Source organism: Chiloscyllium plagiosum, unplaced genomic scaffold (assembly GCF_037043375.1).
Source record: "Chiloscyllium plagiosum isolate Xiang-an unplaced genomic scaffold, Cpla_swu_hap1 HiC_scaffold_32, whole genome shotgun sequence".
NCBI classification, from domain to species: domain Eukaryota; kingdom Metazoa; phylum Chordata; class Chondrichthyes; order Orectolobiformes; family Hemiscylliidae; genus Chiloscyllium; species Chiloscyllium plagiosum.
The window spans coordinates 30878555-30950643 of NW_028270170.1; the positions used below are offsets into that span (position 1 = coordinate 30878555).

At 42.8% G+C, this 72089-nt stretch overlaps 1 protein-coding gene across 3 annotated transcripts; it reads right to left on the bottom strand.

The window, feature by feature from the left end:
* Nucleotides 1-5320: 5320 nt before the first annotated feature.
* LOC148141789 (uncharacterized) lies at nt 5321-43561 on the bottom strand. 3 transcript variants are annotated; one of them, XM_087977640.1, is made up of 5 exons: nt 43463-43561; nt 42593-42691; nt 39158-39279; nt 38443-38475; nt 5321-5657 (listed from the first exon to the last, which is right to left on the bottom strand). In XM_087977640.1, exons 1-5 carry the CDS (start codon nt 43557-43559, stop codon nt 5619-5621), a joined length of 390 nt encoding a protein of 129 aa, XP_087833766.1. In that variant the 5' UTR covers nt 43560-43561; the 3' UTR covers nt 5321-5618. The 3 variants fall into 3 exon arrangements, with proteins under 3 accessions (XP_087833766.1, XP_087833768.1, XP_087833767.1); XM_087977642.1 differs by lacking the exon at nt 5321-5657 and adding an exon at nt 38017-38346; XM_087977641.1 differs by lacking the exon at nt 5321-5657 and adding an exon at nt 38017-38349.
* Between the last annotated feature and the right edge of the window lie 28528 nt (nt 43562-72089).

Here is a 72089-nt window from a genome sequence, read left to right on the forward strand (position 1 = left end):
CGTCTAACCAAGTATAATCCCAAACTAAACTAGTCTCACCTACCTGCTCCTGGCCCATATCCCTCCAAACTTTTCCTACTCATGTACTTATCCAAACGTCTTTTAACAACGTAGTTTTATCCACATCCACCAGTTCCTCGGGAAGTTTAATCCACATGCGAACCACCCTCTGTGTAAAAAATTTGCCCCTCAATTTTTTTGTACTTAAAATGGTCAGATCTGAGCCCATTTGGAATTCTGATTGGGCTTCACTACATTCACAGTTGCATCAGACAATTTGCATCTGAAAACTGGCTCCGTGAACTTAGCATTAGAACAGGTTTTACAATATACAACAACTGGTACATACACTGGCTAGTTCTTGATAGAAGCAGTCCTTTATATCCTAATGAGTGGGCCTTATTCTGTGATGTCAGTTAACCCTTTATGTTATTAATTGCCTTGTATGTCTTTGAAGTTAATTCAGTATTCCAAATGGGCTTAGATCTGACCATTTTGTGTTCACTTAATAACCCTGTCCTTCTAGGGAAAATGGTGAACAGCATATTACTACAATCTCAATAGAAAATAGAATAGAACAATGGTTACTGCATGAAGAGAGGTAAGCAAAGAGTCACCTACACTTAAAACATTAGCTTGCTCTCTCTCCATGGTTGCTGCCTAACCTGTTATGATCTCCAGCATTGAGTCATCCAGGGCAGTTTCCATATTCCAATGTGTCATTGGGTTTACTGTAATCCAATGATTGACCTTTTGCTGCTTCTGCGATTGACAGGAAGACTGAGCAAGAGTTGTTTTCAAGCAAAGAGTTATCCCTATGTTTACCAAATGCACTTTGCACTTTTTAAGCAGTTGCAGCTCCACTTGGCAGCTCTTGGTGGCGCTGATGAATTTGTAGACATCAGAGTTTGCTGCAGGTACAGTAGGTGGAGTAGATGGGCTATATCAGTTCATTCATCATCATTGTATATTCACTACACTGGAGAGCACGGCCAATTGAGACTTCACTGTATCCCGATAATGTGGAAATAACTACTTGCTGTGATACTCAATCCTTTGTTTCTTCTTCTTTTTGAAATCCTCGATTATTTGGTGATTGTCAAACGACAGCTCATAATGTGACTCTTACTATGAAGCAGGTATAAAGTCTACTGCACTGGAACGGGAATCAAACACCCTGTTATTGGTGTCATTATCTGAACCATTTGCTAGCTGTCTAGTCAAAAGCTCCTCCAGCCCATGTGTAACCATGGAAAAATGTTAGCTTCTCCAATAGTATTTCGAAAGAGAGAATGTAGGACTGGTGCAAAGACATCGCAAACAAGAATTTCCATGAGATTTCCTGATGCAAGAAGGACACACATCTCTGGTTTTGGAACAGCAGAAGTGTTATCCTGCAACAGAACTTCAACCCACTCAAGCGGGGGATAACCTGCTGGACTAGGGATGCTGAGAGCCTGCAGAAAGGAGAGCTAGTGAGTGCAGCAAATGCCATTAATGCCCATCTGCAACTGGTCAAATGATTCCATCATTGGGATTTGGGATACGGTTGAAGTCGGAGCAGATATATCAGCCAGGTGTCCTGCTCAACAGCGACAGAGCAGGCCGCAGACAGTTTAGGCCGATTGGGTGTGCAAGGGTAAATGTATCACAAGCAATTTCACAATGAGGTCACTGATTTATTCCCCACTGGGCATAAACGGCACAGTTTGGGCGGAATTAACTTAATTAGAATGAGATTGTGAGATTAATAGGCAGAAACATGGAGACAGTATTTCAATATTGTATCAGTAATTTAGATCCTGCTATATCTCAGATCAGAATGAATGGTTGTAGCTGCTATTAATATGAAGCAAACAGAATTCTAAACAATTCTAAACTTGAAGATAGTTTTCGACATTGCCCTCACCTCAATCAGCCTGTCTTGAACCCGAACACTTAGGTGTGGGCATAAAACCACACGACAAAAGATGAGGATCATATAAATTGTTGGACAAAAAGCAAAATAAGCACTGGTTAGTCTGATCACATGATAATAGGAATGGAGTTGAAACTAATCACAGCATTTAGTTCCCAGTCAGAGCTCAAGCTTGGGGCAATTTGCATTGTTTTGCAAAACGAATGGAAATGTTTGGGGAATTAAACTGGCTTCACAGTATTGCTGTGAGTCATTGTTGACTTCACCTTCGCTATCTTTGTAATTATTTCAAACAACCATTGGTCTGTGATGCACAGAAACCAATTGCCTTTTCTTACAGTCTTCACACCAAATCATTGAGGTATTCAATTCATTTTTTAAAATAGTTGTTTATGCTATAGGGCTCGCGTAACCTCTTCCCAATTTGTAACTATGAATTTTCCTTCGCTATGTTTAAATTATTTAGGATAGGAGTGTCATCGAATCCCTACAGCAGGGTAGGTAGGGAGCAGGTCAATTGGCCCATTGAGTTCACATGACCCTCTGAAGAACATCCCACTTATACCTTCCCCATCATACCCCCACATTTCCCATGGCTAATCCACCTGGACACTTTGAGCAATTTAGCACGCCCAATCCCCCTAACTTATACGTGTTTTCATTCTGGGAGGAAACCCACACAGAATGTGCAAACTCCATACATCACCCAATGGTAGAACTGAATCTGAGGCTAACCACTGAGCCACCATGCTGCCCCATTCTATTATGCATGCTGCTTGTGCTGAGTATGGTCAGATTACTTTTTCATATAAAACACTGATAAGCTTCCCAATGCTCATTCTTCCTGCCAATTGCAGAAGCAGCCAAAGGTCAACCATTGGATTCCAATAAACCCAAATACTGGGCAATATCACATTGGAATATGGAAACTGCCTGGGTGACCCAATCTGCCATGGAGTATCAAGTCATTTCCAACGTTATGTCCTGAAAATTGTTGGACACATTCTCAAGGAGTCTCCTGTTATTTCCCCTGTTCCAAGGAGGCAGTTGCTAGTTAGCCATTAGGCAACTGATCAGCTGTATTTTGAGCTCTTGCCAGGAAGTCAGTGAGTCCCAGCTACTTCTCCCAAGCAATGCAACACACTTTAAAATGCCTGGTGTTAGCATTAATGTGCACCGTACCCCACCGAACAGTGACATCACATGTTTGAGGTGGATTGCGGCTGATTCCCTTTCTGCAGTGCAATTAATGTCAGCATGGAATGCTATAATATTTGAATTGATTTGTTGACACCACTCATCAGCCGTTGTCATAAATCCATAGCTTTTTTCATCACCCAATTGATAGTAGTTTTCTTTCAGCAATGTTGGAAAGACCTACACACAGCACCTGCCAGTCATCTTGATGTTTCTTGGCTGAGGAAGTACCAATTGCTTGTAGCAAACCTTTCTGTAAGTCTCTTTGGCAAGGATGCCTGATGGCTCTTGAGAACTGATGAGTAACATGTCAAGGTTATCTGGTACACTCCCTTATGTATGAGCACTCTCTGATGTAACCTTGTTGTCTTTTACCCACTGCACAGTTTGGTGCTTGACTCACTTGGGTCAAAGGAAACGCTTCGGCTGAGAGTCCCCTGCGTCAAATCTTAAAGGAAAATTGTCTAAATGGGTGCACCAAATCATACAAGCCGAATGAACATTGGTATGTTGTTTCCTTTGATGATAGATGTGACTAAATTATTTGCTTCTTGTCAGCCTGAACCCAAAGAACAATACAATGTAACCCTAATCCTATTCCTTATGGTTTTATAGCAGTTGGGGCAGAGTCCTTGTGTATGTTTAAGGCTAAGATAGATTTTGATCAGTCGCGGAATCAAGGGACACAGGGAAAGTGCAGATAAATGAACGTGAGGAATATCTAATCAGCCATGATCCTACTGAATGTTGGAGCAGGCTTGAGGGACTGACTGGCCTACTATCCTTAGTAATTCTGGTCTAAATCTCAGATGGGACTGAGCCTTTATACATTAATAGGAATATGTTTCCTTCTTATCCCATGTGAAGCCACTGCGCTTAGAGACATTGTTACCATGTAAATCACAATGGCATATTCCACATCGAGGTCCTGTAGAAAGATAATATCAATTTCTGTGCGTATAACAAGTTTGATTTGTAACACTTTAAAATGTCTGAAACATGCCTCTTGTTATAGCTTCCAGCTGTTTCTACAAGTTTCTGCAAAATCCACACTCAAGCACAGCGAACATTAGTGCTAAACAGATTCCTATAATCTAAGACAGAACACTGTAGGTTCATTACTCAGGATGATGAGCTGAATCACACTCAGTGCTCAAGCTGATATCACAACTTCATCTATGAAATGAACCATCTGAATTTTTTTTCAGAAATGCCTATTACAGATGCTAGGAGAGTGCTTTATCTGATAGAATGTTGACAAAGACGAGACAACTGAAAAGTTTGGTCGTACTGCCCTTTTGAATAACCCAGGCTAGTTGTTTCTTTCATCCTCCCTTACGTGTAACCTTGGGGACCTAAGGAAATCATCTTGGATGAAATCCAACAGTCAACATTAGTCATCCAAACCTCCTTTGCGCAAATAAGAAGGCAGCATTATAGCCTCTAAGTCCTTATCCATTCTGGTTACCAGAGTTTACAATGAACAAGTAAGAGGGAAAATGCAGATGGTGCAATTAGTGATGGCTTCATACACTACAATATTCATCCACAATTAAAATGGCATTCCTGAATCCAGGCAATTTATGTTGCCTGTAGCAATCGGCAGGGCTGTAGGTCACAGCCCTGTTAAGATGCTTTCCTGGCTTTAGCCTGGAGAGGTCACTCAATACTGGTTGCATGGTTTTCATAAAGATACGCAGATTCCTCTTTGCTACAACCATTAACATTATGTGATAAACGCAAGCAATTTTTCACATTTGACCCCTTCTCCAATAATACTGGATGATTGTGCTTTGTATGCACATTTGTTAAAAATTAATATATGCAACAAAAGTTGTCAGAGATTCATCACATTAGTAGCCATACGCGAATCATTTGATGTCTTACATTTCATGAATGCAGACAGATAACAATTACTTCTGTAAAAAAACTGATGAATGACCCATAATGATTAAACAAACACAAACAAGTGATGTCTGAGCCAAATTGTTGCTTTTGTTCATGCAAGAGAAACATGTGATGCAAAGCTACATGTTTGCCTTTGGAACAAGTCCAGAAGATAACTCACCCCACCCCCACCCCCATTAGAGTTTCAGTTGTTCAACAGAACTGCGTGCGTTAGATATAATTACAATTTGCTTACAGGAAACCTTCCAGTAGGTCCTTGCATTTGCTGAAACTCCAGATGCAGAAGCAAAGGTTTAATAAAATCATCAGGTTAACAGCCAAACATTTAAAGTGTTAAAAGCCTCTCATATTCAAACAAAGACTGTTTTTAAAAAAGGGGGCAAGAAATATGCAAAGTGGGAAAAGAAACGCAAAAGAGAACAAAAAGGAAAAAAAGAAAAGGACGGAGTGAACAAGCTCCAGCTAAGGACTCCCACTCTGCCGCCATCTTGGATGGGGAGGACTCTGCCGCCATCTTGGATGGGGAGGACTGAACATTCTGAGGGTACATTGATGGAATTTCATTGTAACCAGGTCATGCCATTTGTAAATAAAATCAGAAATTTTTGGACAATCTCAGCAGGTCTGGCAGCATCTGTGAAGAGAAAGCAGAGTTAATGTTTCAGGTCCAGTGACACTCATTTAGAATCCAATAAGAGCAGCACATTTCCTGAACTAATGCATGGACCTCCTGCCCCTCACACTCCAATTGACTTGGCTTGGCAACCTCTGATATCAACAGCTGGAATGATGTTGGAAGCTGCGTAATTACTTACTGTGCAGGACCCTGCCCAAAGACAGCTCCCTTTAGCTTGAAAGTGGACAACTTCTCTTTAAGACTTGGCTATTTGGTAGATGCACATGAAGTGTATTTGCTACATACACAGCTGGCATATGCTGCAGGTGTGAGACTGATGGCACACGATGCCATATAGCAATATGCCCACCCCTTTTACCGATAACTGTTGGCGAAGATGAGACACCCACTTCCGGTCTGTGCTACATGGCAAGGCAAACCACAAGCACTTTGATTCTTTAAGCTCCAGCAGAGGGGACAATGAACAAAAAGACAAGACAAAGCAGAGTTGCTGTGAACATCCAAGCTGATACAAAGTGAGAGAGCACTGAGAGAGCCAAAAGGATTCCCAAGATGATCCTATCTATGAGGTGGATGCTTGTTCCTGGGTAAAGTGTCCTGGTAGCAACATTCCAATGCAAAGTGTCCTGTGCAGTCCAAAACACAGCATTGATGTGCAGAAGCACCTTACAAGTGAATCAGAGGTGTGCCACTGTGATGTAGCAAGGCTGGAACGTGTTAATACCAAGATCTGAGCACAGGGACTGCCTGCAGTCACTACCCATGGAGTGTGCGCTGAGATGTTAGTGCCAGGCATCCAAGATAGACATCCAAAGAAGCTAGCAGCAAGCTGGACTCGTCAGTTGACATCTCTGACTTGCATGTGAGGAATTATCACTGCTGAGGTTCTATCCAGTCAGTGGTTGAATGTGAAACTATATATTAATGAAGAGAGATTAATGAATTATGATTAAAGCATGCTAATGCATGCAAGTAGGCAGTTTTGGGGCTCACTTGTGAGAATCTCACCCTCCTGTTCAATCCTTGGTTGGAAAATACAACTGCCCTCAACATCGAGCAGCTCCTCCCTGCCACACAATTTTTCCAACTCTCTCACCAATGTCCACATCGTTCACAGCTTGGGAAGATTTAGCTGCAATCTATAGTGTGTGTCTTAAAATGAGTAGCAACTTAAACTCTATGTAATGTTAATTGATGTTTCTTTGTAAGTCATGTATTCCTTACTTTACATATTTGTTGCTGGTAGAATTGTGATATTTGAAATAACCAAATTCAATAATTGAGGTTTCTTACAATGCCTTTCATACAGCATGCTGTTTCTAAGGATCTGTGCTCCCGCTAACATTCACTGGTTATAAATATGACTGAAGTTAGATTCTAAATTCTTGTATAACAGTTTGAAATTCCAATGATTAGTGATAGTTCATTCATATCGAATGCCAGCAGTATGAAGAGAAAGAGCTGCAGTAAAACTGAAAGCTGGAGAGAGTGCGTTCAAATCCAGAAACCGCAAAAGAAGAGGCACCAATAACCTGGGTTTGAATAAAAGCTCCCCAGATGAAAAGCTACTGTCCAAACACCCTATCTACAAGATGTCAATGCAAGCATTGCTGAGGCAAGGTTAATGGCTTCAGATAGTTGGATTCCGTTAATTTGCTATAATTGACAACACATCAATTTTTACACTCAGCACTGATGGTTTTATATATCACACTGTAATTTTACACTGTGCACTGAGTAATTGTGGTGGGTGATTTTAAGTGTAGTTGAAGATTAAAGTCAACTGTCCCTTTGTGCATTAAGTGATTTATTTTTATGACATAAAAGATAATTAAAGAAGACTGAGAATGACATCATGCAACACCATTACCTTGATTTAAACGGACATGTTCCTTAGTTTAAGAATGAATAGAGCACTTGTTACAATGGCTGTTATTAGACTTTGCCCCTAATGGTAAATTTGATTAGAAATAATTATTAGATGAAAGCATTTGCATTGTGCTTAAGTATGACTAAGTGCTCTTCTCATCTTATACTTGACAGTGAAATGTATCTCTTAAACTCCATGAATCTTGAAAGTGATGATGAGACACATCTGAGCTTCCAGTGAATTCATTCATTTCACCACAGGGTTTAAGTGACATTGCTTCATCTCAACTTGCAGCTTCTAACTTTACCAACTATTTCTTCTTTCCAAGTTGCAAAGTCCATTCTGCCCTTTATCAACTTGGGCAACAGCAAAGAAGTTGGCAAGATATGGCAGGATTGGGAAAATGCCATTTCCAACATTAAGAAAAGGATATCTGACTTTCCATCCAAGGTTTTAACAGTGAGACAAGAATCTCACTAGGTAGTGGTGAGAGGCCTATTTGTATGCGTTAACATCTCATTATTACCTCATCTCACTTCATTTGCTATTTTCTCAGGCCGTGGGGAGAGACTTGATGGTGAAAGTTCCTAATATAAAAGTCTGAACAGGTAGCTGCAATATGTCAGCATAGTCTTCGAATATCCATATTTGCCGCCATATATGTCAGGGCACACTCCATGGACAACACCCCTTTTTCCGCAGAGATTGGCAATGATAAAGTGCAAGTCTCACCATACCATCATGGCACATTTGTGATTCACTTTTAACATAGCTCACCACTTCAACATTGCATGTAGGGACCTATCTCATGCATCGGATCAGGGCACATCTCAGGTTTCTTAGCTCAATTGCTTAGTGCTCGCTCACTTTGCACTTACTTGAATGTTCACAGCATCCCTGTTGTACCTTGCCTTTAGCACAGACATGTAGCCAGGTTGCTCATCATGTTTAGCAGCCATGAACAGTCAATGGAGACTAGAGTGATTCAGGGGTCTAGTCCTTCAGCAGTGAGGATAAAGTGATGAGTTGTTCTGAGTGAGTGAGTAGGAAGTGTGGAGGACAGCAAGTGTTAGTGGATGAGGAGTGGGTGAGAGAGGGCCACTGAGGGAAGATACTGCATGTAATATTTAGAGGAACACGTAATGAGTCTCAGAGGGTGCAATGTCAGTGTTAGAGTGAGTGTGAGGTTGCAGAGAGAGGATGTGAGTGCAGAAGGTCATTAATCTTCTTGTAGCATTGTATGGGATGTTGGAAGACCCCGGCACTGCTGTCGAGAGTGCAATAGTGCAAGAGCAGCACCACGGGGACCTGCATATATAATGAGGTTTCTAGTGGAGCGTCACGTGAGATAACTGAATTGGACAACTCATGGAGTGAAACCTCCATGAAACTCCCCAAAGTTGACACTTAGCCAAATATTTATAAAATTCGGTCTTTGGTAAACATGGGCTGAATTTTCCCAGCCCATGAATAGCGGGCAATAATGAATTAGTTCAGAAAATGTGGTGTGAATAGAAAAATAGGATTTTCGACATTGAGAAATAAGATGTCTGATTTTGTGACCTGATTTTGAATGGTGAGATGAGATCCTTATCAGTGAGTGACAAGAGGCCAATTTATTTGCACGTACCTAATCTTTCCTTTATTATATGCAGTTTGTACTCTTTCATGAATCAGAGAGAAACTCGACAGCAATAATTCTGACAGGAAAGTCAGAGCGGGCACTTGGCGACTCCAGATTGCCCCTTGCTCCTCTGGGCTTCCATGTTGAACAGTAGTTCACAATATCTCAGGATACATTCTGTGGACAGAAACCACTCACACCTTCATCCACATAGAGATAGCATCAGGCAGGTACCACCTCACCAAATCCTCATGGCACATCTCTGATCTACTTATCATTCTCCATACCTTTCCTTTTAGTGCAGACACAAAACCAGAGAAGTTTGTTATTCTTGTCAGCTGTGATCAGTTAAGGGGTGGACATGTTGCTGTATGGTAATATGACACCATGTGACAGCAGCTAATCCAGCAAACACACTGCATACACTTTAGCCATGTCTCAAAGTCTAAGGGGAGTAGTCCTTGGTCAAGCCAAGATGGACTGTTGTTGGTTAAGATGTTCCACCACTGTCAAAAGCACCACCTCATCATAATCCAGTGTTCACTCTGATCACTTAAGTGCCCAGTCACTCATTAGTTGGGTCTGTCCTTCCAAATTGGTCATGAGGGTGAGCCACAGTCAGTCTCGGGAGCCCATTCATAGGAAATGAAAAACAGGTTCATTACATTAAGGAAGCTGAGGAAGGCATTTGTGGGAATCAGAGGCGGCATGCTGAGATGCAGAAGGGACAATAACTGGGAACGACAAAAATTCAACATATAAGGGTGGAGGATAATATTACATTGAAGGACATGGGTTACCATGTCACTGGCAGTCACATCCACTTTGACTTTATTGGTAGGACAGTGCAGCACGAGAAGCTGGGCTCAGGGGATTGATTAGATTCCCTACAGTGTGAAACAGGCCCTTCGGCCCAACAGGTCCACACCAACGCTCTGAAGAGTAACCCACTCAGGCCTATTCTCCTACTCATGCGCCTATCACTATGGGCAATTTAGCCTGGCCAATTCATCGAATCTGCGCATTTTTGGATTGTGGGACAAAACCCACACAGACACACGGAGAGTGTGCAAACTCCATACTGACAGTTACCCAAGCCAGGAATCAAACCCAGATCCTTGGCATTGTAAGGCAGCAGTGCTAACAACTGAGCTACTTTGCTGCCTCAGATAAAATTAGGAAACAGGGATGTAAATAAAGTAATAGGGTGGGAACATGTGGAAGCTCAGTGCTGATGGGATTGACAGGGAATGTAAAAAGGAAAGAAACTGTAAGGTTCTGGGGGTCCTTGACTATTAAGCTGAGCCTGTGACTCACTCTGACAAGTGCAATCTGCCCATAGTCATCTCAATCACAAATGCACAATGGCAATGTGATTACACCAGGAATTTCTTCACTGTCTGAGCACAAGGTCTCTGCTAATGAGAGATCAAAGGTCCTTCAGGAGAGAATGCAGTAATAAGGCACTTACATTGTATACGTTGAAGATATTTCTAACCGTTGTACCTTATAGGTGAAATGCTGATTTGTCCAAATGTGTAGAATACAAATCCTGGTCACAAACAATCTTGACCATGTCATTGGTCATTACAGATTGATCACAGTCATCTCTGTGAGGTAAAAGTATTCACAGGTGACCTTATACGTCTCAACTGCAAACCACAATTTATCAAGGCAATTGGCTGCACAAGGGCTTAGAACTGATTTCCTCTCATCTTGAACTGTACCTATTCACCAGCATGTTCTTATAAGCAATGCTGTCTTTCTTGACAGTTGTGGAATTGGGGGTAGGGGAATCATTTGTCAATAATTCTACTGCATCGGCAAACTCCTGCATTAGCATGGAGTTTGTTGCATTCATTAGACTAAGGTGCATAGGTCCCGATGGAGTGAGGTAGGTGGAGTGGAAGTTACTGTGCCTCTTTGCCCTGTTCGTGGCTTTCCATGACCTTCTTGTTGGAGCCCTCCATATTCCACTGTATGGAGGACTCTGCCAAATAGTCATTAGTGAGTGATGAGAATACTGACTGCTCACTTCACTCTGTTTCTGATATTCCTCAAATATGCTCATTGGAACTGTGACTAATGAATCCAGCTACAACAGGGGTTAACATTGCTGTGGCTGCAGTGAAGTAAAGGCACAGAGAAATAGAGGAGGAACAAATACAGAAGCAATTGCAAGACCAGCAGCAACCCCCAGCAGCTGCTGAACAGCTAGCACATGAAGAGATTGCAGTTGAAGTTCCTCCCAGAAGATGGGGGAGGTACATGGGAACTAGAATCTCTTACCCTTAATGCCATTTCCTCCCGATGAGAGAAACACATTGCCAGCACAGATTGAGGATGTACCGGGATTCCTTGATTAAACTGTGGCAACTGCTGGAGGGGGACTTGGAAACTGATGAGCTGAGTGGATATTTATCCCAGTGGCCATCAAGGTGATCACTGCACTAAGTTTCTAAGCAATCGGCTGCATCCGCAAATCCACTGAGCCATGTGGACTCTCAATCTTTAAGTCCTAAATATATCAAGGCTGTGACAGCTCACACCATTTCATCTCATTTTGTTGTGTTGAGGTCGGTGCTGTAGCCCAGGCAATAGATATAATTGGGCTCTCCTAAGTACAGGACACTATAGACCGTGCACACATCATGCTGAAAGTGCTTTGTCACAAAGTGGCTAATTTCAACAACGAAGGCTTCCATTCCATAAATGTACCAGTCATCTGTGATCATCAGGTTGACTTGTTAATAAACCTGTGTCATGTAGCCTGGGAACTGTCACAATGTCTGTATTCTTGAAAACTCTCATTCTCTTGTTTTGTATCAAGGGTTTGCTGCCTTACAAAGACAGTTACTGAGAGATAATTTGAAGTTCCTTGGATGCTGCCTGAACTTCTGTGCTCTTCCAGCACCACTAATCCAGAATCTGGTTTCCAGCATCTGCAGTCATTGTTTTTACCTTACTGAGAGATAATGGCTACCCACTGTAAGCACAGCTGATGTCTCTATTTCGTAAATCCTTGACAGAGGCTGAGGATAGATACAATGCAATCTATTCTTCAACCAAGAATCAGTCCATGTCCAGCAAGGCCTAAAGAATATTAAAGTTTGGGCTGAAAAGTGGCCAAGTAACATTCGCACTACACAAGTGCTAGACAATGATTATCTCCAAGAACCCAACTATCACCTCCTGACATTTTTTTTATATAGAATCTCTACAGTGTGGAAACAGGCCCTTCAGCCCAACAAGTCAACACTAATCTTCCAAAGAGTAACCCACCAGACCCATTCCCCTCCCTTATATTTACCCCTGACTAATGCACCTAACCTACACATCCCTGAACACTATGGGCAATTCACCTAACCTGCACGTCTTTGGACTGTGGGAGGAAACCGGAGCACCAGGAGGAAACTTGCACAGACACGGGGACAACGTGTAAATTGTACACAGACAGTCGGCCTAAGCTAGAATCGAACCCAGGTCCCGTGATAGCAGTGCTAACCACTGAGCTACTGTGCCACCATAATGGCATCACCATTCAATGGCATCACCATCATTGAATCTTCTACTGTCAATATCCATGGGGTTACCATTAACCAGAAAATGAACTGGAGCTGCAATATAAATACAATAGCCACAACAACAGGTTAGAGGTTAGGAATCCTGCAGCAAGTAATCTCTTCTCTCCAAGTCTGTCCCCCATCTACAAAGTACATATCAGGAGTCTGATGGAATACTGCCCACTTGTCTGGATGGGTGCAACTCCAACAACACTCAAGAAGCTTGACATCATCCAAGACAAAGCAGTTCACTTGATTGACAGCAGATCCACAAGCATCCACGCCCCTCCACCAATGATGCTCAGTAGCAGCAGTGTGTAGCAATTACAAGATGCACAACAGAAATTCATTAAAGAACCTTAGCTGGCTCCTTCCAAACTCATGGCCACTTCCATCTAAAAGGACAAGGACAGCAGATACTTGGGAACACCATCATTTGAAAGTTTCCCACCAAGCCACACACCAACCTGTCTTGGAATTATATCACCTTTCCTTCAGTGTAGCTGTGTCAACATCCTGGAATTCTCTCATTCTAATAACATTGTGGGTCTACCTATAGCACATGGACTGTAGCAATTCACAAAGGTAGTTTCGTGTCATAGAGAGGTAAAGCATTGAAACAGACCCTTCGGTCCAACCCAGATATCCCAACCCAATCTAGTCATACTGCTAGCACCTGGCCTATATCCCTCCAAACCCTTCCTATTCATATATCCACCCAGATGTCTTTTAAATGTTGCAATTGTACCAGCCTCCATCACTTCCTCTGGCAGCACGTAACATGCTCTGCATGAAAAGGTTGCTCCTTAGATCTCTTTCATATCTTTCCCCTCTCACCCTAAACCTGTGCCCTCTAGTTCTGGACTCCCCCACGTCAGGGAAAAGACTTTGTCTATTTACCCTATCCATGCCCCTCATGATTTGATAAACCTCCAGAAGGTCACCCCTCAGCCTCCGATGCTCCAGGGAAAACAGCCCCAGACTGTTCAGCCTCTCCCTATAGCTCAAATCCTCCAACCCTGGCAACATCTTTATAAATCTTTTCTGAACCCTTTCAAGTTTCACAACATCTTTCCAATAGGAAGGAGACCAGAATTGCACGCAATATTCCAACAGTGGCCTCACCAATGTCCTGTACAACCGCAACATGACCTCCCAACTCCTGTACTCAATACTCTGACCAATAAAGGAAAGCATACCAAACGCCTTCTTCACTATCCTATCTACCTGCAACCCCACTTTCAAGGAGCTATGAGCCTGCACTCCAAGGTCTCTTTGTTCAGCACACTCCCTAGGACCTTACCATTAAGTGTATAAGTCCTGCTAAGATTTGCTTTCCCAAAATGCAGCACCTCGCATTTATCTGAATTAAACTCCATCTGCCACTTCTCAGCCCATTGGCCCATTTGATCAAGATCCTATTGTAATCTGAGGTAACCTTCTTCGCTGTCCACTACACATTCAATTTAGATGTCATCTGCAAACTTACTAACTATACCTCTTATGCTCATATACAAATCATTTATACAAACAATGAAAAGTAGTGGACCCATCATTAATCCTTGTGTTACTCCACTGGTCACATGCCTCCAGTCTGAAAAAATAACCCTCCACCACCACCCTCTGTCTTCTACCTTTGAGCCAGTTCTGTATCCAAATGGCTAGTTCTCCCTGTATTCCATGAGATCAAACCTTGCTAAACATGGGGAACCTTGTTGAACGCCTTACTGAAGTCCATAGAGATTGCATCTCACCAACATTTTCACAAGAGATGAGCAATGGTCCAGCAAGCAATACCCACCTCCCATTAATTATTATACTATTTTCATTGAAAAGTCACACATGATATAATTGCAACAGATTGTGAACTCAACAGTCCCCATTCACCCATTCCAGATTAGTTAGGGTGACACGGATTGGTTGGGATTAGAGTCTAGGTTAGAGTGGTGCTGAAAAAGCACAGCAGGTCAGGCAGCATCCGAGGAGCAGGAAAATCGACGTTTTGGGCAAAAGCCCTTCATCAGGATGGGTGGTATGAAGATTGCAGTTGTCCCTTTAATATGCTGCCTATTTCTGACCTGCCTACATATACCCACAAGGAAGTAAAGCCTTGACATTTTTTCAGTGGCGCGGTTTCTTGTTGGATGGCAAGTTATTTTCTACACCATATTAAAATATCGCCTATTGTAGCTATATTATCTTGCCCCATTTGTACAGGCAGTTACCAGCGGAAATTGCAGGAGAGATAGAGAATGGCTGGTTCCTCTCTAATGCACTTCTAATGTGCTAAAGATGACTGGTTCTCAAATTAAAGTTTAATGGCTTTGCTCCAGAAAATGCACATGTGGCAAAATTAGGTCCAACAACAAGCTTCTGCAGCAAGCATTATCTGTCCTAATGCAAATGGGATAACACAAGAGCACAGATGCAAATAGGCTATTACAGCAACTGGGAGGGGTTGAAAACCTTCTTTCATGAAAAATGAAGAATGCTTCTTCTGTACTATTAACATCCTGTTGAAAAAATGCCCTCCAAGAAATTGAACATTCCAAAGTCACATATTCCATTAGCAAGTCTTTACAGAGTTCAGGAACAGTCCCATAAAGGAAATTTTGAAGCTGCAGGTGAAAATGAAATCCTAAGAGTTTATATTTTATGCCTTTCCTTGCCAAAATCCTTATGCAGCTTAAGAATCTGCTGTTGCCCAAGTTCACTCATAATTAAATGCAGAGTTGCGCTTATAATGAGGAAACTGGATTTAGGTGTGTTGCTATGTAATCTAAGAAACCAGATGGTTTTTAAGTTCCTGCCTTTAATCTTTGAATGAATGATTGCTGGTTTGCCTGCTGAATGGTTTTACATTTGCCCCAGTTTGGATCAAGATAAACTTAATTTGTTACCCTCAAAGCTACCCTCAAACTCTTGAGTAAATGTGTTAACTCTTTCTTGCCAGATCCCATGTCATGCACCGGACACATTAATTACAAATTACACTTTAAAGTTGAGTATACAAACACACCATAATAGGCAATCACAAGAGAAATAAGAATTTCTTTAATGAGTCACAAAGGTACCCTTTCGAGACAAAGGGTCCTTGGGAAACTTGAACGAGTAAAGGATCATGTTATTTGTTTGTATTTCAAAAGCCCATCTGCTGAAACTCAATCCCCATTTTCTAGTCATTCATAACATACTCCTAAGGTCACGTAACTTCCAGTGCTGGAAAAGGGATGAAGTGGGTGGTTTACTTCTCAGGTAGTGCAGACATGATGGGCAGACTGGTCTTATTCTCTGCCATAAACGTTTCTATATTTTCTAAATATTCCAAATATCTGAGGACTGGTAATGCGTAGAATAGTGGGCAGAGACAAGAGAATAGCAGTCTCCCCAAAGTAGAGAAGACCACATTGGGAGCAACGGACTCAGTAGATGGCGTGTGTGGAAGCACAGGTGAATCTCTACATTGAGGAGACAGGACGCATACTTGCGGAACATTTCAGAGAACATCGCTGGGGCACACAAACTAAACAACCCCACCTCCCTGTAGCCAAACACTTTAACTCTCCCTCCCACTCTGCCAAGGAATGCAAGTCCTTGGCCTCCTCCACTGCCAAACTCTAACCACTTGACGCCTGGAGGAAGAACGCCTCATCTTCTGCCTTGGGACCCTCAATGTCGATTTCACCAGTTTCCTCATGTCCCCTCCTCCCTCCTTATCCCAGATCCAACCTTCTAAATCATCTCTGTCCTCTAAAACCATCGTACATGTCCATCTTCCTTCCCACCCATCCGCTCCACCCCTCCCGACCTATTACCATTACCCCCACCTCCATCTCCCCATCACATTCTCAGCTACCTTCCCCCCAGCCTCATCCCCCTCCTATTTATCTCTCAGCCCCCTTGGGCCATCCCTCATTCTTGATGAAGGGCTTATCCTCGAAACGTCAATTTTCCTGCTCTGGCTGTGCTTTTCCAGCACCACACTCTTCGACTTTAATCTCCAACATCTGTAGACCTCACTTTCTCCTGATATGCTCCTTGCCCCATTTTCCTGCTTTCTCCCAATAACCCTTCAACCCATTGCCAATTAAAAATCTGTTCAACTCCTCCTGAAATGTACTCATTGTCTCAACATCCACCACACTTGGGGTGGCAAAATTCCACAGATTCACAACTCTTTGGGAGACGTAGTTTCTCCTCAACTTTGTTTTAAATTTGCTACCCCTTATCCTAAGATGACAGCCTCTCATTCTAGCATGGCCCGCAAGAGGAAGATAGTGAGGGTTCCACCTTGTCAGGTGTTCCATATATAAAGAACGTGCCAAAAGAACTGTGGATACTCTAAATCAGAGACAAAAATAAAAAATTGCTGGAAAGACTCTACAGGTCTAGCAGCATCTGTGGAGACAAATTAGAGTTAAAGTTTTGGGTTGAGTGATCATTCCTCGGAATGATTGAAGGAAGGGCCTATTGGCAGGAATGGAGGAATGTGACCCCACCTGTCTGACCCTGGTGAATTCACCACTTTCATTTGTTTCATTGAACTCCAATCTTTGGCCTAAACAGCACAGCATTACTACCAATAGCCAGTGTTTAAAATCAACTAGGCAAAAGTGAGGACTGCAGATGCTAGAGATCAGAGTCAAGACGAGAGTGGTGCTGGAAAAGCACAGCATGTCAGGCAGCATTGGAGGAGCAGGAAAATTGCCCTGATGAAGGGTTCCTGCCCGAAATATTGATTTTCCTGGTCCTCGGATGCTGCCTGACGCGCTGTGCTTTTCCAGCACCACTCTAATCTTGACCACCCCCCTCTCAAAGGTCAGCAAAGCGGCCTTTGTGTGGTGCTGCAGGAGATGGGGCAGATACAAAACAAGTATTTTGCATCAGTGTTTACTGTGGAGAAGGACATGGAAAATATAGAATGTAGAGAAATAGCTGGTGACATGTTGAAAAATGTCCATATTACAGAGAAGGAAGTGCTCGACGTCTTGAAACACATAAAAGTGGATAAAACCCCGGACCTGATCAGATGTACTCGAGAGCTCTGTGGGAAGCTAGGAAAGTGATTGTTGGGCCCCTTGCTGAGATATTTGTATCAGTGATAGTCACAGGTGAGGTGCTGAAAGACTGGAGGCTGGCTAATACAGTACCACTAATTAAGAAAGGTGGTAAGGACAAGCCAGGAAGCTATAGACCAGTGAGCCTGACATTGGTGGTGGGCAAGTTGTTGGAGGGAATCCTGAGGGACAGGATTTACATGTATTTGGAAAGGTAACGACTCATTAGAGATAGTCAACATGGCTTTGTGCAAGGGAAATCATGTCTCACAAACTTGTTTGAGTTTTTGAAGAAGCAACAAAAAGAATTGATGAGGGCAGAGTGATGGACGTTATCTGTATGGACTTCAGTAAGGCATTCGACAAGGTTCCCCATGAGAGATGGATTAGCAAGGTTAGATCTCATGGAATACAGGGAGAACTAGCCATTTGGATACAGAATTGGCTCAAAGGTAGAAGACAGAGGGTGGTAGTGGAAGGTTGTTTTTCAGACTGGAGGCCTGTGACCAGTGGAGTGCCACAAAGATTGGTGCTAGGTCCACTACTTTTTGTCGTTTACATAAATGATTTGCATATGAGCATAAGAGGTACAGTTAGTAAGTTTGCAGATGACACCAAAGTTGGAGGTGGGACAGTGAAGAGGGTTACCTCAGATTACAATGGGATCTTGATCAGATGGGCCAATGGGTAAATGTGAGGTGCTGCATTTTGGGAAAGCCAATCAGGGCAGGACTTATACACTTAATGTTAAGGTCCTGCGGAGTGTTGCTGAACAAACAGACCTTGGAGTGCAAGTTCATAGCTCCTTGAAAGTAGAGTCAATAGAATAGTGAAGAAGGCATTTGATATGCTACCCTTTATTGGTCAGAGTATTGAGTGCAGGAGTTGGGAGGTCATGTTGCGGCTGTACAGGACATTGGTTAGACCACTTTTGAAATATTGCGTGCAATTCTGGTCTCCTTCCTATCGGTTTCCTCCGGGTGCTCCGGTTTCCTCCCACAGTCCAAAGACGTGCAGGTCAGGTGAATTAGCTATGCTAAATCGCCCGTAGTGTTAGGTAAGGGGTAAATGTAGGGGTATGGGTGGGTTGCGCTTCGGCGGGGCGGTGTGGACTTGTTGGGCCGAAGGGCCTGTTTCCACACTGTAAGTAATCTAATCTAATCTAAAAAAGATTTATAAGGATGTTGCCAGGGTTGGAGGATTTGAGCAATAGGGAGAGGCTGAATAGGCTGACACTGTTTTCTCTGGAGCATCGGAGGCTGAGGGGTAACCTTATGAGGTTTATAAAATCATGGGGGTATGGATAGGGTAAATAGACAAAATCTTTTCCCTGGGGTTGGGGAATCCAGAACTAAAGGTCATAGGTTTACGGTGAGAGGAGAAAGATATAAAAGAGACCTAAGAGGCAATCTTTTCATGCTGAGTGTGGCGGTGTGTATGGAATGAGCTGCCAGAGGAAGTGGTGGAGGCTGGTACAATTGCAACATTTTAAAGGCATCTGGATGGGTAAATGAATAGGAAGGGTTTGGAGGGATATGGCCGGGTGCTGGCAGGTGGGACTAGATTGGGTTGAGATATCTGGTCGGCATGGATGGGTTGGACTGAAGGGTCTCTTTCCATGCTGTACATCTCTATGACTCTATGACTCTAAGTGGTGGATAAGGACACAATTACGACGCATAAAAGACACTTGGAAAAGGACATGAATAGGAAAGGTTTGGAGGATATGCATAGTGGGAACAGTTGATTGGGATTATATTCAGCATGGACTGGTTGGACCGAAAGGTCTGTGTGACTCTGTGATTCTATGACTCAACAGTTGATAAAAGGACTGACTCTTACAAACCTTGGACAGACCTTTCCATTCCCTTGGTGAAAGTGAGCAATTGTGAGAAAGTTGGGAAATTATCGCAAAAATGAAAAGGTCAAGGACTGAATCTTCCCAACAGCTTCTTAAATGTCAGTTTAGGGACGTTTCTCTCTGTGAGCACCAGCTCATTCTCCAAAGCAATACTCTACTATTTAGCTATTAAGAAAGCCCCATGTATGGACAGATTCTCTCCTCTACTCTCTCGCACTCAGCAACAGCAGCAGAAATGTTTGCCGCTGCAGGGACCTTGCAGGTTTCTTGTCACAAATGCTATATTGAAAGCTCAGCTATTCAGCAGGTCAATCACAGCCAGCCAGGAATAGCCCAGGAATAGAGAAAGAGGGAAGGAAGCAAAACAGCAAAGCTTCTGAAAGCACGAGTGACAGGTTAACACTTTTTTTGTAAAAAAGAATATCATATTAATAAATATATTGGCACTTTACATCATCATCACACTCTGATTGACAGTCACTATATCATGCTTATGTCCAAGGTCCTTAGCACAGATCTCTAAGATGTGGCCCAGTTGATTACAAAGGACATGTACGTTAATGGAATATATCTCTTTTCTGTGGATGAAGTTAGCTGCATTATGCATGCACAGCAAAGAGTACTCTGCATAAGGGCAAAGCCAGCTGCAATGGAAAAATGTACCACGACATGAAGGAATTAGATGAAATGGTATGATTGCTCCCAAATTGCATCTGTAACAACCACGATACATTTTGGTGACCCATATGGGCCCCCAGTTGTTCCATGGAAGCAGCCAGCTGCTTAAACAATTATCACATCTGTCATCTTGAGCACATTGGGATAGGATGTCTACATACCCCTTCAGCTCACAAGTCCTACTCTAGCAGATGACACCATTCTATGACAGTGTCCTGAGATATCCTCAGTCTGCAGTAGTCATGCATCTTGTTCATCTGGAGGAAATGGCATTGAGATGCTGGGCCTCCTGTAGCTCCTCCACATCCTGAGGGGACCTTCAGTTGCAACCTCTTCATGTGGAGGCTGGTTGACACCCAGTGAAGGTTGGTGCTGGTCCTCCATTTGCTGGTCCATTTGTTCCTTTGCGCATAACAATGATGACCCTGCTGTGGCTGGGTCCATTGGCATAGAGGCATAGAGCCACCAGTCCATGCTGAACAGTTCCACTGAACTTGTGTGGGGAATATCATAAATACAATAGTTTACCATCATCCTTAAGAGAGTGGGACACAGAAATGTCCAACAGGGGGAGCCACTTTGTTGACCTTTGACTAAGGGACCTTTTTCCAATGTATGCAGCGCAAGCCAAGCTGCAGAAATATAGTGGGAGATTGTAAGGGCTGTTTAATAATTGGAACTTCCCCATCCCATCTTCCCACAATGTCCAAGAAATGCAGCACTGCATATAAAATCACACTGGCAAAGGCTTAGGAGACCAGCCCTTGGGCAACCTATGAAACCTTGGATAGTCTTAGTGAATTGTCCTTGTAATTTTAATGTTGCCCGTGATTAATTCTGCTTCACAGAGATGACTACGATGAATCTGTACCAATCAATGATATCGGCAAGGCTGTTGGGTCAGAATTAGTATACCACACATTGGTCACTGCATGGCAACTTTCAGTTTACTTAAAGGATACTATGATAATTAATGTATTTAAACTGTGCTGTGTATATGCCTGATTAATGCAATTTATTAATTATTCATCACAGAATGTGGATGTCACTGTCTAGATCAACATTTATTGCCCATCCCTAATTGCCCAGAGGAAGGTTAAGAATCAACCACATTATGCTGTGAGTCCATCAAACCATAGACCAGAAGACCGTAGGAGCAGAAATTAGGCCATTCAACCCATCGAGTCGGCTCTGCCATTCAATCATGGCTGATACGTTTCTCAAACCCAGTCTCCCACATCCTCTTTCCCAGATAACAATCTGAATCTCCTAACATGGAGCCTGGAAGGTCTTATTCAGAGTTTGCGGCCTAGATTAAGTGTTTATGAAATCTCTTTGTTTCTCTCCTGCTCTGAAACACCAGCCCCACTCCCCCCTCCCTCCTTTGTTCATTCAACTCTGTCTTATCAGAATGTTCCTATATGCTTCATGTACACCAAATTCTCTATCTTTCATCCATGCAAGCCAGCAAGGGCAAACCACTAGCCTCACCATTACATTGTGGCTGCTTCCAGACCACTCCAACCATTCTGGATATCATTTTAGAGCTCAGCAACACCTATTATCTCCCTGCTTCAGCCAGGCTACTTTGCGCACAAGAACATACACAGGCATGTTATGTAACTGCGCATGATACATCTTATGACACTTAGCTTTATTTCTCAACTCCCCTCACTCTGTGTTTTTATAAGTTGACAGCCGATGTAGCCGACACTGCTTTTAGCGTAAAATGGCAGCTTGTCACAGTGGACAACACTGAATAGTCACGAGGGCAGACATGTTACTTTGCAGCATTGTGATACAACAATCTCACACAAACAGCATGTGCCAGCAGTTTATGTGGCAAATCCACTGCAAATACTTCAACCAAATGGCCATGTGAAAGTCAAATGAGATCAGTCCCTGAGGAGAGAGAATGGTCAGTCAGTGGGTGACCTCATAGGCAGTCAAGTTTCTTGGCTGATTCCATTCCAGGGATTTGGCCACAATCAAACCTGTCAGCCCTGGGGGTTAGAGTACATCAGTTGGAGTATTGAGGAGATGACAGAAAGCGGGATTGGCCAACTTCTCCTGCTTTAACATAGAACCATACAGCACATTTTGTGACAAAAGGAGGGATTGAGTCTGATGGAAGTGGTTAGAAAAGCCATTATTGGTGATCCATGGGCAGGAGAGGTGTCCCCAGAGAGTGAGTAGGAAGTGCAGGACAGTGAGGGTTAGTATTTCGGGAGTGTGAGGTAGGAAAGAGCTGTTCACTGGATGTTATGAATCTAATAATGAGGGTGGTTTCCCATGAGCTTTAGTGAGTGGCATGCGCTGTGGCACAGATAGAATGAGAAGTGGCTCTGTATGTGTGAATAAAGAGAAAGCTAAAATGGCAATTAGCCTTACAGACCGCAGATGGTTATTAACCTTCTTACTGCACTGCTGTACATTGTGTTTCACAGAGGACACTGCATTGACCTAGTATAGGACATTGGTGAGACCTCTCCTGGAATACTGTGTCCAGTTCTGGTCGCCCTGTTACCGGAAGGATATGAAGCTAAAAGATTTATCAGGATGTTGCTGAGTGTGGAAATTTTGAGCTACAAAGAAAGGCTGGATAAGCTGGGACATTTTTCACTGGAACGTCGAAGGTTGAGAGGCGAACTTATAGAAGTTTATAAACTAATGAGGGTACAGATAGAGCTATTGATAGTTATCTTTTCCTGAGGATGGGGGATTTCAAGACTAAAGGGCACATTTTTAAGGTGAGAGGAGATAGACTTAAAAAAGACATGAGTGAAAATGTTTTACACAGATAGTGGTTTGTATGTGGAATGAACTTCCAGAGGAAGTGGTGAGTGTAGATACAGTTATAATACTTAAAAGACATTTAGGTAAGTACATAAATAGGAAAGGTTTAGCAGGATATGGGCCAGGAGCAGGGAGGTGGGACAAATTTAGTTTGGGACTATGTTCGGCATGGATTGGTTGAACCGAAGGGTCTGTTTCCATGCTGTATGACTGTATGACTTTATTATCTTTGACATGAAAGTGCCAGTGTTGGACTGTGGTGGACAAAGTCAGAAGTCACATGACACAAGGTTATAACCCAACAGGTTTATGTGAAATCTCAAGCTTTCGGAGCATTGCTCCTTCATCAGGTAAAGTCAGCACTCTGAAAGTTTGCAATTTCAAATAATTCTGTTGCATTATAACCTGGTGTCATGTGATTTCTGACTCTATTATCTTCGGCCAGGCTGGCTGAATAGAGTAGCATGGCTTCCTTCACAGGTCAGCAGGAAACACTCCTCAAACATTCCAGAAGATTCCCCCGGCCTCTGCAACTACTTGGATTCCATTAGCCATGCGGCTGATGCAGCTGCCACCCCCCCGCTGATTGATGCTGTCACTTCCACCCCCATCATGGCCACTCCCACAGCCACTTCCGCTCCTCACATCTTGCTGATGCCACACGCTCACTGACTTCCGCCACCCCTACTGCTGTGCCTGCCACCACTTCCACCCCCACCAATGCCACTCACCTTCATTCTGCTGACACGACCCCCACAGACCTCAGTGTCACTATCCTCACCCCCCAGAACCCCGAGGGGAACACTATCCCTGCTCATGACTACACCCCCATTCCCCCACCATCACACCCACTCCAGGTACCAGCACCGACCCCACTCCCAGCTCCACACCCACACCAGATCCCAGCTCCCAGCCCTGCTGAGTTTTCACCATCCCCCCAGACCTTCCCCTCACTGAGGACGAACGATCAGCCCTCAGCAAAGGACTCACCTTCATCCCCCTCTGTCCACGCATCAATGAATTTAATACACGCCATGACGTCGAACACTTCTTCCACCGCCTCCGCCTCCGTGCTTACTTTTACAATCAGGACTCCCGCCCACCTTCCGAGGACCCCTTCGCCCACCTCCAACACACTGCATCCACCTGGACACTCCGCGCTGGCCTATTACCTGCCCTCGATCTCTTCATTTCCAACTGCCGCCGGGACATTAACCACCTCAACCTGTCTACCCCCCTCCCCCATTCCAACCTCTCACCCTCACTACGCGAAGCCCTCCAATTCCTCTGCTCCAATCCCAACATCACCATCAAGCCAGCGGATAAAGGGGGCGCTGTGGTAGTCTGGCGCACTGACCTCTACATCGCTGAAGCCAAACGCCAACTTGAGGACACCTCTTCCTACTGCCCCCTCGACCATGACCCCACCCCCCATCACCAAACCATCATGTCCCAGACCATACAGAACCTCATCACCTCAGGAGATCTCCCACCCACAGCTTCCAACCTCATAGTCCGGGAACCCCGCACTGCCCGGTTCTACCTCCTTCCCAAGATCCACAAGCCTGACGACCCTGGCCGACCCATTGTCTCAGCATGCTCCTGCCCCACTGAACTCATCTCTACCTAACTCAACACTGTCCTATCCCCCCAGTCCAGGAACTCCCCACATACGTTCGAGACACTACCCACGCCCTCCACCTCCTCCAAGATTTCCGTTTCCCCGGCCCCCAACGCCTCATCTTCACCATGGATATCCAATCCCTCTACACCTCCATCCGCCATGACCAGGGCCTCCAAGCCCTCCGTTTTTCCTCTCCAGACATCTCCAACAGTACCCTTCCACCGACACTCTCATTCGTTTGGCCGAACTGGTCCTCACCCTTAACAATTTCCCTTTTGAATCCTCCCACTTCCTCCAGACCAAAGGGGTAGCCATGGGCACACGTATGGGCCCCAGCTATGCCTGTCTCTTTGTTGGCTATGTAGAACAGTTGATCTTCTGTAATTACACCGGCACCACTCCCCACCTCTTCCTCCATTACATTGATGACTGCATTGGCACCACCTCGTGCTCCCGCGAGGAGGTTGAGCAATTTATCAACTTCACCAACACATTCCACCCTGACCTTAAATTTACCTGGACCATCTCCGACACCTCCCTCCCCTTCCTGGACCTCTCCATCTCCATTAATGACGACCAACTTGACACTGACATCTTTTACAAACCCACCGACTCCCACAGCTACCTGGATTACACCTCTTCCCACTCTATCTCTTGCAAAAATGCCATCCCATATTCCCAATTCCTCTGCCTCCGCCGTATCTGCTCCGAGGAGGACCAGTTCCACCACAGAACACACCAGATGGCCTCCTTCTTTAGAGACCGCAATTTCCCTTCCCGCGTGGTTAAAGATGCCCTCCAACGCATCTCGTCCACATCCCGCACTCCGCCCTCAGACCCCACCCCTCCATCTGTAACAAGGACAGAACGCCCCTGGTGCTCACCTTCCACTCTACCAACCTTCGCATAAATCAAATCATCCACCAACATTTCCGCCACCTCCAAAAAGACCCCACCAGCAAGGATATATTTCCCTCCCCACTCCTTTCCGCCTTTCGCAAAGACCGTTCCCTGCATGACTACCAGGTCAGGTCCACACCCCCCTACAACTCACCCTCCCATCCTGGCACCTTCCCCTGCCACCGCAGGAACTGTAAAACCTGCGTCCACACCTCCTCACTCACCGCTATCCAAGGCCCTAAAGGAGCCTTCCACATCCATCAAAGTTTTACCTGCACATCCACTAATATCATTTATTGTATCCGTTGCTCCCGATGCGGTCTCCTCTACATTGGGGAGACTGGGCGCCTCCTAGCAGAGCGCTTTAGGGAACATCTCCGGGACACCCGCACCAATCAACCACAGCGTCCCGTGGCCCAACATTTCAACTCCCCCTCCCCTCTCCACCCTCTCCTCCCTGACCTATCACCTTCATCCCCTCCCCCACTCACCTATTGTACTCTATGCTACTTTCTCCCCACCCCCACGCTCCTCTAGCTTATCTCTCCACGCTTCAGGCTCTCTGCCTTTATTCTTGATGAAGGCTTTTGCCCGAAACGTCGATTTTGCTGCTCCTTGGATGTTGCCTGAACTGCTGTGCTCTTCCAGCACCACTAATCCAGGAAAAAACAATGCTCCTCTTTCCACTATCTCATCCACTGGTACTTCCAGGTCCCTTCGTACAAACCGAAGATGTAACTTGCCTGTGTGGTCAATTTTCCTTCAGGATAATGGTGCAGGATCACAGTCCAGAGGACAGTTCTTGGCTGGCAGCGTCTGACATGCTTTTGGAGCTAATGTCTAAATGTGGCTCCAACATACGACCCAGCAAAGACAAGCACTTTAGCCTCCCTACTGAACAGTTTGATCTGCCAAAGGGGTTGCTTAATGAATGTGCTGGGGAGTGGATGATTACATGAGGAAGGTCAACATGGGTCATTGGCAGCTGTTGGACTCAAACAGCCCAGGCCCAATGAATCTCACTTCAGCACGCACTTCGCCCAAACAAAAGGAGAAAATTCAGTCCACGTTTTCTGATGCAGATCAGGTCAAAAACGGAATTAGCAGGAGAATTTTAAGATGCTGCATATAGTCAATTTCTGCTCAACACAATCTCACCTGTAAAGAAGGTGCATGAAAATGTTGATGTGGAGGTTCCAGTGTTGGACTGGGGTGGACAAGGTCAGAAGTCAGATGATACTTGAGTCACAGTCAAACATTGATTTATTGGTTTATTTGAAATCACAAACTTTCAGACCCCCTCAAATAAACCTGTTGGACTGTAACCTGGCGTCATCTGACTTCTGACCATGAAAGTGTTGTGCTCTCAGCTACTAAGGGCTATATTAATAATGGTTATCTATTAAACATCTACAATTTGGAATTGTGATGGAAGATTTGCAGGGAAGTCTGACAACTGATTTGAGGTCAGGCAGCAAGATTAACATTAATAGCGGGGCTCAACACCTGCTGGCTGAAGGATGAGTCAGGTCTCTTACAAAACTTAAGAGACAGCTCGCACAGGGAATGTAATCAGGAAAACAGCACCTTTGATGTCCTGAGAATATCACAAATTCTCAGCCAGTGAATTACTTATTTGAAAGTTAGATTTTGTGGTTGAGCAGGTAAATGAGGCTGTCAATTTGAGCACAAAAGCAGGATGAACAATCACAGTTTGTACTGATTGTGTTTACTCAGAGTTGAAAGTTGGCCATGAAACCAAAGGAACATCCTGTTTCTCACAAAATGTATTTTTTCATAGCTTTTACTTTTAGACAGAAGTGAGTTGAGAGGAGCTGCCCTTGTCATCAAGGCTGCATTTTACCAAGTGTGGCATCCAGGAGTTCAATCAATCTAGAGTTTTGGGGTGGCTCAGTGGTTAGCACTGCTGTTGCTTCACAGTGTCAGGGACCTGGGTTCAATTCCACCCCTGGGTCACTGTCTGTGTGGTGTTTGCATGTTTTCTCCATATCCGTGTGGCTTTCCTTCAGGTGTTCCACTCTCTTCCCACAGTCCAAAAACGTGCAGGTAAAGTGGATTGCCAAATTGCCCATAGTGTGCGGGTTAGGTGGATTAGCCATTGGAAATGTGGAGTTACAGGGATAGAGTAGGGGGATGGGTCTGGTCGGATGGTATTTGGAGGGTTCGTGTGGTCTTAATGGGTTGAATGGCCTGCTTCCACAGTGTAAGGAAGCTATGATTCGAGAGTCAATGGGAATCAGGTGGAGAATCTTTCACTGGCTGCAGTCATACATCGCAGAATGGTTGCGGATGCTGGAGGTCAGTCATGTCAGCTATTGGAATTACTCAGTGTCATGTCCTAGATCCAACCATCTTTGACTGCTTGCTCAATAATCTTCTGTCTATCCTAAGGTCAGAAGTGGGGATGCACGTTGGTAATTGCACAATGTTCAGCACCATTTGCAACTCCACTGATAATGAAATAGTTCATGTTCATATTAATAAGATTTGTGAAGTCCATTTAGGGCTGGCAAATGGCAAGTAATATTTGTGCCACACAAATGCCAGGCACTGAGCATCTTCACCACCCCCTCAGATCCAATGGCATTAACATTGCTGACTTTTAGCATCCTGATGGTTACCATTGTTCAGAAACCCATTTGAACTAGCCATATAAATTCAGTGGCTACAAGATCATGTCAGAGATAAACAATTGTGCAGTGAGTAGCTCACCTCCTGACTCCCCAAAGCTTATTCACCATTTGAAGGGCACAAGTTAGGAGTGTGATGGAATATTGCCCATTTGCCTGGATGAGTGCAGCTCCAACAACATTCAAGAAGCTTGACTCCAACCAGAACAAGTAGCCCACTTCATCAACACCATATTCACAAACATTCACTTCCTCCACCACGGATGCACAATAACAGCATTGCGTACCACTAGAAAATGCATAGTAAAAATTCCCCAAGATACATAGCACTTTTCAAACCTACAAATCATACTTTGGAGATGCTGGTGTTGGACTGGGGTGAACAAAGTTAAAAATCACACAACACCAGGCTATAGTCCAACAGGTTTAATTGGAAGCTCCGAAAGCTAGTGTGCTTCCAATTAAACCTGTTGGACTATAACCTGGTGTTGTGTGATTTTTAACTTTACAAATCGTACCATTTCAAAACACAGGACAAGGGAAGCTGGTATATAGGAATACCATCATTAAGTCAAGCTTCTTGTGTATTGTTAGAGCTGCACTCATCTAAGCAACTGTGAAATATTCTAACACACTCCTGCAAATTCTCCTCCAAAACATTCACCATCCTGACTTGGAAAGATATCACTGTTCCTTCACTATCACTGGATGAAAATCCTGGCATTCCCTCCCACTGCAGATCAACCTACTGCAGTGATTCTGGAAGACAGCTCACCAGTGCCTACTCAACAGATACACAATAAATGCTGGCCCAGCCAGGGAAGCCCACATCCTATGAATGATTTCAAAAGATCCATTACAAATAAATTAAATTCTTTTTTCTCTGGTGCAAAACTTAGCTGGGGTGGTAAATGGAAAGAAACAATTTGCCTTCCACAATTTCAAGGTATACTAAAATACATCCCAGTCTATTATATTTTCTTTTAGTTTTAGACACTATCGTACTGTCGGAAGTGTGACAGCCAATTTGTACACTGCAAGCTCATACAACAACAATGTGATCGTGACCAAATTTTTTGTGCTCCGCTGCTTTTTTTCAAAATAGTGACTCAATAACTTCTGAATCCACCAAAATGCCAGGTAGAGTTTGATTTAACATCTCCACCAAAAATACTTTCGGTAATGCACTGCACTGTCAAATCTCCAGAATGATATTTGAGCGTGTGACATTCTGACTTGGAGTTACGACTGAACCTTGAAGACTGCAATAGATCAGAAACAACCACAGAACAGTGAACACCAAAGGATTAACATCTGAAGCTGGAGGGAGAAAGCTATTACTCAGAACCTGGCTAGCTTTACGTTTCATACTTTGGCCAAGAGTAGAAAGTTTAATCATTCACAGTCGGCTACTGGGAATTCGCAGCACAAATCTCTGACTATAATTTTAACGTTTAGTTGCCAGCAGATCAAACAAAAATCATGGGCACGTTTATTTCATTATTATTGAAGTTACAAACATTTGTGATTTTTTTTATTGTATTGGTAAATTTACAATATGTGCTCCTGTGGTGATGTAACAAAAAGCAAATTCCATTGAAAAGTGCTTAAAGCTATTCTTAAAAAATATACACCGTATTAGAGAGCATTGAAAAATAGCTGTTATCATTGTACAAAATAAGTTATAATTCATTGCCTAAAAAGATCAGTCAACGGACTGCGATGGGTCATAACAATTTTAATGTACACTTTTATGAAATGGATAGCAGATTGCAAGAGTATTATAGTGAATATGTATAATCTCTTGAGTTGGCATTTGTAAAACCAAACACTATAAGTGAATGTTTATCTATCTGGATAATGGCCATATGGACTCTCATACCTGGGAGAAAGTGAGGACTGCAGATGCTGGAGACCAGAGTCAAGAATGTGACGCTGGAAAAGCACAGCAGACTTGGCAGCATCCGAGGACCAGGAGAATCAATGCATCAGGCAAAAGCCCTTCCTGGTGAAATGCTGACTCTTCTGCTCCTTGGACGCTGCCTGGTCCGCTGTGCTTTTCCAGCACCGTACTCGCGACTCTCATACATCTCCAGTTAAACAGGTAAAAGCTTCAAAACAGGCCGAGCATTGTAATTGCCTCATAATATTTACATCACATAAGCACCAGGCAATGTTAACAGCTGAGTACCTAACTATATCCACTTGGCATTCCCTTATGAATGCCGAATCTCTTAACATCAAAGGCCTTCGGGATCACCATTGACCAAAAACATAACTACAATAACTGTACTGACTACAGTGGATAGGAGAAAAGAACCAAGGTTGGACTATTATTTAAATGGAGAAAGGAAGCTGCAGATTTGGGAGTTCTCATGCATGAATCACAAAAGAATGAACACCCATGTTCTGAGTAATTGGGAAGGCAATGGGAATGGACAGAAACTGTAGGGAGGTTTTGTTATAACCACACAAAGCACTAATCAGACCACAGCTGAAATACTGTGAACAGTTTTGGGCTCCTCATCAAAGGAAAGATTTACTAGCAGTGGAGACAGTCGAGAGAGGTCCACTAGGCTAATACCATGTATAAAGAAACTGTCTTATGAAAAGAGATGGAGGAAATTGGGCATGCACTCATTGTAAGACAGCAGAAGGAGAGGTAATTTTATTGAAATATACAAGATTCTTAGAAGAGTTCACAGAGTAGATGCAGGAACGGTTGTTTCCCTGCTGTGGGAGAGTCCAGGATTGAAGGGTATTTAAAATAAAGAGAAATTTCTCCTCTCACAAGGGAGTGAATGAATGGAATTCCTTACCATTCAGGGCTGTTAATGCTGGGCTGTTAAGTATATTTAAAGCTGAGATAGATATTCAAGGGAATCAAGGGTTATTGGGAACAGGCAGGAAAATGGAGTTGAGGATTATTAGGTCAGCCATGAGTGAATGACAGATCACACTCAATGAGCTGATTGGCTAACTTCTGCTCCTATACTACACCGTAATACACCTCCTAATACCATAGACCATTCCAACATGTACAAACCATAAATCAGTAGTGTGATGGAATACTCCACATTTGCCCCCATAGGTGCTGCTCTGACATAGAAGCTCAACACTATCTTGAACAAAGTAACTGCTTTCTTGGCATCTTTTGGAGATGCCGGTGTTGGACTGGGGTGTACAAAGTTAAAAACCACACAACACCAGGTTATAGTCCAACAGGTTTCATTGGGAGCACACTAGCTTTCGGAGCGACGCTCCTTCATCAGGTTGGACTATAACCTGGTGTTGTGTGATTTTTAACTTCTTGGCATCTGATCACTACCTGAATCATACCGTCCATCTGCCACCAGTGCAAGATCTTTCAGTCTTGTACAGGCCCACCACACCAGAGTAAAATTGGATCCAGGGATGAGGAGAGGAGAAGAGCTTCAACTGCTTTACCAGCAGTTTCATGTCTAAACTGATTGCTGGAAGTTGAAGATGGTGAGGCAGGGTCTGGAGACTTTGTGATTGCCCCTCTGATGCCAAATGATGCAATTTTTGGCTAAGCCTGTAAACAGATGGGCAACAGACCTGTCCATTTTCAGCAGGAGATTCCTCACATTCACGCAGTAAAGCCCTACACCAGTTAAAGTCAACACGAACTCATCAGTGGCATGGTGGCTCAGTGGTTAGCACTGCTGCCGCACGGTACCAGCGTCCCAGGTTCGATTCCAGCCTCGTACAACTGTCTGTGTGGAGTTTGTACATTTTCCCATGTCTGCGTGGGTTTTCTCCGGGTGCTCCAGTTTCCTCCCACAGTCCAAAGATGTGCAGATCAGGTGAATTGGCCTTGCTAAATTGCCCATAGTGATAGGTGCATTAGTCAGAGGGTGGTGGGTTACGCTTCAGAGGGTTGGTGTGGACTGGTTGGGCCGAAGGGCCTGTTTCCACACTGGAGGGAATCTAATCTAACCATCTTATGAGACATCTGGTCAGATATATGTGGCAGCAGCTTTCCTTCTCTATGCTATAAAAGTGAATAATGGGTTTATTCCTCAAACTCTGATAAACCATGGCAGATTGTGAATTCATTAACTACCTAGAATAAAGAGCTGGCTTCATGGCAACTTTGTAACCACTCTTAATAGACATAAAAAACCCATCTAGTTCAGTAATGTCTTGCGGGAAAAAAATCTGCCATCCTCACCTGGTCTGGCCGACTTGTGTAAAGTGGTTGACTCTGAACTGTCCTCTGAGTAAATTAGGGATGGGTAATCAATACTGGCCTCACCAGTGATCCGTTAAACAAATAAAAACTCCTCAAATTGACTGCCACATTTTTATTTTACATCACACTTCAAAAGTACTTCCGAATTTGTAAAGTGCTTTATGATGTGTTGTAGTCATGAAATATGGAAGCCATACTTTTTGTAATTCTTAATCATTATTATTTATATTCTTGTACTATTCTCACCATAAAGACTTGACTCACTCTTGGGCTATGATTCCATGGCCTTCTGGTGCATTGTTCAAGTGACTAATATCAATGTGCAGCTTGGAAAAGGAAGAGAAAAGCACCTTCCAAAACATTCTTGGGCAGCACAGTGATTCAGTCATCAGCACTGCTGCCTCACAACACCAAGGACACAGGTTCAATTCTAGCCTTTGGTGAATGCATGGAGTTTGCACGTTCTCCTGGTATCTGCATGGGTTTCCTCCAGGGTGCTCCGGTTCCCTCCCACAGTCCAAAGGTGCGCAGGTTAGTTGGATTGGCCATGAGAAATGCAGGATTACCAGGACAGGGTAACGGTCTGGGTCTGCGTGAGATGCTCTTTGAAGAGTTGGTGTGCACTCGATGGGCTGAACGGTCTGCATCCATGTATGGATTCTATATCTTACTATGTTCAAACCATTTACCAGATTACTTTTAATGTACAGACATCTTTGTTAATTAGTCAGAACCAATAATGGGAAGATCAGAGAATTTGTTCTTGTGGTTTTGTTTTCAGGAAATATAACAGCATATGACACTGCAGAATTGTTTGCCCTTCATCAAAAAGAGCCGCTGGATCTTTTAAAATTGCAAACTTAGCCTCTCAACTGAAATATAGCACCTTCAATATTCAGAAAAACTGACACACTGGTTCAGCTCATCATGTACACTTCAAAATGGAGAACCAGCGTGACTAATATATTCCGACTGACCATTTTTATTCCTGGAGAAATTTAGCTAATTCTTCCTGTTTATAATGCAAAAAGGCGGAGACTTATTTGAACAATGCCTTCACAACTGTAAACAATAGTTCAAAACAGAATCAATTACTTTCTTTGTGTGCATGACAGCTACTCACTGAACAAACACATTGATGACTTGCGTTGTGGGAAGAGGTCATAAATGAGTGCCATTTATTTACTGGACTGAAAATTATGCCTGAGTTATGCTGGAATTGGGGCTTCTTGGATTACTATAATTAAATCACTCATGGCTTCCTGCAGTTCCACCCAAGCCTACCCTCTGCATGAAGAGGGCTGGAAATATTATTACAGTTCAAAAATCACTATTAAATCTATTAACTGCACAATGTGTTTCCTTCCGTCTAAACTTCCAAAGGTACTTACCCTTTTCATTTACTGAAATACATTTATTGACCTATCAAACATTAAATTATTTTTCCATTCAAACAGGCTTGGAAAGCTTTGGGATTAGTATTTCAGACACAACTGTACACACCATCGGTTTAAAAAGTCCTTTGTGATCCTTATTCTCTTTCTTGGAGACCAATTTTCCCACTTTCATATAATGTACTTGGTCAAGTGAAATTAATGGCAACCGGTCCACCATGGCTCCCAGCAACTTCTCTCACACAATCTTCTGCTCTTAACCTCATTAATGTCACTACTTTGGCACCCTTTACATGAAATCCCACAACAGGAGAGGCAGAAATATTCACTACTCCTAGCACTAACCGGCTGCTGTCATATTTACAGTAGTCAAACAGGAGGCTGGAAGAACACAACTCCAACCTACACCCTATCACAGTTCTGAATAAGGGTTAGAGTCATAGAGTCATAGAGATGTGCAGCATGGAAACAGACCCTTCGGTCCAACTCGTCCATGCAAACCAGATATCCCAACCCAATCTAGTCCCATTTGCCAGCACCCAGTCCATATCTCTCCAAACCCTTCCTATTCATATACCCATTCAAATGCCTTACAAATGCTGTAATTGTACCAGCCTCCATCGCTTCCTCTGGCAGCTCATTCTATACACGCACCACCCTCTGGGTGAAAGATTTGCCCCTTAGGTCCCTGTTATATCTTTCCCCTCTCACCCTAAACCTATGCCTTCCAGTTCTGGACTCCCCCACCCCAGGGAAAGGACTTTCTCCATTTATCTTCTCCACACCCCTTCATGATTATATATACCCAAAACTTTGACTTCTCTACCTCCTGATCCTACCTGGCTTGCTGTATTCTTCCAGCAACCTATTTGTCTGGGTTGCCATATTTGAAGTCCAGCATGCACCATTTCCAACCTGGCAAGCCAAAAATTGCACCTCACAGGTAAGACCACAAATGGAGTACTGCATGCAGTTTTGATGGCATGTCAATAGAAAGGATATTATTAAACTAGAAAGAGCGTGGAAAAGATTTACAAGGATGCTACTTGACTGGAAAGTTTAAGTTATAAGGAGAGGTTGGATAGGCTGGGATTTTGTTTTCTCTGGAGCATAGGAGTCTGAATGATGACCTTATAGAGGTGATAAAATCATGAGAGGCATAGATAAGGTAGATAGCCAAGGTCATTTCCCCAGGGTATGGGAGTCTCAAACTAAAGGACAAAGGTTTAAGATGAAAGGGTTCAGAGGGGCATTATTTTCACACAGAGGGTGGTGAGTGTCTGGAACAGGCTGCCAGAGGTAGTGCTGGAGGTGAGTACAATTACAATATTTAAGAAACATTTGGGCAGGTATATGGATAGGCTAATTATAGAGCGATACGGACCAAACGCAGGCAAAGGGAACTAGCTTAATTGTTAAAACTGGGTGACAGGAAGAAGGTGAATGATCTTCATGCTCCAAAAGGGTCTGCTGTCTTCACTATGATACATCTTAACAGCAGGACAAACACTCACCTGAACTCTGTCAATCCCAATTCATCTCACCAAGGCTCCTGAACCATAAGTCTCGCTATTGCACTCAATATTGTGCAGTCATTGGCTTTCGCCCACCTCGATCTCCCAAATGACTCATCTCTCCTGTCTACTGTGCTTCCCACTCTCACTGATGGAGACTGCTCTACCGCTCCTCCATCACCACAAAAGGACCTTGCAGCCATTTCTTGCATTTTTCATCGCTCTCTTTGTCTCATTGCAGGAAAATATGGCCCAGTCCCCAACTGATGTCCTGTCAGCACATTGTCCGACTGGCAGGTGATCCTCAAACCTGGATGCACTTAACCTACAATAGATCATGGCAAACCAACTGGACTGGAATCAGATGTATCCCATGAATGACTGTGGCAACACACCCTGACTGAATGTAGACATGTGGGCGGCACGGTGGCACAGTGGTTAGCACTGCTGCCTCACAGCGCCAGAGACCCGGGTTCAATTCCCGACTCAGGCGACTGACTGTGTGGAGTTTGCACCTTCTCCCCGTGTCTGCGTGGGTTTCCTCTGGGTGCTCTGGTTTCCTCCCACAGTCCAAAGATGTGCAGGTCAGGTGAATTGGCTATGCTAAATTGCCCGTAGTATTAGGTAAGGGGTAAATATAGGGGTATGGGTGGGTTACGCTTCGGCGGGTCGGTGTGGACTTGTTGGGCTGAAGGGCCTGTTTCCACACTGTAATCTAATCTAATCTAATCCTTTGATCCCATCAACAACTGCTCACTTTTCAATTTCAGACACGGTCGTCTGTTTAAGGCTCATATGATGTGTTTTCTGCACAATCCACTGGTACATGCTATGGGTGTGACATTGACATAGTATGGCACCATACAACAATATTCCATCCCCATAACTGTTCAATGTTCTCACTATGACAAGCTACATATCCCTCCTTATGAGTTAAAAAAAAATGCATGCCACAGAGGCTGGTAGCCTCCAAGTAAGTATGAAGTGATTGATAGCGAAGAAAAATTACGTTAAAAACCTTGAGAAGCATTCTGTATAACTGCATGAAATGTACATGTGTCTCCATGCATGCAGTGATCTGACAGAAGCATGCAAATCATAATTGTCCCAGAGATCAGAAATAGAGTGTTGAAGGGCTGAAGAGTGTGAGAGTTGGACTAAGAACATGGTGAGGCTGGTGATTCACCCACCCTGACTTGCAGGGATGAAGGGTAGAGGAGGATGGTGTACAAAGGGACAGTGTACTGAAAACCAAAGTTGGATGAAAATTAGGACAATTGGCAAGCCGCAGCCACGAGGTATCTGCTCGGATTTACAAGCCGAGAACTTGCTTCATCTAGATTCTTGAGGAAAAAGAGAACTGGAAGGTGCAAAGAAACTGGGCCAGTTTAACAAATAATGCAACGTTAATGCCTGCATAAAAGATTGTTCACACTTAATTGTGAGATTCTGAAGTTGCTGTTCAAAGCGTAAGAGAAATATCAGAAACCTTTCGTGACTCCGAAATTCAGATTTGTTCATTCTCACCGAACCTTTCCAACTTTCTCACCATTACCCATCCCACTCGAGGGAAGAGAAAATTCTGCTCTTTGTTCTTTTCTATCCATTTTCTTTACAGACATTTTGATTTTTGACATTATTGTGTTATAGTGCGTGTTTCCTCCTTTTGCCTTTGTTAATATGTTTACACCCAATTAACATGTCGCTTGATTGAGATCTTACTAACTTGAACCAGATTGAGTTCAAATCTATTCACTTTAATGAAACAAACTAGCCTTTTTTTTTCCTGTGCATAAATCTTCCTAAATGTTCCTTAACATTTAAAAAACCTTCAGAGTTAATAATTTGGATGCTTGAGTTGACCTTGTACTATATGTTAAAGCTCAGTTAAACACGAGGTGGGCTCAGAGTGTATGCTCAGAAATGTATAAAAGGGCCACAGTGCTGTGTATATTCTACCAGCTGCCCATAAAGGGTCACCGATGATCCGAAAGGAAATGGTCCGTAAAATTCTACAAAATGTTAAAATTAATTCACAGAGCCAGATGAGCATCAAGCTTTGAGAAGCTGTTTTTAGATTATTTTCTTTCTTAGCAATGAGTAGACAAGCAAAAAAACTGAAGTCATCTATCGGTAATTACTTGTCTGATTAAAATTCAGCACTGGGGAGAAGATCTGCATGCAGTTCCTATTTTATAGTATTATTTTGCTGGAGTATACTCTGCTATTCCCACCATAGTGCAAGACTACTGTCCAAAATATACATAAATTACATCTAACAGCTGCTGTTCACTGTGAATAATAGAATCCCTACTGGAGGCCATTCAGCCCGTACCAGCCCTCCAAAGAGCATCCCACCCTCCCCCCATTTCTCATAGCTAATCCACCAAACCTGTGCATCTTTGGACTGTCGGAAGAAGTTGGAGCAGCAAAAGGAAACCCAAGGAGAATGTGCAAACTCCACAAAGACAGTCGCCCAAGGCTGGAATTGAACCCAGACCCCTGATGGTATGAGGCAGCAGTGATAAGCATTGAGCCACCATGCTGCCCCATGGGTGATGTAGATCACATATTCAGCCTAACATGAAGGATCATTGGACTTGAAACATTACCTCTGTTTTCTCTCCAGATGTTGCCAGACCTGTTGAGCTTCTCCGGCAGTTTTGTTTCTTTAATTTGAGATCTCCAGCAACTGCAATTGCTTGTTTTATTTTATGTGTGTACATTCCTTGTTTTTAATCTTGTGTTTATAGTAATGGGAAATCTGAATACTGTCAATGAAGTGTTTTATTAACAAGATAATATTACCAAGGTCCCAGAGTTGAAATCAAATTGCTGGCCGAGTATTTGTTCCCCATTTCCTTTCAATGTTTCTTTTGTATATTCTTTCCTCATAGTTTCGACCACCAAGACCAATTCATCCCAAGCAGGGAGCTCACTGCTGCAACAGAAGTGACTGATCAAGCAACCTAATTGTGAACAGGAAAAGCTCACTATAAATAAGACCCAAAGCTTCACATGAGTTACTACTGACCTGGAATTTTTTGATAATTTTGCCCCTCGATATCTGTAAAACAAAATAACAATATCAAAACTGCTAAACAACTCATTTGAAAGTACAGATACTTTAGAGCTTAGATAAAGGACTATTTGAAACTCAGAGGCAACATTTTATCTCAGTGGAAAGGATTTCCTGATCATGTATGAATTATATGGATAGTGTTGCACAGAAGCAAATTGCTCATCTTAACCAGTTCATGTCAGAATTACAAAAGCAGCCAGCATCCTTCAGGTTTCTCTCCCTGCTGTATTTTGATATGCCAGGCAGCACTCCAGTACATCTGTGTTATATACTTTTTGTCACCTCTGTAGCAACTTCCTGGCTGCTAACACACAGAGGGATTGCTAACTTGGCCAAACAGCAAGGGATGCTGGGTACATTGGCCAAGTAAAACTCTGAAATCACAAAAACCCGCGCAACAATCAAGTGCAAACACTGCAGCCAGGTGCTAATGATATTAGCATAATGTAAAAGGCAACAGTTATCCTGGACAGACACTCCCCAACAACCGAACCACCAAACAAAGGAAAGCCCAGATGGGAGGGCACCTGCTACACAAAGAAACTAACAGTAATTGGCAATCAAATGATTGACAATGTTTCAAGCTATTAAATGTGTGCCCCTGATTGGCCAGAACAATAGAAAGTCCCAGAAAACCATCCAGAAAATTTCAAAAAACAAGGTTCACCTGCAGACCACTCTTTTGATTCTTCTGGAGGCATTCTGAGGAGATCAACATGGCAAGAGGCAGAGTCTGGCTGACCATCCAAAGAAAGAGAGAGATGGGAAGAAAAATATTGCTTTTCAGACCTAGAGAGACAAGAGAGCAACTACATAAATCTACAAGAGATTCAGGAAATACTGTAAGCTTGCTGTTGCACCGACTTGCAAAATTAATTTGGTACCCATTTAACCTACACCGTTCCCTCATTATCCATATCTATGTCCAATGCCCATTTAAATGCCCTTAACATCGGCGAGTCTACTACTGTTGCAGGCAGGCTGTTCCACGCCCCTACTACTCTCTGAGTAAAGAAAATACTCCTAACATCTGTCCGAAATCTATCACCCTTCAATTTCAAGTTATGTCCCCTCAGGATAGCCTTCACCATTTGATGAAGAAGGCTCTCACTGTCCACCTTATCTAACCCTCTGATTATCTTACACGTCTCGATTAAGTCACTTCTCAACCTTCTTCTCTCCAACGAAAACAGCCTCAGTTCCCTCAGCCTTTCCTCAGAAGATCTTCCTTCCATACCAGGCAACATCCTGGTAAATCTCCTCTGAGCCCTTTCCAAAGCTCCCACAACCTTCCTATAATGTGGTGACCCGAACTGCATGCAATATTCTAGGTGCCTCCTTACCAGTGTCTTGTACAGCTGAAGCATGACCTCGTGGCTCCGAAACTCAATCCCTCTACCAATAAATGCCAACACACCATATGCCTTCTTAATAACCCTATCAACCTGTGTGGCAACTTTCAGGGATTTATGCACCTGGACACTGAGATCTCTCTGTTCATCTACACTGCCAAGAATTTTACCATTGGCCCAGTACTCTGCATTCCTGTTACCTCTTCCAAAGTGAACTACCTCACACTTTTCCACATTAAACTCCATTTGCCACTTCTCAGTCCAGCTCTGCATCCTATCTATGTCCCTCTCTAACCCACAACATCCTTTGGCACTATCCACAATACTGCCTACCTTAGTGTCATCTGCAAATTTACTAACCCATCCTTCTACGCCCACTTCCAGATCATTTATAAGAATGACAAACAGCATTGGCCCCAAAACAGATCCTTGCGGCACAGGATGAACATATCCCATCAACCACCACCCTCTGTCTTCTTTCAGCGAGCCAATTTCTGATCAAAACCGCTAAATCACCTTCAATCCCGAAACTCCTTATTTTGTGCCATAGCCTACCGTGTGGAACCTTATCAAACGCCTTACTGAAGTCCAGAAGAAGGGCTTATGCCCGAAACGTCGATTCTCCTGTTCCCTGGATGCTGCCCTTTTCCAGCAACACATTTTCAGCTCTGAAGTCCAGATACACCACATCAACCGCCTTGCCTTCATCCAGCTGTTTTGTCACCTACTTGAAAAACTCAAGAAGGTTAGTGGAGCACGATCTACCCTTCGCAAAACCATGTCGACTATCCCTAATCAAATTATTCCTTTCCAGATGATTATAACTCCTATCTCTTATAACCTTTTCCAACACCTTACCCACAACCAAAGTAAGGCTCAAGGCCTATAATTACCAGGGTTGTCCCGACTCCCCTTCTTAAACAAGGGAACAACATTTGCTATCCTTCAATCTTCTGGCACTACTCCTGTCGACAGTGATGACATAAAGTCCGAAGCTAAATGATCTACAATCTCCTCCCTGGCTTCCCAGCGAATCTGAGGATAAATCCCATCTAGCCCAGGGGTCTTATCTATTTTCAGATCTTCCAAAACTGCTGAAACCTCCTCTTTGTCAACCTCTAACCTTGTAACCTGTATCTCCGTATTCTCACTAACAATGCCCTTTCCCAATGTGAATACCGACAAAAAGTATTCATTAAGTGCTTCTCCTATGTCCTTAGATTCCACACACAACTTTCCAGTACCACCTTTGTTTGGCCCTAATCTTACTTTTATCAATCTTTTATTCCTGATATACCGAGAGAAGGCCTTAGGGTTTTCCTTAATCCTATCCGCCAACAATTTCTCATGTCCCTTCCTGGCTCTTCTTAGCTCTCTCTTTAAATCTTTTGTGGCTAACTTACAACTCTCAAGCCCCCTAACTGAACCTTTACTCCTCATCCTCACATAAGCCTTCCTCTTGACAAGAAATTCAACTTCTTTGGTAAACCATGGCTCCCTCTCTCAACAACTACTTCTCTGCCTGATAGATATATACTTATCAAGGACTCGCAGTAGCTGATCCTTGCATAAGCTTCACATTTTAAGTGTGTCCATCCCCTGCAGCTTCCTTCCCCATCCTATGCATCCTAAATCTTGCCTAATCACATCATAATTGCCTTTCCCCTAGTTATACCTCTTTCCCTGCTGTATATACCTATCCCTGCCTATTGCTATTGTAAACATAACCAAATTATGGCCAAAGTGCTCACCTATCTCCAAATCTAATACCTGGCTGGGTTAATTCTCCAGTACCAAATCCAATATGGCATCGCCTCTTGTTGGCCTGTCTATATACTGTGTCAGAAAGCCCTCCTGCACACATTGAACAAAGACTGACCCATCTAAACTACTTGAACTATAGTATTCCCAGTCAATATTGCGGATGTTAAAGTCCCCTATAACAACTACCCTATTGAGATTCCTATTGAGAATCATCCTAGCTATCCTTTCCACTACATCCCTGGAACAATTCAGAGGCCTATAGAAAACTCCCAGCAGGGTGACCTCTCCTTTCCTGTTTCTAAACTCAGCCCAAACTATCTCAGTGGATGAGTCCTCAACAGTTATCTCAGCTGCTATGAAACTACCCTTGATTAACAATGCCACATCCCTGCCTCTTTTACCATCTTCTCTGTTCTTGCTAAAACATCTAAATCCCAGAATTTGCATCAACCTCTAGCCATGTCTCTGAAATGGCCATATGGAAATCCCAGGGAGCAACCCACGCAGCAAGTTCACCCACCTTTTTCCAGATGCTCCTGGCATTGAAGTACACACATATCCTGATTGTCAGTGCCCTCTCGTGACCTTCTAATCCTAACCCTGACCTCACTACCCTCAACCTCCTGTACACTGGAACTACAATTCAGGTTCCCATCCTCCTGCTGCATTAGATTAAACCCCCCACCCCCCCAAAGAGCATGAGCAAACTTCCCCCCAGGATATTGGTAGCCCTCTGGTTCACTTGAAGAGCATCCTGTTTGTAGAGGTCCCACCTTCCCCAGAGAGAGCTCCAATTATCCACGAATCCAAAACCCTCCCTCTTGCGTCATCCCTGCAGCCACATGTTCAGCTCCGCTCTCTCCCTGTTCATCGCTTCACTAGCACGTGGCATGGGCAACAATCCAGAGATAACAACTCTGATGGAGCTCTAAGCTTTCACCCTAGCTCCCTAAATTTCTGCCCTAGATTCCCACCTTTCTTCCTACCTATATTGTTGGTGCTTTTGTGGACCATGACTTGGGGCTGCTCCTCCTCCCGCTCAACGATCCCAAAAACACGATTGGAAACATCATGAATCCTGGCACCTGGGAGGCAACACACCAATCGTGAGTCTTCTCGTTCCCACAAAACCTCCTATCTGGCCCCCTAACTATGGACTCCCCAATGACTAATGCTCTGCTCCTCTTTCCCCTTCCCCTCTGAGCAACAGAGACAGACTCTGCACCAGAGACCTGCGCCCCATTGCTTACCCCTGGTAAGTCGACCCCCCCTCCATGCCCCCCAACAGTATCCAAAATGGTATACTTGTTGTTGAGGGGAACCACCACAGGAGATCGCTGCACTGCCTGCCAATTCCCTTTCCTACCCTTGACAGTAATCCATCTCCCTTCTTCACGTGGCTGTGAGTAACTACCTTCCTGTAACTCTTCTCAATAATCTCCTCCGCCTCCCAAATGATCCAAAGTTCATCCAACTCCAGCTCCAGATCCCTAACACGGTTCTCGAGGAGCTGGAGTTGGGTGCACTTCCCACAGATGAAGCCAGCAGCGACACTAGAGGTGACTCTTACCTCCCACATTCTGCAGGAAAAACATTCAACTGCCCTAACCTCCATTCCCATTATTCTAAATCCCCAATAGACTGCTGGGGAAAAAAAACAAATGAAACATGAAAGAAGAGACTTTTCACCTTACCAACCGAAGCACAGAACTTTTTTTTTGGTTAGAGGAGGAGGATTGGTGGGAGACACTACCCGAGTAGTGTTTCGGGTTAAGCAACCACTCAAAGACCTCTCTGACTGCTTCCAGGAACTGAAGAAAAACCGGAACTAAAAGAAATTTAAACTGTATACTCACATTCCCCAACAGACTCCACTGCTGCCTGGAGACCTCGTGACCTCTCCGACTGCATCCAGGAGCACTTCAATATTGTGGGACACCTGGGCATATACATTTTCAATTCCCTTTCAATACCATTCTGGTTGGAGCTATCTAACGTGTTCTAAGGAGGAAGTAGACAACACTTCTATATCCCTTCTTTGTAATGTGGAAGCAAAAAATGGACATATATACCAATCCTAGTCTTACAATGATTTAATATTAAATTAGCTTTATGTCTATGTCTACTAAATGCAACAAAAAAAATCCATTAGTTTTTAAAGTTTTGTGAACCTGAATACTCAAATCCTTCTTATCTTCCACATAAGTCAACTTTCTACCTATCCAAGTATAATTATTATTGCATTTCAGTACATTGTATCACCTCATATTTTCTGACACATTTTACTCATTCCAGTTTATTTGCTTCTCATTAGAGGTTCCTTTGACCCCCTGCATTATTACAGCGCCTATTTTTTAATAACATCTCCAGTTACAGATAGCATTCCTACGAGCCTTTATCCAAAATGGGATATGTTCCAATCCAAGATGCACTGCAGCAACCCATCAAGGCTTCTTTGACAGCATCTTCCAAACTTGCTTTAGCTATCACTTAGAAGGGCAAGGACATAGAATGCTTGGGAAAATAATAACTTAAAAGTTCCCCTCCAAATTACACACCATCCTGACTTGAAAATACATCAACATTCCTTCATAGTTGTTGGATCAAAATGGTAGATCACCTTACCCAGCAGCACTGCTGCATGAATCTCATGGACTGCAGGCATTCAAGACAGAAATACCATCATCCTCTCAAGAGGTATTAGGAAAAGGCAATGAATGTTGGCTTTGCTATTGCTGTCCCAACATACCACTATTAGTAGTGTCACCAATCACAAAAGAGAGGGTCTGATTATTCTGATCAATTGCCCTTAGCATAACCTCCAGCCACAATTTCCAAATTTTTTTCTAATTTGGATGCCGGTGTCAAAACGTGCTGAACAGAACCACTACCGTGAAAGGGTAACTCCACTGGATCTGGTGCCTTTCAGGCTCCTGAGTACTTAGCCGGCTTTGCAGTGAATTACTTTCTGGGACAGTGATGTGCTGCCCTGTCTATAGCTACTGGCCAGTTGTAAGCCCAGCAGCACTGCCTCAGCGTTCAAAGTTGTTGGTGGCACAGCGATGCCAAAGTCCAAGAGAAGGATCTTTTTGGGGAGCAGTAGGTGGATTGCAGAGTGTGAATCATGGAGAGGTGGGCATCATGGTGTTTGAAGGCAAGGGCAGAGAGTGTCACCGCCTTACAGCTCATCACCCTTAATCTGGGCAACATTGAGGTCCTCATCTCCAACATGGCTGCAAAGATCTTCTGCTTTCCTGGTTGGGAATATGGACAGTATACTTACCTGCCAGCAACAGAGTAACTCATGGTGATGACATGAAGATGCCCTTTAGTGGTTATTAATTGACCACTTATGTGGCTCAATTGGTGGCAGTCAGAAAGCTGATCCTTCCCACTAATACTTAATTCCTGCAGAGCAGGTACGTGGTGAGTATCTCCCCAATTCAGCCTACTCAGGTATCTTCCCCTCTGCCGCCCATCAGGAAAGGAAGATTCTGCCCCCTGTTTCTGTCTTTCAAAAGAGTTTTTTAGCCTCAGTCACTGCACTTATTCCTAAATCTTCATCCCAAACTATTAGAGTCATAGAGTCATAGAGATGTACAGCATGGAAACAGATCCTTCGGTCTAACCCGTCCATGCCGACCAGATATCCCAACCCAATCTAGTCCCACCTGCCAGCACCCGGTCCATATCCCTCCAAACGCTTCCTATTCATATATCCATCCAAATGTCTCTTAAATGTTGCAATTGTACCAGCCACCACCACATCCTCTTGCAGCTCATTCCATACACGTACCACCCTCTGCGTGAAACCTCTATAGGGTCACCCCTCAGCCTCCGACGGTCTAGGGAAAACAGCCCCAGCCTGTTCAGCCACTCCCTGTAGCTCAAATCCTCCAATCCTTGCAACATCCTTGTAAATCTTTTCTGAACCCTTTCAAGTTTCACAACATCTTTCCAACAGGAAGGAGAACAGAATTGCACACAATGTTCCAACAGTAGTCTAAACATTGTCCTGGACAGCCGCAACATGACCTCCCAACTCCTGTACTCAATACTCTGACCAATAAAGGAAAGCATACCAAATGCCTTCTTCACTATCCTATCTACCTGCGACTCCACTTTCAAGGAGCTATGAACCTGCATTCCAAGGTCTCTTTGTTCAGCAACACTCCCTCGGACCTGACCATTAAGTGTATAAGTCCTGCTAAGATTTGCTTTCCCAAAATGCAGCACCTCGTTTTTATCTGAATTAAACTCCATCTGCCACTTCTCAGCCCATTGGCCCATCTGGTCCAGATCCTGTTGTAATCTGAGGTAACCCTCTTCGCTGTCCACTACACCTCCAATTTTGGTGTCATCTGCAAACTTACTAACTGTACCTCTTATGCTCACATCCAAATCATTTAAGTAAATGACAAAAAGTAGAGGACCCAGCACCAATCCTTGTGGCACTCCACTGGTCACAGGCCTCCAGTCTGAAAAGCAACCCTCCACCAGCACCCTCTGTCTTCTACCTTTGAGCCAGTTCTGCATCCAAATGGCAAGTTCTCCTTGTATTCCATGAGATCTAACCTTGCTAATCAGCCTCCCATGGGGAACCTTGTCGAATGCCTTACTGAAGTCCATATAGATCACATCTACTACTCTGACCTCATCAATCTTCTTTGTTACTTCTTCAAAAAAACTCAATCAAGTTTGTGAGACATGATTTCCCATGCACAAAGCCATGTTGACTATCCCGAATCAGTCCTTGCCTTTCCAAATACATGTACATCCTGTCTCTCAGGATTCCCTCCAACAACTTGTCAGGCTCACTGGTCTATACTTCCTTGGCTTGTCTTTACCGCCCTTCTTAAACAGTGGCACCATGTTTGCCAACCTCCAGTCTTCCGGCACCTCACCTCTAACTATCGATGATACAAATATCTCAGCAAGAGGCCCAGCAATCACATCTCTAGCTTCCCACAGAGTTCTCGGGTACACCTGATCAGGCCCTGAGGATTTATCCACCTTTAACCGTTTCAGATATCCAGCACTTCCTCCTCTGTAATCTGGACATTTTGCAAGATGTCACTATCTATTTCCCTACAGTCTATATCTTCCATATCCTTTTCCACAGTAAATACTGACGCAAAATATTCATTTAGTATCTCCCCCATTTTCTGTGGTTCCACACAAAGGCCGTCTTGCTGATCTTTGAGGGGCCCTATTCTCTTCCTAGTTACCCTTTTGTCCTTAATATATTTGTAAAAACCCTTTGGATTCTCCTTAATTCTATTTGCCAATGCTATCTCATGCCCCTTTTTTGCCCCCTGATTTCCCTCTTAAGTACACTCCTACTTCCTTTATACTCTTCTAAGAATTCACTCGATCTATCCTGTCTATACCTGACATATGCTTCCTTCTTTTTCTTAACCAAACCCTCAATTTCTTTAGTCATCCAGCATTCCCTATACCTACCAGCAATCCCTTTCACTCGAACAGGAATATAGTTTCTTTGGATTCTCGTTACTTCATTTCTATCGGCTTCCCATTTTCCAGCTGTCCCTTTACATGCGAACATCTGCCCCCAATCAGCTTTTGAAAGTTCTTGCCTTATACCGTCAAAATTGGTCTTTCTCCAATTTAGAACTTCAACTTTTAGATCTGGTCTATCCTTTTCCATCACTATTTTAAAACAAATAGAATTATGGTCGCTGGCCCCAAAGTGCTCACCCACTGACACCTCAGTCACCTGCCCTGCCTCTTTTCCCAAGAGTAGATCAAGCTTTGCACCTTCTCTAATAGGTACAGCCACATACCGAATCAAAAATTATCTTGTACTCACTTAAGAAATTCCTCTCCATCTAAACCTTTACCACTATGGCAGTCCCAGTCGATGTTTGGAAAGTTAAAATCCCCTACCATAACTACCCCATTATTCTTACTGATAGCTGAGATCTCCTTACAAGTTTGTTTCTCAATTTCCCTCTGACTATTCAGGGGTCTATAATACAATCCCAATAAGGTGATCATCCCTTTCTTATTTCTCATTTCCACCCAACTAACATCCCTGGATGTATTTCCGGGAATATCCTCCCTCAGCACAGCTGTAATGCTATCCCTTAGCAAACATGCCACTCCCACTCCTCTCTTGCCTCCCTTTCTATCCTTCCTGTAGCATTTGTATCCTGGAACATTAAGCTGCCAGTCCTGCCCATCCCTGAGCCATGTTTCTGTAATTGCTATGATATCCCAGTCCCATGTTGCTAACCATGCCCTGAGTTCATCTGCCTTCCCTGTTAGGCCCCTTGCATTGAAATAAATGCAGTTTAATTTATTAGACCTACCTTGTCCCTGCCTGCCCTGACTGTTTGACTCACTTCTGTTCTCAGCTGTACCCATCTCAGATTGATCTCTTTCCTCACTATCTCCCTGGGTCCCACTCCCCCACCTTACTAGTTTAAATCCTTCCAAGAAGTTCTAGCAAATCTCCCTGCCAGTATATTAGTCCCTTCCAATTTAGGTGCAATCCGTCCTTTTTTTACAGGTTACTTCTACCCCAAAAAAGATTCCAATGATCCAAAAATGTGAATCCTTCTCCCACACACCAGCTCCTTAGCCATGCATTCATCTGCTCTATCCTCCTATTCCTGCCTTCACTAGCTCGTAGCACTGGGAGTAATCCAGATATTACTACCCTTGAGGACCTCCTTTTTAATTTTCTGCCTAACTCTCTAAAATCTTTTTCAGAATCTCAACCGTTTCCCTTCCAATATCATTGGTTCCAATGTGGACAATGACCTCCTGCTGGCCCCTCTCCCCTGTGAGAACATTCTGCACCCTCTCTGAGACATTCTTGATCCTGGCACCAGGGAAACAACACACCATTCTGCTTTTTCTCTGCTGGTCACAGAAACATCTGTCTGTATCTCTGACTACAGAATCCCCTAACACAATTGATCTCTTGGAAGCCGTCGTACTCCTCGTTGAATTAGAGCTAGTCTCAATACCAGAAACCTGGTTGTTTGTGCTACGTTCCCCTGAGAATCCATCACTCCCTACATTTTCCAAAACAACCTGCTCTCGCTTGCTACCTCTCTTACCCTTCCTGGAGTTAACCCATCTATGTGACTGTATTTGAGACTTTCCCCCCTTTCTATAACTGACATCCATCACATACTGTAGCTGTTGTAAATTCCTCATTGCTTCTATTTGTCTCTCCAACCGATCCACTCGATCTGATAAGATTTGCATCCAACAGCATTTATGGCAGATATAATCCGCAGTAATCCTTAAACTCTCTTTAAACTCCCTCATCTGACAAGAAGTACATATCACTGCAAAGGCCATTTTTGCTCCTTCACAATCTACAGACCCAGAAAATAACACCGTCTTATTCCTCTACAAACACTGCCCCAGGTTAAATTAATAGCTATGGCTTATATTTTAAGTTTAATCAAAAGACTTATCTCCAAAAACATGTAATCAAGAAAGAATCCACTATACCCACTACTGCAGCCTTTCTCTTGGACAGACTTAAAACAACAATTAACTTATCTGATTCTGTGCTGTGAACTTCCCCAACAGTTCCTCCAAGATTAGTTGTAAATTTCACTGTTTGTTAATTTTCCCAGATGCACTCTGCTGTGTAGCGATTCACGAATTCAAACAGCAAAGGCGGTAACTGTGCTGGTTCTGGTTCTGGTTCTGATTCTCTCTCTCTCTCTCTTTCTCTTTCTCTCTGTGTCTCTCTCCTGCACTGTCCTTCCTTTGCCTGCTCTTCTCCCTTTTAAAACTGCTGTTGTTTTGACCTTTTTTGCTGCTCCTGGAATTCGAGGAAACCACCTCCAACACCTAAAATACCTCAAAAAAAGGAGCAGCTCTTACAGCCAGAAATTTTTCCCGTCCTCCATCTTGGATTACCCAGAATTCTCCACTCACTTTCTGCATGATACTGGATCAATGGCTTTCTGAAAGTCATAAACAATAGCAATTAACCAATGTCCTCACTAGTGCATCTGTCACCATCTCAAAGCATTCTATTGTGTTTGTCAGCCATGAGATTTCTTTCCAAAATCCATGTTGGCTATTGCTAATTGTTTTCACAGCATTTAAATACTTTTTATAATAACTATACCTTTTACTGCACCTCCTGCAAGATAACATTCTTATTACAGTTATTAAAGCAGATGGTTTGAAATGATACAGTTAGCACTACTCCTTTTTGATAAATTGTTATTACATTTAGATTTCATCTCCTAGAATGCACTGTAGTGTGAACCATTCTCAGGGCTATTCTGCTGCTGAGAACTACAACATACAAAACCAGTGAAGCGAGAATTTTTACCACTGTGGATGACTGCCAATCTGTTCTTGAAATCTCACTTGGGTGGCCTGGCTCCACAAATTGTGCCAAGATCCAATTAGTTTTGCAAGGTTCCAAGTCAGTAAAAGTTTCCAAGGTTGTTTTTTTTGAGTCAGCTTCTCCATATGTTTGAGGCAACAGCTCTGTTTATGAAGGGTTTAGTATGAATGTAACAAGAGTCTGTTTCTTCAACTTTTTCCATAATAAGAGTTACCCACCCAGGTCAGTCAGATCATTCTGATACACTGACCCATGCTTTCCCTGGTGTACAGAGAGCAGTTGCAGTCAGTTTGCTAACGGGTTGTGAGATGGAATGGTTGAACATTGGGCAACAGTTAGAGTGTTATGTTTTGTGGGTTTTACTCAGGGAATTATGTCGAAGTCACAGAATAAGCTCATCATGAGCTCCAGTGAAGGCTGTTGCATATGTAGGATTTAAGGGCTTTTTCTTCCAAAACTGAAAGCACCGAAAACAGAGGTTGCATGACAATGGTAAGTCACAGAATACAATGTCCTTCCAGATGCATCTCGTCAAACAAAATGAGTTGAATCACTCTTAGTTAGTCACGGCTAAATAAAAAAGCGAAAGAACTGTCGATGCTGGAAATCAAAGCCGAAAACAAAAATTGCTGGAAAAGCTCAGCAGGTCTGGCAGCATTTGTAGAGTTAACATTTTGGGACCAGTGACTCTTCTTCAGAACTGATGGCAGGTTGGAAAACAATTTTTTTTATATACAGAAGGTAGACTTTTGGGGCAGTGGGAGGAGGGGAGGGTGATAAGGAATAAATGATAGTTTGGCATAGTGCCCAAAGAGATCGGAAAACAGTTGGACAAACAAAGGAGTGGATAATGCTTGGCCTAGAAGAATAAATAGCTGCTTATGGGGACTATTAGTGGTTAACAATGGGCTGTGTGTAATAGCAGACCATGCAGTAACAAGGCCTGTTGAGTGGGGGTTGGGGGAAATCGTGGGCAAGGTGTTCAAGCTCTAAAATTGTTGAACTCGATATTGAGTCCAGAAAGCTATAGAGTTCCCGAGTGGAAGGTGAGGTGCTGTTCTTCCAGCTTGCACTGAGCTTCGCTGGAGCACACCAGCAAGCCTGAGACAGAGATGTTGGCCAGGGAACAGGGAGGTGTATTAAACTGGCAGGCAACTGGAAGCTCAGGGTCATTTTTGCAGGCAGAACGTTGGTGTTCTGTGAGGCAGTCACCCAGTCTATGTTTTGTTTCCCCACTGTAGGGTAGGCTACATTGTGAGCAGCAAATGCAGTAGATCAGATTGTGTGAAGTATGGGTAGAGCGTTGCTTCATTTAATCGGTGTGTTTGGGCCGTTGGATACTGAGCAGGGAGGAAGTAAATGGGCAGGTGTTACATCTTCTGCATTTGCAAGGGAAGGTGGCTTGGGGCTGTGGAGTGGTTGTTGGATGTGAAGGAGGAGTGAACCGGGTGCCCTAGAAGGAATGGTCCCTGCGAAAAGATGACAAAGGAGGGGAGGGAAACATGTGCCTGGTGGTGCCATCCTGCTGGAGATGACAGAAATGGCGGCTAATGATGCTCTGGATGCAGATGGTAGTGGGACAGTAGTTGAGGTCTAAGGGGACCCTACAAAACTCTTCTGAAGAAGGTGACTGGATCCAAAATGTTAACTCTGATTTCTCTCCACAGAGCCTGCCAGACCTGCTGAGATTTTCCAGCAATTTCTGTTTTTGCTTCATTATTTCCTTAAATACTAGTTGTTAGCTATCTACCGTCAAACCTTTTCATATATTTTTCCAACCCACAACAGCCAACTTCCTCTCCATATCTTTATTATTGCCCTTTTTGAGATTTAAGTTCCAATTGAACCATATTGTTTTCAAACCTAATGGAAAATTCTATGATAATATGCTGAGGCAGTACAGTGGCTCAGTGGTTAGCACTGTTGCCTCACAGCACCAGGGACCTGGGTTTGATTCCACCCTTGGACACCTGTCTGTGTGGAGTTTGCACATTCTCCCCGTGTCTGTGTGGGTTTCCTCCCACAGTCCAAAGATGTGCAGGTTAGGTGAATTGGCTATGTTAATTTGCCCATAGTATTAGGTGCATTAGCCAGAGGGAAATGAGTCTGGGTGGGTTGCTCTTCAGAGTGTCGGTGTGGACTTATTGGGCCGAAGGGCCTGTTTCCACACTGTAGGGAATCTAATCTGAACACTCTTTTGCTGCAAGATTATTAATTTTCCCTTTCTCAGTACTTAATACGAAATCTAAAATTTTCTGTTCTCTGTTGCTTTCTCAACATAATACTCCAGAAAACTATCTCCAACACATTCCAGGAATTTTTCCTTGACAATATTGGTGCTCATTTGATTCACACCATCTATATGTTGGTTGACATCACCTTTGATTGTTGCATTGTCCTTGCTATGTTCCTGGTTTCTAATTTCCTGGTTCATTCCATTCTCTACATTACTATTTGGTGGCCTGTAAACCATTCCTACCAATGGTGGCTGCTCCTTCCTGTTTTTTAGCTTCACCTAAACAGCTCTCCTAACACTCACCATTAGATATCGTCATCACATTGTGACATAATTTTCCACCTTCCCATCAGAGAGGCCTCTTGGTCAAAATCTGTCAATGAAAAATAGACTTTCTGTAGCAACTTTATTCAATAATACATCCAACAATACAAACAGAAATGAACTAGTCTTGTGGATCATGTTATTGTTTATTCTGTGGGTGTCTCTGCCTGCCTTAATGGGACTCCAGGAGTTACACCATGGCTGGTGGAAGGATGCTGACTTTTACTGGGGGAGTCTGTAGCAGATCTCCCAGGACAAACTTCAGCACCAAGCTTTGAGATTCCAATTACAAGCTTCAACAAAGTCCATTGGTGGTAGTCAGAGCATCTTAATATTGGTGAAAATAGGACCCATAGAAACTTCAACAAGAGCAAGTGGAAAAATAGTTGAAATCAGAAGAACACATGGAAAGGACAAGAGTTGGTTACTTTGTGGTTATCTCTTTCAGATAGCCAACATGATCTCCTTTGGGCAATGTTAGAAAGCGAGGAGTAACATGAGTTGTATTTGCCGATAAGAACAAAAAGGACCAGGGCAAAGAGAAAAGGAAATAAGCGATAACCATTTTCAACTTATCTGCAGTTACTACCTCAAGAAGTTAGCTCCAAATTTCTGAAGCAAGAAGTAAACAAATAGTGCAAACGGTTTCACATCATGTAAGTTCATTTTAGCAAAATGAATATATTTAAAAATGAAAGGACAAACTAGCATTCATGTAGTGCGCCTCATGACTCAATGTTAAGAGCACTTCATGGCCAGTGATGCTCATCATTTGAGGTACAAGAATGCTGTAGTATTATGATCATGTTACATGGATTAGTAATTAGTGTGGTCTAATGATTTGGATACATCAGTTCAAATACCTATACAGTAGCTGGGAATGTAAACAAAATGAATTAAGTAAATCTGGATTAAATGGAGAGTCTCAGTAATGGTGACCATGAAATTACTGGGTTATGGTTTTCTAAAGCCCTGTGGTAAAAGAAATTTGCCATCTTGACCTGATCTCCACATCCCACAGCAATGTGATGAACTCTTAACAACCCTCTGAAATGGGCTAAGTCATTTGGTTGTATGCAAGAGGGTAAAGGGCATTTAAGAATGGGCAATAAATGATGACCTTCCTGACGTTTTCATCCTGTTAAGTGTAAGCATTGACCACTGCTCTCAAGAACTTTCCCAGATTATCAAGCAGACTGGATGAAAAGATATTAGACATGGAAAGAATTTCCAGAGAGGCAGTTGTTGTGTGGTCCGGCTGGGTGAAAAGCAGCTCAGTCTTCAATTTCGCCCAGCAAGAGAGATGCATTAGAATCATGTATGAAAAAATGCTAACTGTGAAATGGCCCTAATGCAAGGACTAAACACAATGGATGATCAATATAAAGACTGAACATGCTTTCTTAATGCTTTAATGCACTCAGCTACAATTGAATATTGATTGCATCCGTACAGATTTATGATGGCCTGTAAGCAATGCAAAACATTAGAAAAATAGCAAGCAGTAAAGTGCTTCATAATGGTGCAAGCAACCTTTTCAATGAATATTAATATCTGCTGTGGAGGCCAATGCCTGATTACTAACTTGTTTGTCCTGTGACTATTTTAGATGTATGGTTCTGTATTGTTAGGGAGACAGCTTTTCTCCATCGAGTCTTATTCCTATGATAGTGCCAATCCCAAGTATTCTAGTAGCTGTGGAAAACTGTCAATGAGGGCAGTGTTTTTTCTTAAAGAAATTAATCAAGTTATATTGTGAATTAAGAATCCTTCGGAGTGGACTTTGAAAGTTATCAAAATAAAACAAGAATTTGGTCACCACAAATTGTTTCGGCATTGAAAAAAACTGATCCTATTAATGAAGCAAATGAGACAGATCACTGAACCAAATTATTTCCCTGGTGGAGAATATTGGATTAGGTTATTGTTCTAATATCAGAAGTTTCAGGCAGAAGACTTCCAGTCCACCTAGTTCATTTATCCTTTGGTGTATTTCTAATGAACCTGAATTTAATTGTGCCTGTTTGAAAGCCATTAAGCATCCATGTTCCACCATCCATGATAGTAATCCTCTCCACATACTACCATCTGTTTAGTAATAAAATGTCATTGTACACTTTGCTATCTATTTTTACATTACCTCCTTTATTGTCCTTAATATCTAAATATAAACTGTGCGTTTACATTTTCCACAGAACAGAAAAGATAAAGAGGTTCCAATTTGTTAAAACCTCTCATAAATTTATCATATCTCTTCCCAGGAGAGGAAAGAACCCAGGCAAGTCAATCTTTCCTCATTTGTTGTTTCATTAAGTTCAGAATTCAATTGTGATGCTTTTTTCTGTGTGCTTTCCAATAAGTGAATAGACTGAGATGATAATCTAACACAGCAGTCCAGATGTGATCTTGTCAAGGCCAAGTAGAATTGTAAAGTTATCTCTCTGGATTTTGATGCTTTCCAAACCAACATTCTATTTGCTTTTTTTAATGTGTGGAAACACTGTGTTAATAGCTTCAATGACTCATCAACTAAAATCCAATATCTTCTCTCATTTTCTCTGATTCTCAAGTCCGTTCTAAATAGCACATAATCCACATCAATCTTCCATCTGACAAATATCACAAGCCCATACTTCCCTGTGAAATTGCATTTATAATTTCATTGATTGAACTTGTCAATATTGTACTTTTGGGTATCAAGTCATCAACTGTGATCACATCTAGTTTGGGATCATCAGCAATCATGAACAGTTTGCACCTAATTCCTTTCTTTACATGATTTATAAACATCATGAATCTTGTGATACACCACTCAGCCTGCCCATGCCCTCATAGTCTGCCAACCAAAGTTATTTTTATCTGATTTATGCATTAGTAACAATCCCATGGATATGGACACCATGAAATATGTGGTAGGATGTCAAATGCCTTCTTAAAATCCATCCAATGGTATCTATTCTAACTCTTGTGTTCACTAGGTCTGTGATCTCCTAAACTCTAATAGATAAACCAAGCATGAGCTATAACCAGGCTGATTGTCTCAAATTAGTACGTTACCAAAATACTCTTTCATATTATCCCTCATGATACTTTCAAACACTGACACAAGTAATCTGATACTTTAATAACATTGCAAATTAAGACGCGTTAATTTAAATTCAGTTGTAAATACATTCAAAGTGAGTGAAGTTAAATTTAAGTTCATTTAAAGGGGTCAACAATGGACAAAACTAAAACTAACTATTCAACTTTATGTACTATTCAGAAAGTAATACCAAGTTTTCAGTGGAATATTTATCTTGCTCATTATGAGATTAACAGTATGACACATTTTTATACAATTCTATCGTTTGCCAGTTGCACTACAACAAAATAATTACTTTAGATTCTTCCATCTTAGTCTAGCATAGGTACAGGAATCTGCAAAAAGGTTAGCCAAGAGCAGGTCACTATGGGCAAGTCAGCAAAAATTGACCAAATATTGTAACAAAATACCTTTAGACACATATACCAGATATGTAGAGATTCTCTGTGTGGGTAATGAATATTGTGCTGACCAATTGATTAGTTGCACCACTCTAAGAAATCGTTGCCTAATCAGGAAAACAGAATTTCTAGAAAACTATTATTCACTTTTGGTTTATTTAGCTATGATTCCAAATATTTACTATATCTCATTTGTAGAATTAGCTTACTCTACATTGGAAAATCCAAAGTATAGTCATAGTACAAAAACTTGGATCCCAAAAACATTCAGCTGTTGTGAAGGGTCCTTTCAGACTGACTGACTCGATTGATTAATTTTGAGCAAAACATGGTTTGGATCCATTTACTGTTGAATTCCATCGGCATCAAATGTATTCATGTAGATACTCAAGGAGCTAAGGAACATGATCTCAGTTGTCTAGATTTCAAATGCAAAATACTGTGTTAATTTAGTTGAACTCATGTCGATGTCTTCCCACTACATGATAGCCACCATTTATATATCGTTACTTTTCAGAAACATGCAAAAACAAGTCAAACAGAAAATGAATAAAGGCTGCCATTCTAACTGCAACTGGCCAGATTTACTAATTAACTACTTCTTAATTTTAGGGTGTTGCAATTACCTAACATAGGCAGTCAACTATTTGTAGCAATTTCCTAATAGTTTCCTTGTAAAGTTCAGGTTTGGTACATGAATTAAATAGATTTTTAAAAGGGCATACAACCATGAGAATCAGGCTTTGTTCACTGCTACCCAAGGACCAACAGCCTTTTGATACAGAATGTTTTGGTCTCATTAAAGCGGTGGAGCAGCTTCCTGCCCTTTAGCAGTGGAGTTAGCAAACACTTCCCTGAGTCTTCCCCCTCTTCTTCCGGTCCGTCTTTCATCTGCCTGGTGAAGACGACTCAATTAGGACTGCTCTCTGGGGGTCATCCAATGGTAACTGATGCCTACAAGGTTTGCTTGATGAGAAGTGCTCTCAGAAGACCCCTCTCTGCCCCGAAGACTTACTGTCATATCATGTCTCACAGGCTTACGCTGCGTTAAATCAGTTGTCTGAATTCTTTTGGCCAATGCGATAGAACAGATACTCATGACAGTTGGGTGATCCATTGCCTGCCTTAATCTGAGGATTATTTCTAAAAAAAAAACTTCGTATTTTAGGAAAAAACAAAATGATAATAAGGTGTGTTTGATGACAGATAAATTGTTGACATTCAGTGGGCATTGTGAACTCTGTGCTTTTCTAAAATCTTTTTGTTTCATCCGTTATAATTTCATTAAGTTATTTACAGCTAGAATAACTGTTCAATGAAATCTCATGCTACATGGTAAAAAACCAAGAAAATTCAGTTTTTCAGGGATGCCAATATCAAACATTTTGAGCTTAAATCCATTCAACAATGAGTCTGATTTTATTCTCCATTTAAAGTTAACAGCGAGGAGATCAAGTGGGGTGTAAAATTTGAACCCAGTGCATTAGTTACCTGGTGCATGGTGATGTTAACATTATCCCTTAGCTCAGTTACATATGCCCTGAAATTTTTTAAAAAGGGATATGGAGGAATTGAGACTAAGTGGGCAACTCTTTCAGAAAGCTGGCAGAGTCAAAATATGTCAAATAACCTTCTTCTCTCTTGCAATGGATTCACAGATTGCTTCTAGGCATGAGTAATCTGCTTCCTTCAAGACTAAGAGTTTTTAGTGTCCTCCTTTGTCTCAGCAAGACATTGGCTCCTGCTGGGTGTGATGCTGAAATTAATGCATGGGTGTCACTGAAGCCAAGACAGGATTGGGCTTAGCTCTGATGTTTCATTTGGTAGCATTCATATCTTAGGCTCACATGTGAACATGAAGAGGTCCTGAGGGACTATGATTAATCAATTGTGGAATTATATCCTCAGCGCCAATCATGGTTCTTGCTGATTGCAGAATTAAGGGGGAAAATTAGATATGGGGAAAGATTAAAAGCAACTCAATTACAATAACTACTCCTTGTACATGATGCCAACTAGTTATAGAAGCCCAAAGGTGATTGATCATTACAATTTGCAGTCTATATTTAAAAACAAAACTGTGACCAGACATTCATTGTGTTTAAATGTGTGAGGAGATATTTTTCTCAGTTATATTGAATATAACCTGGAAATTATACTTCATGTCTGAGCTAGAAATTAATTGTTCTTAAAACTTTGCTTTTAAGCGTTGAAGGGACAAGGTTGCCATTTTGTTTCAGATCCTTGCTGCCTTTTTTACATGCATCTGTCCATACCTTTCAATCATTTGCATGACAATGCAATCAAAAGGACTGTGGTTGTAATCCAACTCTAAGCAGCAATTTCAGAACTTTACCAAATAGTTAGAGTTTTAGGAGAAAGTGAGGTCTGCAGATGCTGGAGATCAGAGCCGAAAATGTGTTGCTGGAACAGCGCAGCAGGTCAGGCAGCATCCAGGGAACAGGAGAATCGACGTTTCGGGCATAAGCCCTTCTTCAGGAATGGAGTTAGAATTTTAAACTGATGAAAGAACAGCACCCATTTGTCTGCAATTATTTTGCAATGCTAATGGAATATTGAAGGGGGAGTCTGTTTGAAGGCCAGATCTTGATGTCATTGGTCCAGGGAATGTGAGAACAGAGGGAATTATATATGAAAGAGTATAATTAATTACCCCACCCATTCCTCATTGTTCATCCATGCCCTTGCAAAACTGTTATAGAATCATAGATATGTACAGCATGGAAACAGATCCTTCAGTCCAACTTGTCCATGCCGACCAGATATCCCATCTCAATCTAGTCCCATCTGCCAACACCCAGCCCATATCCCTCCAAACTCTTCCTATTCATATATCCATCCAGATGCCTTTTAAATGTTGCAATTGTACCAGTCTCCACTACTTCCTCTGGCAGCTCATTCCGTACACACTCCACTCTCTGCGTGAAAAAGTTGCCCCTAAGGTCTGTTTTATATCTTTCCCCTCTCACACTACAACTATGCCCTCTGGTTCTGGAGTCCTCCATCCCAGGGAAAGCACTTTGTCTATTTAGCCTATCCATGCCCCTCATGATTTCATAACCCTCTATAAGGTCATCCTTAGCTTCTGATGCTGCAGGGAAAACAGCCCAAGCCTAGCATCGGAGGCTGAGGGGTGACCTTATAGAGGTTTACAAAATTATGAGGGGCATGGATAGGATAAATAAGCAAAGTCTTTTCCCTGGGGTTGGGGAGTCCAGAACTAGAGGGCACAGGTCTAGGGTGAGAGGGGAAAGATATAAAAGAGACCTAAGGGGCAACTTTTTCACACAGAGGGTGGTACATGTATGGAATGAGCTGCCAGAGGAAGTGGTGGAGGCTGGTACAATTGCAACATTTAAAAGGCATTTGGATGGGTATATGAATAGGAAGGGTTTGGAGGGATATGGGCCGGGTGCTGGCAAGTGGGACTAGATTGGGTTGGGATATCTGGTCGGCATGGACTGGTTGGACCGAAGGGTCTGTTTCCATGCTGTACATCTCTATGACTCTATGACTCTATTCAACCTCTCACTGTAGCCCAAGTCCTCCAACACTTGCAACATTCTTGTAAATCTTCTCTGAAACATTTCAAGTTTCACAATATTTTCCCCATAAGAAGGAGACCAGAACTGCATGCAGTATTCCAACAGCGGCCTAACCAATGTCCTGTACAGCTGCAAAAATGACCTCCCAACTCCTGTACTCAATACTCTGACCAATATCCTACCTACCTGCAACTCCAATTTCAAGGAGCTTTGTTAAGTAACACTCCCTAGGAACTTACCATTAAGTGTACAAGTCCTGCTAAGATTTGCTTTCCCAAAATGCAGCACCTTGCATTTATCTAAATTAAACTCCATTTGCCACTTCTGAACCCATTGGCCCATCTGATCAAGATCCTGTTGTAATCCAAGGTAACCTTCTTCACTGTCACTACACCTCCAATTTTGGTGTCATCTGCAAACTTACTAACTATACCTCTTACGCTCACATCCAAATCATTTATATAAATGATGAAAAGTAGTGGCACTCCACTGGTCACAGGCCTCCAGTCTGAAAAACAACTCTCCACCACCACCCTCTGTCTTCTACCTTTGAGCCAGTTCTGTATCCAAATGGCTAGTTCTCCCTGTATTCCGTGAGATCTAACATTGCTGACACGTTTCCCATGGGGAACCTTGTCGAATGCCTTACTGAAGTCCATATAAATCACGTCCACCGCTCTGCCCTTATCAATCCTCTTTGTTACTTCTTCATGAAACTCAACCAAGTTTGTGAGACATGATTTTCCACACATAAAGCCATGTTGACTATCCCTAATCAGTCCTTGCCTTTCCAAATACATGTACATCCTGTCCCTCAGGATTCCTTCCAACAATGTGCCCACCACCACGTGTGCACTGGTCTATAGTTCCCTGGCTTGTCCTTACCACCTTTCTTAAACAGTGGCACCACGTTTACCAAGCTCCAGTCTTCCGGCACCTCACCTGTGACTATTGATGATACAAATATCTCAGCAAGAGGCCCAGCAATCACTTCCCTAGCTTCCCACAGAGTTCTCGGGTATACCTGATCAGGTCCTGGGGATTTATCCACCTTTATTGTTTCAAGACATCCAGCACTTTCTCCTCTGTAATATGGACATTTTTCAAGCTGTCACCATCTATTTCCCTACATTCTATATTTTCCATGTCCTTTTCCACAGTATATACTGATGCAAAATACTCGTTTAGTATCTCTCCCATCTCCTGCCGATTTTTGACAGGCCCTATTCTGTCCCTAGTTACCCTTTTGTCCTTAATGTATTTGTAAAACCCTTTGGATTCTCCTTAATTCTATTTGCCAAAGTTATCTCATGTCCACTTTTTGCCCTCCTAATTTCTCTCTTAAGTATATTCCTGCTGTCTTTATACTCTTCTAAGGATTCACTTGATCTATCCTGTCTATACCTGACATATGCTTCCTTCTTTATCTTAACCAAACCCTCAATTTCTTTAGTCATCCAGCATTCCCTATACCTACCAACCTTTCTTTTCATCCTAACAAGAATATACTGTCTCTGGACTCTCGTTATCTTATTTCTGAAGGCTTCCCATTTTCCAGCTGTCCATTTACCTGTGAACATCTCCCCCCAATCAACTTTTGAAAGGTCTTGCCTAATACCATCAAAATTGGACTTCCTCCAATTTAGAACTTCAACTTTTAGATCTGGTCTATCTTCTTCCATCATTATTTTAAAACTAATAGAATTATGGTTGCTGGGCCCAAAGTGCTCCCCCACTAACACCTCAGTCACCTGCCCTGCCTCTTTTCCCAAGAGTAGGTCAAGTTTTGCACCTTCTCTAGTAGGTATGTTCACATACTGAATCAGAAAATTTTCTTGTAGGCACTTAACAAATTCTTCTCCATCTAAACCCTTAACACTATGGCAGTCCCAGTCTATGTTTGGAAAGTTAAAAAACCCTACCGTAACCACCCTATTTTTCTTACAGATAACTGAGATCTCCTTACAAATTTGTTTCTCAATTTCCTTCTGACTATTGGGAGGTCTGTATGTTTACCAGATAGAAATTGCTGAACGCTGATTATCTGAATCTTACATTCTACCCGTTCATTCACCCAGCCTTTAGTTTGTGCCTTGATTACTAAAATAACTGTACAGAGACCGATATCCCGTCACCAAGTCACCCTTTATTTCCTTGTGTACAGTAAAATGCCTGTGGCCAGCCAGCTCAGAGTCAGTCCCTTAAACAGAAGAGATTCTTGCTTATTTGTTTTTATTTTGCACCTCCAACCCACATTCCTCTTCCTGAAACTGGATGCTAAATTCAACCACATTATGGTCACTGTTTTCTAGAGGATGTTTTATTCTGAATTTATTTATTCAACCTGTGTTATTATCCATCACCAGATCCATGGAAGCCTTGCCTTTGATTGGATCTGCATCATATCATTCTAGAGAACTATCTAAAGGCCCAATGAATTATTTTTATGATCATCTCAGTCAATGTGACTTTCCTAATACAAACATCACTCAACATTAGTACACTGCCTTTTTTACATGTCCTAATTTTCTCATGATAGCTTTTTTTAGGGAGTGCAATAACTGTACAGAGGCCGGTATCCTGTTATCGTCACTATAAAATGGCCATATTCTAGATTAGAGTGGTCTGGAAGAGCACAGCAGTTCAGGCAGCATCGGAGGAGCGGTAAAATCGATGTTTTGGGCAAAAGCCCTTCATCCTCCATTCCTGATGAAGGGCTTTTGCCCGAAACGTCGATTTTCCTGCTCCTCGGATGCTGCCTGAACTGCTTTTCCAGTGCCACTCTAATCTAGAATCTGGTTTCCAGCATCTGCAGTCCTTGTTCTTACCTATAAAATGGCCGTAACCAGTCAGCTCAGATTCCGTTCCTTGAACAGAAGCGATTCTAATACTCCTGTTTATTTATGTCAGCCACAGCTTTCCTGATTGGCCAAGATTAACAACCTAAATAAGGATCTCATAGTTAACACGATCCATCTGGTTCCAATCACTATGGTTACTTTGTGCTCAGGAGAGAGGGCCCATTCTCTCACTTTCACACCTTCATTTACACCCAATTTACATGTTTTTTTTTCTTTCACCATCATTATCTTTTGTATTGAATCTCTACATCTTCTGTTCCTTTCGCCCCTCCTCCACCTCAGACAAATGTACATCAAGAAAAGTTCCAACTCTTACCAGGTCTGAAGAAGGATCAGACCAGACTCAAAACATTTCCGAAAAAAAGTGGTGCATGCTGGAAATCAGAAACAAAAGCAGTTTCTATTCTCATTTCAAAACATTTACTGTTTCTCTTTCTACAGATGCTACATATCTGCTGAACTTCTCCAGCATTTTCTGTGTTCACACCAAATTGTCTGCTGTGTTTTGCTTTTACTTTAGCATAAGCACAATTTAATGTAATTGTGAATGCAATATGGCAGGGTCCTATGTGGAGATATAGTCCAGATAGAGGTATATATATATATATATATATAGAGAGAGAGAGAGAGAGAGAGAGAGAGAGAGATAGCCCTTCCAGCTTGATGTCTCACAAGATCATGTCTCACATCAGCTGAACCCAGTATAGAACTGCGTAAAATCAGTTCCACAATGAAATACATTTAGCACATGCAATATAAACCAAATAACATGCCTCTACTAAAAGTTTGGGTTCCGTGGGTGGATTTTTTCCAGCCCTTAAGTATGTGGGCAATGGCAAAGAAGTTGAGAAAATACAGGGCGTGGAAATATCTGATTCCTGACTTCAAGAAAAGAGTTCCAACTTTCCCCTTAATGTTTCAACGAAGAGTTTCGACTTTCACTAATCGATGATAATGACCTTATTTCAAAGCATCTCACTATTAGCTAATCTTACCTCATTTATGTGTAACTAGTAATTCACCTATCAGGTTCTGAGCAACTACACAGCGTCAATTCCTGTCAGGGCCATCAGAGCCATTACCTGGAAGATACAGCTTACTAGTTGCTTCTATGGCCTTCATTTTAAAGTCCACTCATGAACATCTCATTACATGCTTAATGGATAACATCTACCTTTGCCTTTCATCCACAGAAGTCAGCACTGGCCAAGCATCACCCTGACCATGTCACCATGACTAACGTTGGACCAACTCACATTGTACTTTAGCACTTCACATTACACTTCAATCATCTTTCCCTATTGCTCTCTATGTGGGAACACATGTTCATCTCCAGCTCTTAGATTCTTCCTTAGTGCTCACTCACTTCTGCTTACTTTGAGGTCCACACTATCTCAGGCTTGTGTTTTCTTTTTGGTACATTGCCACTTTAATGAAAGCCCACAAGCTCATAGAATCTTTAGATTTCATTCTTTGCAAATTTGCAGATTTCAATCTTGAACGAGCAACAGGATCTTCTCACAAGAGGAGTCACTCCAACATTAGTTCTGCCCCCCTCTGCCTGGTTATGAGGGACTATCTCTTGGAAATGTAACACCAATGTTACACCTACCGCACATGCCAGTAACTGATATGGAAGCACATTACATGAACTTCAACCAAATGGCCATGAATTATAGTCAAAGGCATTAGTGGAATGAAGGACATCTAGGGGGTCAGTCAGATGTACCACTCCAAGGGGCTTGTCTGCTCTCAGTCTGGGTGTTTAGGCCATGGTCTGTCAGGCACTTGATGAGACCAGGGTCGGCAGATGTACATACTGACATTCTGGGGATGGACAATAGTCAGTCCTGAAGGTCAAGAAAAATTGGTCCAGGAGTTACAGGCACGTCACTCAGAGCACTGTAGAGACACCAGCATTCCTGAGCAATGCTCATCCAGAGCTCTCCTTATAACTCAGTTCAGGAGCTTGACGGCATCAAGGGGTGAGCGATGTTGGGATGGGGTGCAGTCTACCACAGTCAGTTCTGGGGGTTGGGTAGTAAATGTCAAGGTGATTTATCAGGAGGCAGTCCATGCAGTGAAATGAAAAGTAGGTGAATCAATCCCAGAATGGGCTGCATTATGTTTGGACATTGTATGATGACAGTGAATGGAGAGCACTCTATACAGTGTAGGAGGGCACTGGGTACTGTGGAGAAGTGGGATGTTCATAACTCACCACTACCTTGGATTCAATGAGGAACAGTGCTGTAAGCCAACGACTGAGGGGAAAAATGGGATATGGTCCATTAAATTAAAGGGTTGGCTGTGAAAATAGGGACTCTGAAAGCTGATAAGGTTGACAGGGACATCAATACAAAATGGCCACTTCAGAGCTGAGGTGACGTGGTCTCCACTGGTGTCTGCATAAGAGAAACAAGGTCACTGATCGTGTAATAGGGGTAGACGTTTGAGCACCTTAAGAATAAGTGAGCACAGGTGGCAATGGAAGAAACAGAGCAGCAGAGTGTGATAAAACTTTCTGGATTGCCAGGACATGACAGTCCCAGCCTCCCCAATTGGCCAGTGTTTATCATTTCCAAGCATCTCGATGATCTCCTCATCCGTGGTGAGGAGCCAAACGTCAGCCTCCCCAGTGGCCATCTTGGCTCTTTCTGTCTAGTTCTGAGAGCTTTTATGCTTCAATGAGACAAAGGGATAGATTTAGCGAGGTGAAAGTGGATGGAAAAGCTGATAGTGGTGGCAGCAGGAGAGATGCTGAGATGACCCAGTGAGTGAGGACAAAACACGTGGGGTTGGAAGGTTATTATTTTTGGAGAATAAGGTGAGTGACAGCCATTGAATGGAGAAGCTGTATGCAATCCTGAGAGTTACAAGCCATTTGTTTTGGTGATGTCAGTATACAGTGGCAGTCCAGTTACCCATGTAGAGGACGGGCATTCTTCCAGCACACTTGGGAGATTTCCTTTTTCTGATTCTCACTGGGTGCCGGCTGACTGGGTGTGATAGTGTGACTTCCTTTTGCCAGCGTGCAGGAAAGGGGATGGTCCTTCTCTCCACCTCTCCAATCAAGCACTTCTGCCTCTGATACCATGTGAACCCCTTGGGACCAGATTATATTGTTAATGAGGTGAGCAGCAGACATTCACGTGAGAGACGTCACTGTGATTCCTAACAGGATACTTGACATAAAAACCTCTGAAGGTAATACTTAGCCTAAAAAAGCAAATATTTGGCCCTGTGTTCATTGTACAAGGACAGAAATCTGGAAAAGGCTGAGAACAGCAAGGAATCCATCCCTGCACTGGGGAATTCAGATCTATTTATAAAACAGCTCATAAGCAGTATTGACAACGTGAGTTCCTTATCTCTCAACACACACTGGCAGGGCTTAAAAAAGAAATCATCAAGAGAATATCAAATGCAGGAGAGAGGCTAAAGCTGGAATAAAAAAGGCTAGGAGGAAGGATGAGGATAAGATGGCAGTTTGCTCTAAAACAAAAAGTAAAATGTTGTTCAAACATATTAATAATAAAAGATTCGTGAAGGATGACGTGGAGCCCAGAATGAACAAGCAGGGTAAGCTGTGCATTGAAACAAAGAATATGGCAGAGGTACTAAATGAATATTTTGCTTCTATCTTTACAAAACTGTAGAACTTGTTAAGGGGGCCGCTATTTTACTGGGAATGTATTATAGGCCACCAAAGAGTCAACAGGAAATAGAGGAGAAAGTATGTACACAGTTCACAGAGGTGTGTAAGAGTAAAAATCGGTTAATTATAAAAGGGAGTTCAATTTTCCCAACATAAATTGGGATAGTCATAGTGTTAATAGTTTAGAGGGGGCAGATATCTTGAAATATATCCATGGGAGATTTTTGTATGTAGAAGGTCCAACAAAGCATGGCGCAGTGTTGGATTGGGTTCTGGGAAAAGAAGGTGAACAAGAGTTCGATGTGGCAGTAGGGGGAGCACTAGGAAATAGCGATCTCAACATGGTATGGTTCAAATTTGTAATGGACAAGGATAAAATGGCTTGCAAAAGGCGGCTTTGAATTGGGGGAAGGCAGATTTTATTCGAATGCAGTGGATCTGGCCACGGTGGACTGGCAACAGCTCCTTGTGGGTAAGTCCACAGCAGAGCAAAGGGGAGCATTCAAAAAGGAGCTGGGGAGAATATAGGTCCAACATGTACCCTTAGAGGGAAAAGTGGGAACAATAAGTTCAGAGAACCATGGATGTCTAGGATAAAGAAGAGTAGAGTCTTGGCAAGTACACAGCGAGCAACTCAGCTGTGGCCCTAGAGGAATACAGGAAGTGCAGGAGGGAACTTAAGAAAGCAACTAGAAGAGCAAAAAGGGGCTATACAAAAGTAGTTGCAAACAGGATTAGGGAGATACTTAATAAATACATTAAAGGGAAGAGGTTAACCAGGGAAAGAGTAGGGCCCATTAGGAACCAAGTGGATGACCTGTGTGTGATGCTGCAGGATATTGGAAGGATGTTCAATGTCTTCACTCAGGAAAAGGAGAACATTGGTACAGAATTCAGGAAAAGGATCTGTGAGGAACTAGCACAGTTTGACATGGGAAATTGGGAGGAATTGGAGGCTCTATTTCACGGTCGTTCAGTGGTTAGCATTGCTGCCTCACAGCACCAGGATCCCAGGTTTGATCCCAGCCTTGGGCAAATGTCTGTGTGGAGTTTGCACATTCTCCCAGTGTCTGTGTGGGTTTCCTCCAGGTGCTCCGGTTTCCTCCCACAGTCACAAAGATGTGCAGCTCAGGTAAATTGCCCATAGTGTTAGGTGCATTTGTCAGAGGGAAATGGGTCTGGGTGGGTTACTCTTCTGAGGGTCGATGTGGACTGGTTGGGCCGAAGGGAACCTAATCTAATTATATCCCAGGCTGCTGAATGGGGAGGCAGGAACTCTGACACAAATTTTTAATTCCTTTATAACCACAGGGGAAGAGCCAGAGGACTGGAGGATGGCTAATAAGGTTTCACTTTTCAAGAAGAGTGGTAGAGCTGAATCAGGAAATTATAGATGGGTGAGTCTCGCGTCAGTGTTCAGGAAATTATTGGAGAAAACTCTGAAGGATCAAATTATTGCCCACTTGGAAAGGCCTTGATTAATTAGGGATAGTCGGCATGGTTTTGTCAGAGGGAGGACATAAAATGTGGCTCTGGATTAAGTACAATAGGCATTGTTATCCCTTTCACCTATTTCTGGCAGCATCCGAGCAGCAAGTGAGTCGATGTTTCAGGCAGGACCCTTCTTCAGGATGGGTCCTTGATCCTCAGATGCTGCCTGACCCGCTGTGCATTTTCCAGCGTCACGTTTTATCAGCTCTGACTCTCCAGCATCTGCAGTCCTCACCTTTCCCAAAGGGAGCTCATGCCTAACAAAGTTGTTAGAATTTTTGGAAATCTGATTAAGTGTTTGAATGGGGACGTTCAGTTGATGTAGTTTATATTGATTATATATAGTTTATATAGGTCCCGCATTGGAGACTGATTGAGAAGATTAAAGCACATGGAATTGAGGGATATCTGGCAAGATGGATCAGAAACTGGCTTCGTGATAGGACAGAAAGAGTAGTGCTAGAAGGGCGTTCGAGTGACTGGAGGCCGGTGTCCAGTGGTGACAAAAGCATCAGCACTCGGACACTTATTGTTTGCTATACACAAGAACGATATAGATGAAAATGTAGGGGGGAATTGTTCAGCAAATTTGCAGATGACACTGAGATTGTTACAATGATAAATAGAGAAGAAGATGGTTACAGGTTACAGGAAGGTTGGTCAGATGGACAGACCAGTGGCAGATAATATTTAAATCTGATAAAGTGTGAGGTGATGCACTTTGGAAGAAGAAACAAGATGACGGAGTATTTATTGAATGGAATGAGAGGCTAAATAGGCTTGGATTATGGTCTTTAGAGCAGAGGCAACCGAGGGACAGTCACAATTGAGGTTTATAAGATTATGAGGAGTATGGACAGGGTGGATAGAGAGCAGCTGCTCCTCTCGGTTGAGGGGTCAGTCAAGAGTATGCAGTGTTTTCAGATAAAGGGCATTTGGGAAAAATCTTTTCACTCAGAGGGTGGTGGGTATCTGGAATGCACTGCCTGGGAAGATAGTGGAGTTTGGAAACCTTGCAACCTTTAAAAAGATATTTGGACGAGTACTTCAAATATCATAACATTCAGGGATATTGGACAAGTGCAGGAAATTGGGAGTTTTGCACTTCTTGTGGTGGTTATGTTGGTTCAGACTTGATCAGCCGAAGGGCCATTTCTGCACTGGATGAATCTATAAATTTAAAGATGGTGACAATGGCTCAATTGAAAAATGTTTGTTGAGCAACTGAGCAGTATAATGATAGGTAAAGAGGTGCTAAAAAGGCTGGCAACACTTCAGGTTGAGATGTCTCCAGGCCCAAATCGGATGCATCCTAAACTGCTGAGGGGGTAAGGCAGCAAATTGCGGAGTCATTGGCAGAAATTTTTCAGGCTTCCTTGGACACAGGATTAGTCCCAGGCGACTGGACAATTGCAAATGTGACACTATTGTTTAAGAAATGGGCAAAGGATAATCGAGGAATCTACAGACCTGTCAGCTTAACATCATTTGTGGGAAAATGTATGGAAGCCATAATACCATTTAAGAAACTTAAAGAAATACATGGCTTTGTCAAGGGAAGGTCATGTCTGATAAACTTTAAGTGAGTTTTTGATGATGTAACACAGGAGGTGGATGAGAGTAGTTTAGTGAATGTTGTGTATTTGGACTTTCAGAAAGCATGTGGTAGAGTGTCACATAGCAGGTTGGTTAGCAAATTAGAAATGTTTGTAATTGATGGGTCATTGTCAGTATAGATTAGAAACTGGCTGCGAGATAGGAAACAGAGGGTGGGTAAAGATGGGCATTTCTCAAACTGAGACAAGTGGGAAATAGTGTTCCCCAGGGATCAGTCCTGAATCCTTGCTTTCTCTGATTTATCTTCGAGGAGAAAGTGAGCCTCTTTCTCTGATTTATATCGACAATTTGCAGGTGGGTGTTGAGGGCAAAGTCTCTAAATTTGCAAACAATACTAAGCTAGGGAGAATAGTGAATTGTGAAAATGATATTGAGCAACTTCAGAGAGACATGGACAAGTTGGCCAAATGAGCAGACTCCTGGGAGATGAATTTCAATACAGAGAAATGTGAAGTAATGCACTTTGGGAAACGAAACATGGAGAGACAACGTCAGCTCCATGGTACAACTTTGAGGGGAGAATAGGAGGAGCAGAGGGACTTCAGGGTTCATGTGCTTAATACTCTGGAGGTTGCCAGGCAAGTTGAAACAGTTGTTAGGAAGGCTTATAGGATCATGGGTTTATAAATAGAAGCATGGAGCATGAAAGCAAGGAAGTGATGCTACACCTGCACAAATCACTGTTCAGACCACATTTGGAGCATCGTGTTCCTTTCTGGGCATCTCATTTATGGAAGAATGGTAAAGCCCTGGAGATAGCACGATGGAGATTTACTAGAATTATACCAGGAATGAGGGATTTTACATACGAAGGGAGATTAGAGAAATTGAGCTATACTCCTTGAAGCAGAGAAGATTACAAGAGATTTGAGGTATTCAAAATTATGAACAATTTTGACAGCGTACAGAAGGTTATTTTGTTTCTGTTGGAATGTCAGTAATTCTGTGTCAGAATTTCAAGATTGAGAGCTAGCAGTGAGGAGAAACTTCTTCACTCAAAGAAAGAGAATTTGGACTGTGCTACCTGGAAGGTTTTAAAAGAGCTGGATATATATTTGAAAGTGATAAATTTCAAGGGATATGGAAATAGGTGAAAGGGATAACAATGCACACCGGGAAGCCACCCTCTCAGGAAAGACTCACAACAAAACCTCACAGGAAGACCCTGTAGTTACCCAAGAAGATCCAGGAGAAGATGTCATCTGACCTGTATGGAAGAGCACCATCCCTGAGTCAGGGAGGAGGGAGATTCCAATGACTGAGTTCAAACACAGGTAATATCCTTTCACAGACCAATCAAGCTAGATAGAGAGTAAATATTGTGTGAATTTGGAAAATGCTCACATGGTGTTTTTAGTAAAGTTAATAAAATCGAGTTGAACCATAAAAGGAATTCTGTATCCCTCTGTCGGCCTCACCAACAAGAACACTTGTGTAAAATGCTTTTATTATGTAATCTGGTCCAAGTGTCCAAAGCAGACCACACAAGGCTTCACTAAATAGCACCAGCAGGTCTGACCCACTCACTCTCATCTGGGGAGTCCAGTGGCAATCCTTCCAATAGTGCTGCCAGTTACAGAGTTGCTGGACTTTGATATCTCCCAGACGCACAGCATCTTCCCACGTCAGACTTCCCACTGGTGAAGCTGGGAACTCCAATGGCATTCAGCAGGCTGTCTAATTTGGATTTAATCCTGACATTGCTCCAAGAAGTATCTGTGGACAGTCCCGCTGCTGAGACCACAAAATTCTCTTGGCATGATTCCCTCACAGGCAGGTCTTAATATGACCATAGCACTTAAAGATGTTGTAAGACCTGAACCCTTATCAATGTTAAATTAGAAAGGAGCAGAACAGTACTTAATGGAAAGCAGTGAGACAAAAAGCAGGAAACTAAAGGACAGTCAGTCCATTTGTCATTGAGAAAATTCTGGAATCTATTATTAAGGAGGTTTCAAGAGTGCACTTAAAAAGTCTCAATTAGATGGAGTTATGATGATTTTGTGAAACAAAAAGCATATTTGAGTAATTTGTTAAGAGTTTTCTGAGGAATAACTAGCAACACAGATTAAAGGGGCACCTGCAGATATTGTGTACGTCACTTGCAAAAGACATTTAACAAGGTTCCACATCGAAAGTTATTACATAAAATGAGAGCTTATTGTGGAGGGGAAAAACACATGAGTATAGTCAAAGAGTTGGTTCGCAAACATGAAACACAGAGTAAGGACAAATGTTTCATTTTTGGTTGGCAAGCTGGCATGAGTAGGGTGTCTCAAAGATCAGTGTGGGGGCCTCAGCTATTTACAATGATCTGGATGAAGAGACCGAAAGCATTGTTTTAAATTGGCGATGGCACAGGCCAGGTAGGTGAATAAGTTGTGCAGTGGACATGAGGAGCTTGCAAAGGGATGTAGATACATTAAGTGAGTTGGCAAAAAAATTGGCACATTAACTGTAATGTAGAAAATGTGAACTCATTTGTTTTGACAGGAAAAATAGAAATTCCTGAGGAAGGGCTCATGCCCGAAACGTCGATTCTCCTGCTCCTTGGATGCTGCCTGACTGGCTGTGCTTTTCGAGCATCTCACTCTTCCACTCTGATCTCCAGCATCTGCAGTCCTCACTTTCTCCTAGGAAAAATAGAAAGCAGACTATTACTTACAGTTGGAGAGATTACAACTCTCTGTCATACAAATATATGAGTTGCATGGGGGTCAATTAGCTAGATTGCTGGTTTACAATGCAGAGTGATGCCATGAATGTCTCTCCTTCTCAACATTACCCTTACCTGATATGTGGGGACCCTCAGGTTAAACCACTACTATTCATCTCTCTCTAATGAGAGTGTGGGACTATGGTAACTTTAGCTTATGTGAATCACAAAATGTTAG

Bases quoted from the DNA above. Each gene is read 5' to 3' on its own strand.
- LOC148141789 (XM_087977640.1), bottom strand. From the start codon at position 43,559: ATGTATATGCCCAGGTGTCCCACAATATTGAAGTGCTCCTGGATGCAG. The intron at 39,280-42,592 runs GTAGGAAGAAAG...TTGTCTCTCTAG, and splicing joins CAAAAGCACCAACAATATAG to GTCTGAAAAGCAATATTTTT. The intron at 5,658-38,442 runs GTCAGTAGTAAC...TTCTCTTCACAG, and splicing joins AAATTATCAAAAAATTCCAG to ATGCTGCCAGACCTGCTGAG.